The 72089-nt window shown below is 42.4% G+C and overlaps 1 protein-coding gene across 1 annotated transcript; it reads right to left on the bottom strand.

The window, feature by feature from the left end:
• Positions 1-19994: 19994 nt before the first annotated feature.
• On the bottom strand, positions 19995-71667 carry GHRHR (growth hormone releasing hormone receptor). Its single transcript, XM_075922877.1, has 13 exons — positions 68058-71667; positions 53583-53685; positions 52867-52974; positions 42107-42204; positions 36644-36741; positions 35579-35711; positions 34608-34761; positions 33649-33709; positions 31849-31918; positions 30223-30314; positions 29664-29793; positions 26673-26714; positions 19995-21723 (listed from the first exon to the last, which is right to left on the bottom strand). The coding sequence occupies exons 1-13, from the start codon at positions 68112-68114 to the stop codon at positions 21598-21600; spliced, it is 1272 nt and encodes a 423-aa protein (XP_075778992.1). The 5' UTR covers positions 68115-71667; the 3' UTR covers positions 19995-21597.
• Between the last annotated feature and the right edge of the window lie 422 nt (positions 71668-72089).

Raw genomic sequence — 72089 nt, 5'->3', positions numbered from 1 at the left:
TTGCTGCACTTTAAGCCCATTACTCCTTGTCCTGTCCTCAGAAACCAAGAGGAACAAATTTTCTCCTTCCTCCTTGTGACACCCTTTTAGATATTTGAAAACCACTATCATGTCCCCCCTTAATCTTCTTTTATCCAAACTAAACAAGCCCAGTTCATGAAGCCTGGCTTCATAGGTCATATTCTTTAGACCTTTAATCATTCTTGTCGCTCTTCTCTGTACCCTTTCCAATTTCTCCACATCTTTCTTGAAATGTGGCGCCCAGAACTGGACACAGTACTCCAGCTGAGGCCTAACTAGTGCAGAGTAGAGCGGCAGAATGACTTCATGAGTTTTGCTTACAACACACCTGTTGATACAACCTAGAATCATATTTGCTTTTTTTGCAGCAGCATCACACTATTGACTCATATTCAACTTGTGGTCCACTATGACCCCTAGATCCCTTTCCGCCATGCTCCTTCCATCTTGTATGTATGGAACTGATTGTTCCTTCCTAAGTGGAGCACTTTGCATTTCTCTTTCTTAAACTTCATCCTGTATACCTCTGACCATTTCTCTAACTTGCTAAGGTCATTTTGAATTATGTCCCTGTCCTCCAAAGAAGTTGCAACCCCACCCAGTTTGGTATCATCTGCAAACTTAATAAGCGTACTCTCTATCCCAATATCTACATCATTGATGAAGATATTGAACAGTACGGGTCCCAAAACAGACCCTTGAGGAACTCCACTTGTTATCCCTTTCCAGCAGGATTTAGCACCATTAACAACAACTCTCTGACTACGGTTATCCAGCCAATTATGCACCCACCTTATCGTGGCCCTATCTAAGTTATATTTGCCTAGTTTATCAATAAGAATATCATGCGAGACCGTATCAAATGCCTTACTAAAGTCTAGGTATATGACATCCACCGCTTCTCCCTTATCCACAAGGCTCGTTATCCTATCAAAGAAAGCTATCAGATTAGTTTGGCATGACTTGTTCTTCACAAACCCATGCTGGCTATTCCCTATCACTTGATTACCTTCCAAGTGTTTGCATATGATTTCCTTAATTACCGGCTCCATTATCTTCCCTGGGACAGACGTTAAACTGACCGGTCTGTAGTTTCCTGGGTTGTTCTTATTCCCCTTTTTATAGATGGGCACAATATTTGCCCTTTTCCAGTCTTCTGGAATCTCCCCTGTCTTCCATGATTTTTCAAAGATCATAGCTAAAGGCTCAGATACCTCCTCTATCAGCTCCTTGAGTATCCTGGGATACATTTCATCAGGACCTGGTGACTTGCTGACATCTAACTTTCCTAAGTGATTTTTAACTTGTTCTTTGTGTATCCTATCTTCTAAACTTGCCCTCTCTCTGCTTGTATTCACTATGTTTTATGTACTTTTAAATTTCTCTCTTCTCTTCTCTTCTCTTCTCTTCTCTTCTCTTCTCTTCTCTTCTCTTCTCTTCTCTTCTCTTCTCTTCTCTTTGCAATAGAATAAATAAAAATATTTTTACAATCTTAGGCTTTTTCATATGAGATTATAAAATACAATAGCACTCTATTGAACCATGAATTATCAGAGGGCAGATAAAATGTTCTGCTAAATCTAGCCATAATTAAAGAATTTAACTGTGCAGACTGTATTTTTGGATTAACTTTGTCCTCTTCACAAGCAACATTTTCTTTGCTTAAGTTTGCTTCAAAAGGACCTCGCAAAGCTAGCTGACTGGGGAACAAAACAGCATATGAATTTTAGTGCTGATAAATGCAAAGTAATGCATATTGGAAAACCTAATCCCAACTGTATGTGTAGTATGATGGGGAATAAATTAGCTATTAACACTCAAGAAAGAGAGAGCATGGAGTCATCATGGAGAGTTCTCTGAAAACGTTCACTCTGTGTGCAGTGGCAGTCAAAAAATCACACAGAATGTTAGGAATCATTAAGAAAGGGAGAGAAAATTAGACAGAACATATCACTCTATATAAATCCATGGTATGCCTGCATCTTGAATAACCACATGTGGAGGAGGTATGTCATCCCAAAAACAATATTAGGGAATTGGAAAAAGCTCATAAAAGGGCAATGAAATGATTAGGGATATGCAAAGGCTGTCATTTGAAACAAGATTAATAAGATTGGGAATTTTCAGCTTGGAAAAGAGATGACAATGTAGGGGATATGTCAGAGGTCTGGAGTGGAAAAGGTGAATAAAGAAGAGTTATTTTCTCCTTTCTATAACACAAGAATTTGGGGTCCCCACATGAAATACTGTCAAGATGGAGGACTTCTTACTCCTACTCCCATAAACCTCATTGTACAAGAAAAAAGGGTGCATCTACACAGCACCTGAAACTTAAAATAAGAGACACAATTTGCACTACATCATTTGGCACTTTCTACACGGTGCCAAAATTTGAAATACAGCATTATTTCGAGCCATCCCTTACTCTTTGTACAATGAGTTTTACAGGGCATGGCGAAATAGCACATCCACAATATTTTGAAATAGCAGACACATTCAAAAGACGAGGGGTAGCTATTTTGAGATATCTCTGGTATCTCGAAATAACTTTGTTGTGTAGACATACCCAAAGGGAAGTTGGAAGAAGAGTGCTCTATGCTGTGTAGACACTCCTTATTTCAAAATAAGATGTGCAATTGACATAACTCAATTTGCATAGCTTATTTTGAGTTAAGCCTTGCAATGTAGATACATTCTTGCTCTGACCCAATATGGCCCTTCTTACGTTTTAAATTTTATATGAAATCTGTCATAGCAGAAGCTGTTTCTTATTCTCTCTTTTGGTTTTTCTTCTGAGGATGTGAAATGCCGGAAGCCTTCAGGGTTTCACTCTTATCTTCTTCAACAGAGAACAGAATGAAGGATTGCAATACACAGTCATGCCTATGGCTGCCTCAAACCTTCAGAATCAAGTTTTTAAACAAATCAGTTCTTGTAATCTTAAGAGAAAAAATGTTGACAATTAAATGGAATACTTCCAAAAAACACCACTGAAAACTGGTAGAAAGTGACCAGGATTACAAAAGTGTCACATCAAAGCATTTGATAAGGTTTCACATGATCTTATCAATAAACTAGGGAAATACAACCTAGATGGGGTTACTATAAGGTGTGTGCATAACTGGCTGGATTATCGTTCTTAGAGAGTAGTTATTAATGGTTCAGAGTCATGCTGGTAGGGCATAACAAATGGAATTCTGCAGGGGTCAGTTTTGGGACTGGTTCTGTTCAATATCTTCATCAACAATTTAGACATTGGCATAGAGAGCATGCTTATTAAGTTTGCAGATTTTACCAAGCTGGGAGGGGTTGCAACTGCTTTGGAGGATAGAATCATAATTCAAAATGATCTGAACAAACTGGAGAAATGGTCTGACTTAAATAAGATTAAGTTTAAGAAGGGCAAATGCAAAGTATTCCACTTAGGAAGGAACAATCTTTTTCACACATACAGAATGGGAAGTGACTGTCTAGAAAGGGGTACTGAAGAAAAGGATCTAGGAGTTATAGGGGACCATAAGCTAAATATGAGTCAACAGTGTGAGACTGTTACAAAAAAAGCAAATGTGATTCAGGGATGCATTAATAGGAGTGTTGTGAGCAAGACACAAGAAATTATTCTTCTGCTCTACTCTGCACTGATTAGGCCTCAATTGGAGTATTGTGTCTAGTTCTAGGCACCACATTTCATGAAAGATGTGGAGAAATTGGAGAAGGTCCAGAGAAGAGCAACAAAAATGATTAAATGTCTAGAAAAAAAATGAGCTATGAGGGAAGACTGAAGGAAGTGGCCTTGTTTAGTTTGGAAAAGAGAAGACTGAAAGGGGACAAGATAGCAATTTTCAAGTATCTAAAAGGGTATTACAAGGAGGAGGAAGAAAAATTGTTCTCCTTGGCCTCTGAGGATAGGAAATGAAGCAATGGGCTTAAGCTGCAGCAAGGGAGGTTTAGGTTGGATATTAGGAAAAACACCAAAATCCCCTTGTGCATCATGGCCTTATGGTCTGTAAAATGCTGCGGCAGCCTAGGATGCAAAGTGACATCTCAGGAGTTTTCCCCTGGAAACTAACTTGACAGCTCAGGGCCGTCCCTGCCAGTGCGGGTGCCCTATGAAGCCCAACACCGGTATGCCCGGGGGAAGGGGCTGAATCTGTGGGGAAAGGGATGGCCAACTCTCCCAGGTAGGACAGACTGGACGCCGTTTCCTGTAGTGACGTGTGGGCAGGGAGGGAGGTGCGGGCCAGGGGAGCAGAGGTGGTGGCACAGCTGGCCGGAGAGAAGTGGTGCTTTTAAGGGAAAAGTGTCACTTCTCTCTAGCTGCCTGCTGTGCGGCTGCCCCCTATTCAGTCCTCCAGCCCACGAGGGACATTCACACCTGTCTGAAGAGCAGGGGCTGGGCTTTGAGCTGGAGGAGGGGAGTCAGTGGGGCACAGCTGAACCAGCACTGACCCAGTGGGGCAGTTGGGGAATGGGGCGGGGGATAGTCGTAACAGCACTGGGGGCTTGGCCAAACTAGCACTGAGGTGGGTGGAGCAGCTTGGAGATAGGTCAGGGGGTGGCCAGAGGTTGGGGCTGGTGGTGGGTGAACCAGTATAGAGCTAGGGGCAGACGGTCAAGGGATAGGGCAGAAGGCGGCCAGAAGCCAAAGTCACCATGAATCTGCATAAGGCAACATGAAATTTTGGTCAATTTGGTGCCCTAGATTTCAAGGTGCCCTATGCAGCTGTGCATTTTGCCTATCGGTAGGGATGGGCCTGTACCAGCTAATCTGAGAGGTTAAAACTGAAATATCTAGGTAGGACTGTGTAGCCAAGCCAGCTCTGCTGTTGTGAAAAGCAGAATTCATTCTCTGACGCTGCTAATCTGGCACTGTCTGTGAGCACTCCCATTTCCTGATACATTTTTAGACCTAGCCCATTCAGGAAATAATAATGCACTTGGTGGGCAATTAAAAAAAATCAAAACTCCGAACAATAAAAAAAATCACTGTTAAATAGCAGACAGGCACCTGCTGATTCTGTTTGAATTTCCACACAAGTCTGATTCTTTTGATTTGGAGCAGGAAGAATCAGAATGCATGACAGCAGGGGGCTCGTCTGCAGAACCTAGACATCTCAGAAGGCGAAATAATAAATTATACATCTTACCTGTTGAAAACCCTCACACACTGCTCTCAGGTTTCCAGGAGGAGAATGCAAAGTGAGCAGCATGACAGATGAGAAAAGGTTTTCATGGGGGCTGCCTTTTTTTAAAAAAAAAAAATCTCTGAATGTTTCATTGCATTGGGTCTATTGTCCTAACATCATCCACAGGCTGCATGCGTTGGTTTCTTCCCATCACTTGTTCTCTGCGGCCCATTCCCTTTGGCTATTTTTCTTCCCTTTATGTTGATATAGCACAAAGTGACAACCCACAAACCTTTGACTAGCTCCAAGCTCTCCATCACTCAGACAACAAAAACGGAGTGGGAAATTTCACTCTTTCGCTTTACTTCCATCCAGCAAGGTCAAGCAAATATGTCATTTATAAATACAATCAGTGTCAACTTTGCCTCTTAAAGAACACCATTTCCCATCCCAAGGCAAAGATAAGTCCTGTGATTAGAAATGTCAGCCCTATTTAGCAGCACCTGTTTTTCACTTTGTTTTGAAAATGAGACAGAGATAGCATTTTAATGGAACTTTCCAGCAACCCAGCTGGACAAGTCAGGAAAAACAATACACTTTCTCCTAGCTCCACTACAGGTTGAACTTCTCTAGACCCTCAAGACCTGACTGGTGCCGAGCCAGAGAATTTGCCTGGGGTACGGGGGTTCAATATTGTCTAGCAGCATTACCAACACTTCCACTGCTTACTGGGCTCTTAGAAGATCTTTAGGGGGTAAATTAGAGCTAAAAAACAGCACAGAACACTGACAGCCAAGACTGGTGGCTGTAAACAAACAGCCACACCCATGATAAGTGGACATCCAGCTAAACCATGCTGGGCCACGGATGTTGCCAGACCCATGAGTGCCAGATTACAGAGATTCAACCTGTACCTTGAATGCTAATCTTTTCAGTTCCAAATGTTCATGCATTGAAAATGACTGACCCTGTTTCCTTCAAATGTGGCTTGATTAACTGATTAAGATTCGAGATAAGTGATTATGTGCTTTCACTTTCTGGATGGAAAGTGATGAAATAATTCCAGGTTGTGTTACATCAGCCTTGCAAAGCTAGCATGGAGATTTACTGGGCAGGCATAGTGATTTTACATGCACGCTCACAATGAAGAGGATAATTATTTAAAAATGTAACCAAAGGTCGTAGAGTCTAATGAGTATAGCAGTGGGCTGGGAGCTCAGAGAGATGGCTTCCATTCCTGGCTTTGAGACTGATATACTGTGTGACCTTGGAGCAAGTCTCTGCCCTTTCCCACCCTTTGCAGCCACGAGTGGCAGAAGCACCCTAAAAGTGGAGGGGGGCTCTAGGTGCCTGAACCGTGGCCCCGCCCTTGCATCACACGCCCCAGAGTCCCTGCCCTTCCCCCCCCACTTCTCCCCAAGTCCTTGCTCACATACTTCCCCTTCCTCAAAAACCAGTTGCTTTCACTGCCTCTTCCCCTGTGCCCTGGGCGCCTGCATTTTTGTCTCTATTCCCTTCCTCTGTCACCCAGTAAAAAGTAGGAGAGCCATGGCCTCCAGGCTTTAACTGAGGCAGGGTCTCTGTTTTGAGTATAACACTGACAGACACAGGTTGTCTGAGGGTGTAATCAAATCTGAGCCCTCTGGAGCTTAGTGCATGAGCTAAATGCCAATTGGCTCTCAACTGAGGCTCCTTATTCTCTCTGCAGGTGGTCTTAGTACCTCTGGGTGGGCCAATCCACCACAACCCGAAGGTGTGTGGGTTACAGAAGACGGAATTGTTTCTCACCGTATGTTGATATGGGTTTCCACGGGGGCCTCTTGGTACTTAATGCAACGTGAATAACAGTATTTGACTCTTCCTTCAAAAACTGTTCTCTGTGCCTGACACATGGATTTCACAATTTTTTGTATATAAAAGACAGAGAAGACCCACATAGAAAAGATTGTTCTCTGCCAGGACTGTTAATAGATTGGGGAGGGTTCAGAGAAGAGCCACAAGAATAGTTAAAGGATTAAAGAGCCTTTTTCTGTGACTCAATCCAGACAGTTTAACAAATAGGAGCTTAAAGAGTGATGTGATTACAGCCTATAAGTGTTCACATTAGGAACAAACACTTCATAGTCAGCTCTTTGATCTAGCAGAGAAAGATACAACTGGCTGGGATTGAAACGAGGCACATTTAGACTGGAAATAAGGCATTCATTTTTAACAGTGGGGGGAATTAATCCTGGATCATAGTGGTTGCTCCATCACTGGCAATTTATAAATCACTATTGTTCTTCTAAAAGTATGACCCAGAAATTATTATAAGGGCAGATCTCGGGTCTGTGTTATAGAGCTAAGACGATGGTCACAGGGTGGCCGACAGACTTGCCCGGCCCCGTGGCAAGATGGGTCACTAGCTCCATATTCCTGGAAAAGACGGGGCCTCAGGTGGAAGGGGCGGGGCAGAAGGCTAGCCTTTCCCAGCCAGCCCTGCAGCGCCACCTGAAGTGCACTGCTCGGGGCTCCAGTGGTGTTTTAAACAGACAGAGAGAGCTGCCTCTTTTGTCCCTCTCCCCTCCCCCATTGACAGGCCTGATCACAATGATCTCTTTTGGCCTTAGAATCTATGAATCTGTGAAGAAAGAGTATGAACATTAACATTATTTGTCTCATTTTAAAGTAATTTTTTTTAAATAAAAACTGTCTGACCAGCTCCCTTTGCCACAATTCATTGTCTATACCAGTGTCTTGTGCAGTCTAATTGTATGAGCCACTGGCAGTGGGTCTTTTCAGTTTGTTTGCACACAACACAGTGTTGAAGGAAACAATTTTCTTCTATTCTCTCTAATGTGAATGCATCCCCATGCCTTCTCTTCTCTTTGCTGTTCCCTGCTGCTGCTGCTGCTGCTGCTGTTCTCTATCTAAAATGATATAAACAAGTCTGCTTATGGGGATAATTTGCTTTGGAGGATATTTTTAACGGTTATATTTTCTGGAGGTATTTAATGGTAATTACACAGGTAAATATACATGCAGAGTAACAGTTGGCTTGCTGAGGCTACTCAGGTAAGAATAGAACAACACAAGCACTAGGTGATAAATAGTTATAGATACAAGTTTGATACAAGATACAAACATTGATGTTTGTTGTGAAACTTTCTTGAAATAAGGGATAAGGGATCTTTTGGAAAAGGCTTTATTTTACTGTAGTGCAGACATAGTCTGTCTTAGGTAGCAGATTGGTTTGCCTCTCTCTGTTTTAGAGGTAGGTGTGTTAAGATTCAGAATTTTAAGATATAAAACAGTGTTAGCCTGCAATCTTCCAGCAAGCGTGTTTTGTTGCCATTTTCTTTTTAATCAAATTTCTTTGTGGTATAGTGCACACATAAAAGAAAGGAAATGATTCCCGAATGATTTCACAAAATGGAATTGTGTCAAAAAGGTCAGATTTTCAGATCAGGTCTTTCTTTCTTGAAATGACTGGATAGTCTACCCAGGACCTCAGAATGTTTCAAGTCAAAAACTTCATCAAAGTTGATATTTGGTGGAATGTTTTGATTGTAATAAAAAAGCACTTCTCAGTTAAAAAGATATTTTGTCCAAAATGTCTTGGCCAGCTCTTCTGTTAACACAGGGATTCCCAACCTGGGGTATGCGTACCCCCAGGGGGTATGAGAAGCTTGTCAAGGGAGTACGGGTAATATTTGGTAAAAAACTAGATTATCCTAAATGAAATATTCCAAAAGTAGTAGTGTTAGTGAAAAAAGTTGTGGATTCTAGAGTCTAGAATGTATTTCCATTCATATTGAATAGGGGGTACGGAAAGGTTTACTAAAAGCCAAGGAGGCACGGGGACCGAAAAAGGTTGGGAACCCCTGTGTTAACACGTGCCTTTCTTTGTTGTTCTGTGTATTTGGCTTCTGATCATATAAACAAGGGGGATCCACTGGATAGAATGTACTTGGATTTCTAGAAAGCCTTTGACAAGGTCCCTCACTAAAGGCTCCTAAGCAAAGTAAGCTGTTATGGGATAAAAGGGAAGGTCCTCTCATGGACTGGTAACTGGTTAAAAGACATGAAACAAAGGGTAGGAATAAATGGTCAATTTTCTGAATGGGGAGAGGTAACTAGTGCTGTGTCACAGGGAGTTCATACTAGGATCAATCCTATTCAACATATCCATAAATGATCTGGAGAATGGGGATAACAGTGAGGTGGCAAAGTTTGCAGATGATACTAAGCTGCTTAAGATAGCTAAGTCCAAATCAGACTGTGAAGAGTTTCAAAAGGCTCTCAGAAAACTAGGTGACTGGGCAACAAAATGACAGATTAATTTTAATTTTGATAAATGCAAAGTAATGCATATTGGAAAACATAATCCATACTATAGGCATAAAATGATGGGAACTAAATTAGCTGTTACCACCCAAAAGAGGGATCTTGGAGCCATTGCAGATAGTTCTCTGAAAACCTCCACCTAATGAGAAGAAGCAGTCAAAAAAGCAAACAGACTGTTAGGAACTTTTAAAAAGGGGATTGAGAATAAGACAGAGAATATTTTATTGCCTCTATATAAAGCCATGGTATGTCCACATCTTGAATATTGTCACCTCATTTCAAAATAGATATCTTAGCATTGGAAAAAGTTCAGAAAAGGTAAAAAAAAATGATTAGGGGTATGGAATAGCTGCCATATGAGAAGAGATTAATGAAACTGGGGCTTTTCCGCATAGTAAAGAGAAGACTAAGCAGGGATTTGAAAGATCTATACAATCAAGACTGGTGTGGAGAAAGCTGATAAGGAAAAGTGATTGACTTGCTCCCATAACACAAAAAACTAGGAGTCACCAAAATAAATTAATAGCTAGCAGGTTTAAAACTAACAAAAGGAAATACGTCTTCACGTAACACACAGGATATGTCTACACTACAGTCTTATTGTGCAAGAAGCTTTTTGCAAAAATTTCTTGCCCAAGAAAGCGTCCACACTGCAAAAGTGCATGGAAAAAGCAATGTGCTTTTGTGAAAGAGAACATTCAAACTCCATGGATGCTCTCTTGAAAGGAAACTCTGATTGCTACTTACAGAATGGCCACCAGGGAACCTGGGCTTTTCTCGATTGCTTCTTTTTGCATAAAAAAACCCTGTTCCCCATCCACACAAACCTTTTTGCACAAGAGCTCTTGAACAAAAAAGTTATTCCTTGTAGAAAGAAGAATACCTACACTGGGAAAACCCCTCTGTTCTTTTATTTTACTTGCACAGAAACGTGCTTGAGGTATGGATGCTCCGCAAGTTTTTGTGCAAAAGTGGTCGTTTGGGGGCTAAAACTCTGTAGTGTAGACCTAGCCACAGTTATCCTGTGGAACTCCTCACCAGAAGATGTGAAGGCCAGGACTTTAACAGGGTTCAAAAAAGAACTAGATACATTCTTGGAGGATAGATGTGTACTAATGGGAAAAATAGTGGAAACTGAACTGATTATGAATGATCACCTGTGAAGACATGAAACTGAAAAAAATGACTTGGTTGTCTTCTTTTTACCTCATCCATCATATAACTCATCAAATAGTTGGGTTTGTGACATACTTTGTCACAGGACACCAGTGTTCAGGTGGCGTGCAAGTAGAGAACGTAAAGTAGATGCTTCCAACTAATGGTGTCTGAATTCTTTTCAGATGGTTTATAGGTGTAACTCCCAAAAAGAGAGAGAAGGATTTTAAATATGCGCTGTGAATTAATCAAATTAAATTACATTCTCTGCAGTCTCTTTGAGGAAAGAAAATTGCTAGTGTTCCAATCGGCTCTACTTTATTAAAAGCTGCTCTCTCTATTTTTTCCCAAAGCTTTTAAAGCTTAGAGAGCTAAATTAAAATCCAGCCAGCAGTTATATGCTACTTTCCTTTCATTACTGAGATACAGAAAGAGCACTCAGGAAATAGGAACTATTGAAAGTTGAAGGACAAGGAGAGAAACTTAGATGGTGACTCTTGCATCTGGCTACCTAAATACGCAACCACCCTCACCAGAACATGTATTGTGAACATTCTTTTGGCTGCCCAAAATGTATTACAAAATAAAGTGCATGATTAACTTAAACATGTGAGTAGACTATTTCAATTAAACACTTTGTTGGGTTGAGGAAATAAAAGTCTGAGGAAATCATGTAGTGACTGACACCAACCCCTGTCCGTATATCAAACAGTAAGGGGTAATCTACGGGATCTATACCATTACTGTGGGTTACATTCCACTATTGTATGTGTGATGTTCAGCCCCTCACTCAGCCCCGATGCCAGAACCTCCCTCAGCCCCGATGCCAGAACCTCCCTCAGCCCCTCACTCAGCCCTGATGCCAGAACCTCCCTCAGCCCCTCACTCAGCCCCGATGCCAGAACCTCCCTCAGCCCCTCACTCAGCCCCGATGCCAGAACCTCCCTCAGCCCCTCACTCAGCCCTGATGCCAGAACCTCCCTCAGCCCCTCACACAGCCCTGATGCCAGAACCTCCCTCAGCCCCGATGCCGGAACCTCCCTCAGCCCCTCACACAGCCCTGATGCCAGAACCTCCCTCAGCCCCGATGCCGGAACCTCCCTCAGCCCCTCACTCAGCCCCGATGCCAGAACCTCACTCAGCCCCTCACTCAGCCCTGATGCCAGAACCTCCCTCAGCCCCTCACTCAGCCCTGATGCCAGAACCTCCCTCAGCCCCTCACTCAGCCCTGATGCCAGAGCCTCCCTCAGCCCTGATGCCGGAACCTCCCTCAGCCCCTCACTCAGCCCTGCCACCAGCCCCTCCTACTCCCCTTGCTCAGCCCTACTGCCAGCCCCTCCTTCAGTCCCTCACTCGGCCCTGCCATCAGAATCTCTCTCAGCTGCCGGTCCCTCACTCTGCCCTAGTGCAAGCTGCCCGCATCTCACTCAGCCCCACCATTGGCCCCCTCTCCACACCTCTCTGAGCCCTGGAGGCCCAGCCAGCTGCCCGACCCATTCACAGGGTCTCCACTTCTGGGCCCGGCATGTGGGATCCCACCTGCTGGTCCCAGCTCTAGAGGGGTGGCAAGGGGCACAGACAGGGGCAAGAGGGGTGTGTGCAACTCAACACCTCCACTCCAGAAACTGTTCCAGAGCCATTGACTACCGGCAATACAGAAGGCTCTTGCAGTGCAGTAAAGAGGTGCCGTATTCCTTTCCCCAAAGTTGCCTGAGCTGGCCCATAGGCAGGACACAGTGGTGCCCAACGGAAGTAGCAAACATTGGTGTATTGTGAAGCTTTAATTCCACTGAGGAGAGCTCTCGGTGGCATGACAATCACTTCAGAGACTTGAGGGAGGCAGAAAAGGAAACAGATTTGCATCCTAGCGTGGAGGATGGAGAGTGGCTTTCACAGGTGCTGGGATTCCTCTGTATTTTGAAACACGCTAGAAGGCTAGTCAAGCAATTCATCCTTCCAAAGAAACATCTTAATTGTTATGTGTCCAGAGAAACTGTCAAAAACAGGAGCAGGTTGCAGATTGAATACCAGGGAGCTAAGGTCTCCGGCTGCCATCTAGTGGGAGAGGTACTTATCGGTTTTGAAGATTCCCCCCCCCCCATACATAAATAAAGTACAATAATAGTCAACATAATGCATAATGCATTGACAATAGTCAGGGATGATCTGTGCAAAAAGTATATTGGACTTTTATAACATAAGATATAAATATTAAAGACCTAACATAGCAAAACAACAATTAAACTGAGCACAGAACTATTCATTTAAGCACCACCCACCTTGAAAAAAAACAACTACAGTAAAACTCCAAATGTCCGGCATCCAGTGGTCCAGCACTCCCTGAGCGGTGCTGCGGGACCAACCCGGCAGCACCCCAGCTGCTCTGCCCCACCGCTTCCCCAAGTCACCGCTGCCGCTTGCAGCTCCAGCTGGCCTGTCCCCGGCAGCTGCATGGGGCTTCCCCCGTCTCCCTGCAAAATGGCGTAGGGTTTGCCCCATGCTGCACCATTCCCTGCCGCCCCCCCCCCCGGCCCCTGACAGCCCCCTTCCAGAGTACCTCCTGATACTCCGGTATATCCAATAATCTGGCATTCCCTGGGTCCCAAAGGTGCTGGATTATCGGATGTTTACTGTATTTCTCTAGTCATTCTCAGACCCAAAAGGGGGACCTTCCATCTTTAAAAAAAGGGAAGAAGGACGATCCAGGGAACTACAGACCAGTCAGCCTTATCTCAGTCCCCAGAAAAATCATGGAGGGATCCTCAAGGAATCCATTTTGAAGCACTTGGAAGAGGGGAAAGTGATCAGGAATAGTCAACATAGATTCACAAATCTGATCCTGGAACATCCATGATCCTGCCGGACTTGGTTTATAGAGGTGCGATCTATGCCTGTTTCCAGAAAGTACCTGGGCTCTGTGCATAATCACTGTGATGCTGTCATTACTCAATCTCTTTGGCCCATCTACAATTCTCCAACACTAACTACATCCCCCAAATCTACAGAAAAGTAGAGCCGGGAAGATTTTTGTTTGTTTGTTTGCTGATAATTAAAAAAAAAAAGACAGAGTGAAAAATTATTTCTGATCATATTGAAAATATTTTTTTTTAAAAACCCAGTTGGTTAATCACAAAGTAAAAAAATTTTTTTATTGTGAGTCAGTTGAAGCATTTCAGTTCAATAATACTGAAATGTTTCATATGTTTCAACACGTTTATAATGTTTTCTTGGGTTTTAAAAAATAAAACTTTTTAAATAGCAAGTCATTTTGAAATTAAAAAAATCACAAATCACACAAAAAACCCCCACAAATGTTGAAACAAAATGTTGTGATTTTGGTATGTTTTTGTAGGTTTTCCAACTGAAAAAATGGCAAAACTATTAAGAATTAATAAAATATTTGATGTTGCCACATTCACACGCAAAAGGACCCCGTTATAGTATTGAGGAAATTTTTAACGTAGGCATTTTCTTGCTTTGTAATATTGTGTCAAACCCCAGTTGTTTTCCTTTAATGTTGCTTTTTCTCTTTAGAGTTCACTTGTTTTCATTTTCATGCAGGCAAAAGATCGAGTGACCTTCCATTGTCAAAATGGATTGGATTTGTGTTTTCTTTTATTTGTTCTGTCCATTATTATTTTCTGCTCACTGAAGGTTGGTCATTCTCACAGTCAGCACAAAAGCTTACCTGAAAAATGGCCCCAGCCTGTCAAAACAGGAGGCATGTAGTTACATTTTTCTGTTTACATTATAGCAGGCCCTAGGTAGTGAAGTGTCTATTGAGAATAATGTATGTTATAAAAGTTCAGTTAGGAAGAGATGCAGCCAGGAATATAGCTTTGGCTTTCAGTGACTGTGAACTACTTGATTAAAGTTAAGTGAGCACTTGTATATATAATAAATGAGTTGCTAGAACAAACGAGTGATTTTTCCTAAAACACAGTAAACTTGCAGTGGCCATTGAACTATCAGCCTAGCTGCAATGGAAATCAGAAAAAGAACATTCCTTTCTATATAAATCCATACATTTTAAGGACAGAAGGTACTCTTATGTCCAGGTAGCCTCCTATACAAGATAAGCAATAGAACTTCAGCTCAATAAATTGTGGCTGTACAAGAGAAGAGAAGCAAGAGGCATTTACAGCTGAATTTCCAGACATGGCCACTGCTAAAGAGTTCCTTCATTTCAGTGGGTGTTGTGGGTAGTTGTCTCTTCTGAAAATGAGGCCCAAGGGGTATGTCAGATTCAGCCACTAAAACGAGTCAAATTTTGCAGAAACAAAAAACAAAGTACAGCAAGAATTTTCAACAACCAAAACATTCATCATCACATAACTCATATCTCCAGGAGGCTTTGTTTACTGTCTATAGCTGGCACCTGGACCTCCACTGGGCAGATTTGAGCCTGGGACCTCTGAAGCTTAGTTTAGGAGCCTCTATAGCATAAGCTATCAAGCCAGCTGATGCTCAGTCTATGCTATAGGTCTCTTCTGCCTATCTGTCGCTGTCTTTTAGGTGTCTCTGCATGGGACAGCGAACCACAATGTGGGTTACATACTTCCCCAAGGTGAGCAAGGGCATCCTGAGCTTCAGAGACCCCGCTGAGATCCCAGGCACCAGATTTGAACCTGAGACCTTTAGAGGTTCGTATAGGAGCCGCTGCCCTTTGAGCTAAAAGCCAGCTAACTCTCAACCTATACTGTAGTGCTATATCTACACTGGCAGTTTCTTGCGCAAGAACTCTTTTGTGGAAGAGTTCTTGTGCAAAAACTCTTCCACAAAAGAGCGTCTACACTAGCATGTGCTTTTGAGCAAGAGATGTGCTTTTGCGCAAGAGCATCCATGCCAGTGTAGACGCTCTCTTGCGCAAGAAAGCTCTGATGGCTATTTTAACCATAGGGACTTCTTGCGCAAGAAATTTATGTTGCCTGTCTGCACTGGCCTCTTCTGGAAGAGCTCTTGCGCAAGAGGGCTTCTTTCTGAGATGGAGCATCAGAGTTCTCGCGCAAGAAGCCCTGATTTTCTACAGTACAACGTCAGTTTACTTGCAAAAGAATGCATGTCCAGTGTAGACAGGCGGCATGCTTTTGTGCAAGAGCGGCCATTTTCACACAAGAACGTGCCAGGGTAGATCCAGCCTAGAGATCTCTTGTTCTTATCTGTTGCTGTGGTCTAGGTGCAACTGCATGGGACAGTGAACCACTCTAAGGCTACGTCTAAACTGCATCCCGCTTGTGCAATAGCCTATGCAAACAAACCATAGATTAGCATATTGCTATGCTTCATTTGCATAATTCCTTAGGGGTCGTTTTTGCATAAGAGGCTTTTGCACAAAAAGGAGCTGTGGTGATAGGCAGCAATAGGAACCCTAATATAGATAGACTGCGAAATTAATGGAGCTGCCTAAATGAACAAGGAGGCCTCAACGTTTTGAGGTCAGAATGACAGACCAGAGAACAAGGGACAGTACTACCTGGGTATAAAATTTAATGCATAGAAAACAGATTCAACAAGCTATAATAGGACAATTATTCTCAGCTATAAATAGAAAAGGAGTTCTGCAGCTGCACAGCACTCCCAGAACTATTAATTATCTATTGTTATCTATATTGCTATGAACATGAAAGGATTCTATGAAGATAAGAAGATAAAGTCCTTGACTAAAGAGCTTACAGTTTCAGTAGATCTCCCACACCCAATGGGTGCACTGCCACTAAATGTTGCCAGGTCATTGATTCTGTACTGACTGAGGACAGCTCTACACTAAGGAGGATGGTTGACTCAAGATACACAACTCCAGCTATGTTAATTACATAGCTGGACTTGACACAACTTAACTTGAGGTTCCCCACCGTCCCCACAGTAGGAGGCCAATGGGAGCAAACACTTCCATCGGCTTCCCTTACTCCTTGAAGGAGCAGAAGTACTGGCTGCCGTTGTGGGTGCTCTCTGAATTCAATTTAGCAGGTCTTTACTAGACCCACTAAGTCAAACTCTGAAAGATGAATCACGTCAACGTCAATCTTCCCCAGGGTGAAGACATGACCTGAGAGATGTGAATATAACCTACTGTACCACAAGAGTAGCCTTGGTTGTATTTTGGAATTTCTCATTTACAGCAGAAAAAAAGCTTGTGAAATCTGATGGATCACAGCTTCAGTGCTAGGACTGTAAAATATGTCTTTAAAGAGGTTTCCCTTCTCTTCCGCCTCCTCCCCCATTAGAAACACAAATAAGAGTGTAAAAGGCTAGACTCACTGGGCCTGAATTGTCACTGTCATAGGCACAGTCTACTTCCAATTTGAGCCACAAAGACAAAATGGTGGTAGTTAGTATAATTAGCTCAAGGAATTCCAGCTCCTTTCACTTTTCATACACATTTTGACTGAACATTGCATTTGAAAGCCAAGAACCTGACGGAAAATAACTTGGTGTAGTAAGTATGCATATGTAGGAAAACTCTTAATGATAGGCCAACTCAGGGCTATTTGAATTCACTGTAAATTTTACTCCTTTTCCAAAAAATGAAAAATGTAAAACTTGTAAAATGTAAAAATACTTAAAACACAGTAAAATGTAAAAAAAAAAATGTAAAAATTGTTTAATTTCTTATTATAGGTAACACCTGTTAATCAAGATTACACTGGCAAACGTTGGGATATAATCCTAAAATATGTAATTTTGTGTTATCACAGACATTCACATTACAATTATAGCATAATAGATTTGTAGCACAACTCTTTTTGGTAAGCGAGAACAGACTCAGGAAAGGCTCTGCTCTTCTATTGACAAATTATCTCAAAGAGATGGAGAGAATTCACACCATAAAATCCCAAAGAAACCATTCAATAATTGACATTTAAAGGAAACAGCAGCAAGAAAATATCTGCTTCTTTTGAGCAAATTCATTCTCTGTTCTGCCTGCTAACAGTTGTGTGCAGAAATGAGCCTCACAGAGAAATTCTTGAAATGAAAGAAAAAATATCAATTTCATTTGTGGATGTTTTTGTAGCCTGGGTATATTGCTTTTCATTATGTTCTCATGAAATGGCTGGTTTTGTAATTCAATTTTTCACTGTTCCCTGTGGAAATAGAGCAACCTTCTGAATTTCAAACATTTCATTTGAATCTTTTTATCCAAAAAGAAACCCAGCTGGAGTAAAAATGCAAAGTCAGGACCTGCCATGCCAGATCAAGCTGGTGATCAATCCAGTTCAAAACGGTAGCTGCAAAAGTGATTCATATTAGATGCTTCAGAGAAAAGTACAAGAAACTATGCAAACATCAATGAGTCAGGCGGTGACTCTGTGGGTGCGCTGGGGCTGGGGCACCCATGGAGAAAAATTAGCGGGTTTTCATCACACGCCAACAACTAAGTTTCCTCTCTCCTCCAGTCCCTCTTGCCCACAGAGGTGGTCTGGACAGCGGTGCTATTTCACATCTTTTAAACCAGCCCGTTTTTTCAAAATACATTTCAAAATAACAGGCTCACTATTCCTACGTCCCTGTAAACTTCATTCCATGAGGATTAAAGGACATTTTGGAATAGTGGTTTATTTTGAAAAGTGGCACTGTTTAGGCAGCACCAAATTTTGAAATAAGCTGTTTCAAAATACACTTGGAATATGCTACACAAACTGTGTAGCTTAATTTGAGTTACAGATGCAGTGTAGACACAATCTTACAGTCCTGTTGACCAATTCTTCTCCCATCCTCCCAATGCCAGGAAACAGTTGTTTTGCTGCATTCGGGATGCTCCCGGAGGGAGAGAGAAAGTGGGAGTTAGAGGAGAAAGCACCTGTGCAGTGAGTGACAAGAAAAACTGCCCTAAGGGAAAGTTTCTTCCTACGCTCCCATAGAGAGGTTGGCTTATGGTTTCCCATGTTAATTACAAAAAAAAAACAAAAAACAAACAAAAAAAACCCCTGAATTTGGATGTGTATTCTGGTACTGCAGTCATGGGCGACATCCCAAAAACAATACAGTGGAGTGAGAGTGAGGACATTCTAGAACAGTGTTTCTCAACCTTTTTTATAAAGTATCCCTTTAAAAAATATTACAAGTACCCCCAGTACCTATAGTTTTCGGACACACAACATTTGTTTCTACCATTGCAACACATTTGTTTAAACAACTTAATCGTAGCCGGGCAGGCAATGAAATTTTTGGGTGTAAAAAGTACAAAAATAATAAAAAATTCAGTTTTCTGCAAATTTCAGTTGTGTTGACGTACCCTCCAGACTTCTCTTGGGTACCCTTAAGGCTACCTCTACCACTGGTTGAGAAACACTCTTCTAGAAGACAGAAGAGCCTTGCTCAGACCAAAGAACTGGTATGGTGGTGGTAAGGTGAATGATACACCCCATTTCAGAAAACAACGCTTCCTTCGCCACCTGCTTGTTTTAACCTTCATTACACTAATGTTTATTGAGTTGTTTTAGTGCCATCAGACCTTAGTGGCATAATGGTTGAGCCAATGGCCCTTTCTCAATAGACTTCAGTGGCCTTTGACATTACTGGCCTCTGTATTTGGCTCACAGTGCCAGAGGGTATACAGACACAAATAGGCTATGTATTAACATGTTATAAATCTGCCATGTCCTTCTCAGACAGGAGCCAAAAATAATGGACCAGTCGAGACAGAAGGTTCGTGTGAGATAAATATTCTGAAGATTTCCAAGCCAGGATAATAAACCACGTAAAAACGGAGAACAAAAAAAGTCAACGGTTATGTGTCCTAATTACGGAATATCGAATATCACTGGTCATGAAATGGGAATAGGCGAAATAAAAACTCACAACCCCAAACAAAGAATGCTCCAATGAGTAAAAGAAGGATACCTATTTGCCATCAGTCTCATTCTCCCTTTTTTCCTCAATGTGGTGACTCTATGAGCTCCACGGAGATATGTTTCCAATGTGAAGATTTTAAAAACTCAAAGGTCTAAAATGCTCTCTACCCGATCATGTGCAAAACTAACAATCTAATTGAGGCTGGACAATTCCTGGTGTCTGGAGTGAAAACTCAATTAATCGCCTCAGGGGTTTAATCTGACAGTACTTTCGATCTAGTTGACATTGACTACACCATTCAATTCTTATAGGTAGTTATATAAGGGCCTACATGCTGGAAAGCCCTCATTTCACCTTGGGTCACATACATGAATTTGATCAACATGATTTCTAGGTACTGCCCATCAAAGTGCCCCAGGTTCTATGCAGACAAGGGAACGGGTTCCATGTAAGACAGATGACAGTGCACAAATGTATTATATTTTCACAGCTGGGAATTGTGCATCTCCCCCCCCCCCCCCATCTTCATCCTCATTCTTAGTGTAGAAAGCAGGCCTGTGAGTTAGAGGAAGGAGGATGGAGAATGGTGGCAAGGAGGCTAACCCCCATTTCCACATGGGATGTGTGGATAGTCACAAAGCTATATTCTGAAGACACTGGGGGGTGGGGATAAAAGAGCAACTGCCCTAGGGCTGGGTGATTCAAATCACTGGGCCCCACATGGTGCTGAGTGCTCAGGAGGGCACAGCATAGTCTGGGCGGTGCTTAGGCCCTGTCCCTTCTGCCTGAAGCCTCTCCCCTTCCAACTTGCCAAGGGAGCTGGCAAGGCAGTCGGCTCTCCTGTATCTGGCCTTTCTGTGGCTGAGACTGAGCCCCACAATTCCTATGTTCCTGTTATTTCGAGTGCTCAGGGACACTACAAAAGGAATCAAGCCTGTGACCCAGATCCTGAAAGGTATTTAAATCTCCTAACTTCTACTGGCAGCCTAAGTAACTGTGAGGATCTGGCCCACCTCACAGGCAAGATGTTCCTCTCAGCGCAGACATTAGTGCAGGGAAATTGGCAGTCATGCTATTATTTGCAGGTGCTAATCGGTAAGAGCCAACTCTTTACAAAAGAAATGAAAATTTTTGTCAAACATGAATTTGTTTTCCAAACAACTGGCAAAAAAGGATTTTTTTTTACAAAAGCCTGAAAAAGCAAGAAAAAAATGGCAATTGAATATTTCTTTTATTTTTCCTCAAAAAAATTCACAGGGAAAAACAGTAATTTCCTGACCACCTCTAGCCTCTCCTTCTTACTAATTCATTCTCCCTTTGTTTTTCTAGGGCATCAAATCCATTTTTACTTGCTGTTTATTTCTACTTGTCTTTCCTTCTCAAGTTAAAATTTACCAGTAGCCCCACAAGCATATTCTCTTTCTCCAAAGAGCAGCTTTATTGGTTTCCCTTCTTGTTTTAGTTACTTAGCTCAATTTCTTTTTCCCCCCACCCCCATGGGATTTTCTTCCTCCAACAGCTCAGATTCCTACTAGTTAATTCTCAGACATGTCACCTGTAGGCTACCAAGATAGACTCTCTACCTCACTGGTAGTCCAGGGACCATACTTTGTGAAACACCTTTTGCACAATATTGAGAGTCCATTCTACACTTGGGTTTAGCTTCAACTATGAATCTCCATGCTTATGAGGAGACTGATAACATTGTGCTGTAATCTCAAGAAGCATTCTGTTTCTTGCTTGCTAGTCTACTCATTCAGCAGTTTCAGCCCAGTTCCCAAGAGGGTGGTAATGCATTCCAGAACTGGCACTTTTACCGTGTCACTTTCGGATACATGTGGTGACCTTCCAGTTGATGTGCTTTGATGTGTAGTCTATGAAAAAACAGTCCAAAACCTGGGTGAAAGTAGAGGAAGTTGTTGCTATGGTGCTGTTGCTGTGCTGAATACGAAACACATGAAAACGATGAGATGAACAGCCAATCAGTGTTTGATCGAATGCTGTAATGCTTGTTACATTCTATAGAGGTCTGTGGCTGGAATTTCTATGGGACTAGATTAGACTTCTCTAATTCACTCTGGCATTTTAAGTTACAGTCAGATGATTTACATTCAGTTTCCTAAATCACATTCAGGCTCCTACACACCATTGCTGCCAGTCTGGTAGCTCTCCATCCCTAACACACCGAGGTAGTGATTTTCATCCCAGAACTAGATGGCATGGTCCACCTAGTCCTTTTCCTCCACACTGACATAAATCCATAGCTCTTCCCGTGCCATCTTCGGCCAATCTCTGCTTGCACCTGACAAGGAAAGGAAGTTGTTAGTTGTCCGTTGCATTGATTTCATCTCTAGACCAAATGAGCCCAGGGAGAGGGGATTTGGACATGCACATTCATGGTATGGAGCTTGTGTATGCATTATGGGGAATGTTTGTCACGAGAATGAGTCAACATTTTTCAAAAGTGACAATTTTAATGAAATTTCTAAATAAAAAGGAAAAAAAAATCTCAGTGTGATTTTACCAAATATTTTCAACCAACTATAATACTAGAAGGCGTTTGAATGCTGAAATTTCAACATTTTTAATTTAAAAAAGCAGCTGGAGGTTTTTTTTCCAAAAATGTTACCATCTGTTTCTGATTTTCAGGGAAAAAAAAGAGGAATTTTAAAGGAGTTTGTGCATTTTCATAACAGCATTTCTAAAATGTTCAGCATTTTCATAACAGCATTTCTTCTCATAGGCAAATAAAGGATTACTAAAACTTCAGTCTTGCTGTTAGAACTATTAATCCAGACTAGCACAAACAGTAGTTATACAATAAGCAGCAACCTAATTTATAATAATACCTTTTACAGCCTCTTACCTTCTACAACATGCACAGTACCATCTAAGAATCATGCAAAGTTAAAAAAAACTCTCCCCAAGACAGTATGAGTTAGATAAATTAAATATTATTATCCCTGTTACAAAGAGATGAAACCCAGAATCATAACAATATTTACATGCCTTGCTCCCATTGCTTGTAATAGGAGCTAGGACCTCTGAGGATCTGTCCAAAGGCCCCCAACTTGCAACGTGTTTGGTTCTGGGGGAAGCGTCGTAATTCGGGGGCGTTGTAACTTGAACCCTCATTGACGAGAGGAGTAAATGCGGGCCAAGGATGTAAGTTGGAGGTTTTCGGCCCTTCCACACTTACAAAAATGGTTATAAATGTGGGAGGTCAGAACTCGGATGGTCGCAAATCGGGGGCCTCCTGTACTCTAAAATAATAAATCATGATAATGCACATCTACATTGCAGGCTAAAGTCGAGTTAAGCTACGCAACTTCAGCTACGTTAATTGCATAGCTGAAGTCGAAGTAGCTTAACTCTGCATTAGGTGTTGTCTACACAGCAGAAAGTCAAAGGAAGAACACTCTTCCTTCAGCTTTCCTTACTCCTCATGAAATGAGAGTTACAGAAGTCAGAATAAGAAGCTCATTATTTCAAAATAATAGGCTTGCTGTGTAATAAACGTGTAAATAAGCATGCCGTGAAATAAGCTGTAAAATAAGCATGCAGTGAAGACATAGACCTAGATGGACAGAGATGGGATTAACATTCAGGAGTCATGTCTCCTAGTTCCATGCTCAGACCACTAGCCCATATTGCCCCTAATAAATTCATGGCATATCTATTTGACTGTAGTAATTGCTTCTGATTCTGTGCATTATCTGTCATGGTATCTAACCAGTGAACCAATGACACACCTCTTCCATTTAAAATGAACACCTACATCAAGCCTAGTGGCTAATGTCATGTCAGGGGCTCCAAGGCACTACCCACAAATAATAAACTATGAAAATGGACCTCAGAATGTGAGTATCTGCTGCTTTAGTTAAAACACCAATCCTCAAGAGGGGGGCAGAGAACCACACTATAAGGGTGAATTCCATGCAATATGTACAGCTGTGTCTACACTAACCTAGTCTTTAAATGTTCCCATCCTACCTCTAGCACTGGTGGTAGGAACAGAGGAGTGCTAATATAGCCAACCAGTTCCATCATGCCATAAAAATAATGCCTAGCACTGATGTACTGCTTATTATTAATAGATCTCAAAAACTTTATAAAGAATGTCAGTATCCTTAGCTCCATTTTACAGAGAGCAAAACTGAGGCACAGTTAAGTTGTGAGGCGATTTGCCCAATGACACTTGGCAGGCCAACACTCCATTTTCCTAGCCAAGGCACGAGCTATTGGCTCACATTACCTTCCTCACAATGCTGAGAACAGTGCATAATGAAACCATGGTTTAAAATGCCAACAGTTTAAGATGGTTTAACACAAACACTCCCATCACTACTGCTTCTGTGGGAGATCACACAGTGGTAGAAGCCTAGTACTAAAACTCTAGTTTTAACAAGGCACCTGTGAAAACTGATATTATCTGTTATGTATTTACTGACTTGACATTCTTTTTGATTTTTGACTCCTTTGTTGTAACTAGTTGCTTTTACTGCCGTACAGTTTTAATTAGAATATTTTAAAGCTATTCATGAAACAATAGCACATATTGCCCAACATAGTGTTTCCTATGTGCTTCTGATGATCAGGATAGTGATTTAATTAACACAAACTCTTTCTACTAGAGTGTGTCATTTATTAAGCTCTGATCCTGCGATTTTCAAAGCTTGTGCCAGGGGAGAAGGTGCACCTGTCTGTGTGCATGTGTAAATTGCTCTTGCTTGTTCTTTCCTTCTCATCTTTAGTTTCCACAGAGCAGGCACCCTGCCTCATAGGGGCTAAGCAGATTCCATCACAGAAGTGCCCACATTCCAAAAAAGATGTGGCAGTATTGGAAATAATTCTGAAAAGAGCTACAAGAATGAGCTGAGATCTAAAAACATGGCTTAAAGTGAGAGAATTAAGAATCTCAGTCTACTTCATTTATTTGAGATGGTTAAGTAATGGTTTGATCACATCTACATGTACCTACATGGGGAAAGGAAATTTTGCTAGTAGAGTTTAATCTAGCGGGTTAGAGAGGGGGACAAAACAATGAGATGCAATAGCTGGAATCTGAAACTCGACAAATTCAGACTAGAATGAAGGAACATTTTTTTTTAAACAATGAGGATAATTAACTATCAGAACAGCTTACCTAGAGATGTGTTGGACTCTCCATCTCTGAGAGGTATCAAAGCAACTAAGTTTAAACTCTGATGCAAACTTTCCCAGCGTTGTAGGGGATTCAGAGCCAAACTTCTGGACTAGATCCATTACTGCTGTTGGGGCTCCTTGTCAGTCAATCAAGAGCAGATATGGAAGCAGATTTAGCTGGTGCTGCAGCAGGTTCCAGCAGATCTGAGCGACATCATCTGGATGCTATTTGTGGTTTTCACTCAAGGAGTTCTCTACCCTATGCTGATGGGCTGTTTGCTCCAAACCATGCCCATCTACCCATTCACTAACCACCTCTTTACCTTTGCTTCACTCCTCTCTCTCACCATGTTCTCCTCCTTCCTTCCCCCACCCTCCCAGCTATGCCCCCTCTCCTTTCCATAGTTATCTTATCCTCCAAAATTTCCAAGGAATCTTTGGAAAAGAAATTTGGTATTAATGTGTCATTTGTTGACCACTAACTCTGCTGTTTTGGCTATACTCCAGTCTCCTGCCCTGTGTGTGGCGTGTCTACTTCAATGATAAGCTTATTGGAGAGTGACTATCTTTTTGCTCTATATTTATATAGTGCCTAGCACTACTGGGATCTGATCTTAGTTGGTACTGAATTACTATACAGCTAAAAACTAACAGCAGTACTCATTGGTGAGCTGGAAAAATGGATATGATAGAGATCCTGAATGGTGTGGAGACAGTGAATAAGGAAGTGTTATTTACCACATCACACTGCACTGAAATTAATTGGCAGCAGGTTGAACAAACAAAAGGAAGGACTACTTTACCCACTGTCCAGTCAACCTGTGGAACTCATTGCCATGGGATGTTGCAAAGGCCAAAGTGATAGGTGGGTTTGAAAAGGAGTTAGATAAATTCATGGAGGATAGGTTCCTCCATGGCTATTAGCCAAAGTGATCAGGGTGCAAGTTCATGCTCTGAGATTTCCTGCGGCATTCAAGCTCTGAGAGGGAGAGGGGAAAAGGGAGGACAAGGCATGAAACAGCCAATTCATGGAGCTACAGAAGTGCTGGGAGAGAGGGGGAAGAGCAGGGGTGGGGACGTGCTTGGGAAAGGAGGCGGGGAAGAAGCCAAGTAGGGATTTCATATTGTAAAGTAAGTGTGAATATTTATTTTTTATTATTTGAAGTTGATGACCGTTTGGTTAATTTATGAACAATTAAAGCATTTCTGCTTGTTTTTAAATATTCAACATCCCATATATGAATGCATTCAATCTTTTTCTTGGGGTCACAGTTAGTGCACATGACTGATTTCAATCTTGCGGTCCAATGAGACAAAGGAAGGCCATTCATAAGCCTTGGTTATCCATCATTGGTCTGGCATGATCTTCCTTTTGTGAAACAATCTCTAAAGTTGACATTATTTCTAACTTAATAAAAAAATCTGCTGGCTTTTTGGAGCGTGGACTTTCTTTTTATTCTGTGTTTGTAGAGCACCAGTGTATCTGTGTGGTGGTCCACGGTTCAACCTACCCCAGTATAAATAATAAATAATAATAAACAGAGATAGCAGTTTTCAAGTACCTAAAAGGGTGTCACAAGGAGAAGGGAGAAACATTGTTCTCCTTGACCTCTGATGATAGGACAAGAAGCAATGGGCTTAAATTGCAGCAAGGGAGGTTTAGGTTGGACATTTGGAAAAACTTCCTGTCAGGGTGGTTAAACACTGGAATAAATTGCCTAGGGAGGTTGTGGAATCTCCATCACTGGAGAGATTTAAGAGCAGGTTGGACAGACATCTATCAGGGATGATCTAGGTGGGTGTGGTTTTACCGTGAGGGCAGGGGACTGGACTTGATGCCCTCTCAAGGTTCCTTTCAATTCTAGTGTTCTATGATTCTGTGGTAACAACGTCCTATTAAAATTCAGGACAAAATGGCAACAACGTTTCTGCCCACTAGGTGGCTTCATTCTCATGAAGATAATCCAAGGCACTATTCAGCAGCATTAACTCCCATGTCACTAGGCAATGGTGCTGAACTGATAACCTGCCAGTGTGAAATTAGGTATTAACTACATATGGCTTTCATTTCTATCAATAATGAAGAAGGGAATGTAGTTCTCTTACCTCTTGATTAAGGAAACAGTACAAAACGGCTACAATAAATCCCTGAAGAAGCAAAACAGTTAAATGATAACACCATTTTAAAACGCTGTTTCAGCTACATCAGTCTGGGATGACACACATCCATGTTATACATTGGAGTGAGCATAACATATTCTGAGCTGCACCAAGTCAAGTCACACAGTTTGCCAGTTGGATCCTCATCTGTTGTAAAAGTAGTGTCACCCTGTCAAAGTCAGTGAAGCGACTCCAGTTTTCACCAGCTGATAATCTCCTCGACCAGGAGTGAATCTGGCCTTATATCTATAATGTGGTGCTCAAAATCACAGCTGTTTCTATAGCCCAATATGCTGTCTGCCAGAGGCTCAGCAAGTGTATATCAGCAAAGCACCCTGAACACTATTGTAAATCAGCAAAGCACCCTGATATGTTCTGGATCAGGTTGCTTTCCAGTCACTGCTTAGCTTTATTTTCATTGTTTCTCAAAATACCCAATCACAAGCTTTATCTCTATAGCACACTGCCTGGCAGCAATATGAAACACAGTGGGCCTGATCTGGATCTCATATACAGTGGCTTGACACCAAAACTCCAGTGACATCTCTAGACTTATGCCTGGTGTCCAACACCTGAGATCAGAACCAAGCCCTAGAGCGTTTCAGGAAGCATTTTGTGCTAGAGCCTCCATTGGCGCAAATCTGCACAGTACAAACAATGTCAACTGTTCTATGCCTAGTTTACACCAGCTGACGATTTGGCCCTTTTAGCATCTTTTCTTGCATTGCAAGATAATTTAATGATGATGGACAGTCCCCGAGACTGAAATTCAGAGAAGAGACTGAAACCACATAGAGACTTTAGAGAGGAAGAATGGAATTATATGCAGGGGGCGGATGAGAGTGCCGCGGGGCCCAAGGCAGCGCCGCGGGGCCCCGGGCAGAAAAATTTCGTGCCCCCCCCCCTTTGACAGAGCGCATGCGCCGTGGTACTAAGGCGCATGCGCGGGGCCTCGGGAAGCGCGGGCCCGGGGCAGCCGCCCTGCCCGCCCTGCCCTAAATCCGCCGCTGATTATATGGGCTGGCATTTGACAAGGCCACCATTGTGTACTCTATGTATATCTACGTTGCAAAGGTTTTTTTTTTTTTTTTAAACGGCCATTTTTCAAAAAAGCCCTTCACTTATGTCCACACTGCAATCATGTTCTTTCAAAAAAAATCGAAGGAACAGAGGGGTTTTCCCAACATTGGTAAACCCCTTTTTATGAGGAAGAAGCCTTTTTCTGAAAGACGTGTGTGGCCGGAGAAGAGAGAGTTCTTTCAAAAGAAGAGGAAAGAGGAAAAAGTACAGGTGTCCTGGTGGTCACTCTGTCCGTAGTAATCACAGCTTACATGCAAGATAGTCCATTCAGTATGGACGCTATCTTTTGAAAAAGCAGATCGCTTTTTCGACGTGCTTTTGCTGTGTAAATGCTCTTTTTCTGAAGAAGTTTTTTGGAAGATCTCTTCCAGAAAAGCTTCTTCTGAAAGAAGCCTGCAGTCTAGACATAGTGTATGGGTTTACTGCTCATCTGGTGTAAATCAGCACCGCTCATAGGTCTCTGTTGATTTACATGTCTTAGAAGACTGTGGGATCATCATTGACCAGCGGGAAGCAGCATTACAAGTCAAAAGCCAAAGAGGAAGGTGCTCAGTGAGTATAGCTGCTAGACATTGTGGGACAGAGTGTGCAACATATGTCACGGGAAGAGGTAGGACAAAGAGAGGGGCTTTCAATGACCTTTGTGTTGTCCAGACTCTGGACCAAAGCAGGGGATCAAAATAGCCCCTACCATAAACCAGAGCAGCCATGGGGTTGCTCTAACTTATGGCACCTCCCCACTGCCCTGAATGTCCGAGCAGTCAATGCCACTGGGACATTTCCTGTTCTGGGATCTGCTACGGGGGCAGTATAAGGCTGATTCCTGCATTGAAGAATTCTGCCCTGACCTTGTGTGGTTCATCTAAGGACTTACACAGTGCAACAGCAGTCTGTAGGAGATGAGACTGGGGAAACAATTGACTCCTTACTGTTTAGAAATGAAAGATCGATACCCACTGGGTGTATGTCTAAACTGCAGGCTAAAGTCGAGTTAAGATACACAACTTCAGCTATGTTAATTGAGCAGCTGAAGTCGAAGTAGCTTAACTTGGTTTGCGCTGTCTACACAGCATGAAGTCAAAGGAAGAACACTTTTCCTTTGACTTTTCTTACTCCTTAAGGGCTACATCTAGACTGCAAGCCTCTTTCGAAAGTGGCTTTTTCGAAAGATACTTTCGAAAAAGTCTCTTTTGAAAAAGAGCGTCTAGACTGCAAGCAGTACTTTCGAAAAAGCAAGCCGCTTTTTCGAAAGAGAGCACCCAGGCAGTCTGGATGCTCTCTTTCGAAAAAGCCCTGTTTGTAGTCAAGAATGCCTTTTTTCAAAAGAGCACTTTCAAAGAAAGGCGTTCTTCCTCGTGAAATGAGGAGTACCGCCGTCGAAAGAAAAGCCGCATTCTTTCGATTTAATTTCAAAAGAACGTGGCTGTAGTCTAGACGCAGGTGAAGTTTTTTCGAAAAAAGGCTACTTTTTTCGAAAAAACCCTGCAGTCTAGACACAGCCCTTGTGAAATGAGGGTTACAAAAGGCGAAGTAAGAATCCTGTTATTTCGAAATTATTTCTAAATTCTGGACATGCTGTGTTGACGTGTAGTCTGTTATTTTGAAATAACGTGAGTTATTTTGAAATAAGCGTGCAGAGTAGACATAGGCTGGGTGATTTTCTGGAGGCTTTAAATGTGATGATTTGCGTCACCTCACCACAAGCTGGCCATTGCAACAAAGAGTTTGAAGTTCTGTGCAATTCCACAGACTGAGTCTGAATCGCCATCCCACTTGAATGTGCACACCAATGACATCTGTTCGGGCTAGACAAGCTACTGAAGCATGCGCATTGTTACAACATTTCAATAGACTTACCTGGAAAGATCCAATACAGAGCTCTAAATACAGCCGCAGTCCCAGGTTGATGTATTCAGGGAGAAAGTTGAAGACAATATAATGTGTCCCAAATAATGGAATGAGAAGCAGCGTTGATTTTGAAAGCCGTCTACGGCAAGAAATAAGAAGAGGCAAAAAAAAAAGTCTTTCTTCTGAAGTGTGTAGGACAGGTGAACTAGAAATTCTCTAGTAATGAGCAATGAGAAATAGGTTAAAAAAAGGACCTAGCTCTAAATTTTTCAGTCCTATGAGAACAAGGTGGAGAGAAATTTCCAGTGCTTCTGATTGGTGTGGAGGTACCATATAACCAACCTTGCTTGCTATCTTTTGGTAGCCTTACTTCTTTGTAAGAATAAATAAAAGTTCTGTTCAGAGGGACAACAGAGCTGGGGCCAAGCACCCTAAATGCTAATCCTGCTTCTGAAAATGATTCTGTCCTGTGACCTTGGGCATGTCCTTTAATTTCTGACTCAGCTTCTCCATTTGGAAAGTATAACAGACGGAAGCATTGCTCACACTGTGAGTGGCACTGGATTACCTGTACTGACATGAATTATTGAAGTTGATTTGTCTCGGGTCCAGCTTTTTTAGCAAGATTCTGACGATGTTGATAAAAAGGATAAAGTTGACCTGTTTTCATGGTTTTGGGGAAAAAGAAGATTGTGTTACTTTTTACTAACAAACATTCTTGTGAAATTATAGTGACTTAAATAATTACTAGCCATTCCTGCACATACTGTGAAAGCTATACAATAAAACAAACATTATGGTACATAAATAAAAACTTCCTGTCTTAAAAAGACTGCAGCAAAATATCCCTAAGGATATTGCGTATAATTCTGCGCTGTCTTCTTTGGAAGACCATATCTATTAAAAACAACAAGTGATAGCACTTTATAGACTAACAAAACATGTAGATGGTGCATGAGCTTTCATGGTACATGAGCTTTCGTGGTACATGAGCTTTTTGTTATTTTTTTTTCTGTAACAGACTAACTCAGCTATTCCGTGAAGCTCATATCTATTAAGCACCTCTATTTTTTACTCCCTGGAGTAATTGATCATTACTTTATAGTATGCAGCATTCTTAATTTTTCTGGTTTGAGGTAATTATAATTGCTGCACTGAGCTATAGGTGATACCTTTAGAGCTGACCAGTCAAATTTTCTGCCCATGTAATGTCACAGCTCCATTGAAACCAAGATTGCTACATCACTTGCTACTAGCAGTAAATTTGTCCTTGCGTGCCGTGTGTAATGGGCATCCATCAATCCTTCAGGTGATGATGAATGACAGCTTTGGTCTAATGATACCCATGTCTCCCCATACATTGTGATTTCATTTCATTTCATTCACTTATGATGCGTTAATTAGATGGCTGCATGAAAAACATGTCCTTGCTTGCTTGCATGCCATTCACACCTAGCCAGCCAAACATAGTGAGGCAAAAACAGTGGAGCCATGGGACATTTGAAATCTGACTCACAGCAGAATAAAGCTGATAACGGTCTGGAGTTTTTCAGATATTGCCTTCATACTGCTGTATCCTGCACATAAGCCCCCTTCAACAATCCTTATTATTTATGCACAGCCTGTGCTGCCATCCAATTAAGTAACCCATTTGCAGCAATTTTAATGCTAGCCTAGTGCACCGCACCCATACAATTTTCTGTTATGTATTTCCTTAGGATTAACAACTGGTTGGAAGAAATTGAGCATCCCCGCCCATTAACCACAGCCAGTTATGAATCCCCAGTACATGTGTAACTCCAGGGCCATAACTCCTATTATTAGCTCAAACTGGAAACACAATGCAGTAAGATCTGCCTGGAATTCTCCTTCAGTGCTTTGCTAAATCTGGGGTCTTCACTCACACCCTGGATTTTCAAAGCGTTTCAAAGAGCTTTAGCCACCCAATAACTCCCATTAACGTCAGTGGGAATGTCAAGTCTTTGAAATTTTAGGGAGAAGTGTTTGTTCTGAGATACAGCAGGATTCACCTTTAGCCCAATGGGATGATCCCTTGAGTGGATCAATGCTTGAGTTTCTGCTCCCACTTGGAAGTAGTAGTGCAGGTAAAAGTATTCAAGCTTCAGGCCCTTTTCCACCCTCATAATGGGTTTCTTTTCGATTCACATTTCCAAGATTAGAACATCACACCTACCCCAACAGAAATGATAATAGGTCCTTTGATTAGCCACCAGTAAGGGGAGCCCTGGTTAATATCCCAGCATCTGGAAAAGTAGCAGGTAAATGAACATAGTCACTGGAATACTTGCACGGAAAAAGAAGACATTAGGGTCAATGGAATTATGAAGAGGCTGACTACAGCCTCCTTTTTAAGATGGAATGGGGCTACATTCCATCTGACAACCCAGCTTTGTAGCTACATGCCATCTTAACTTCCACTGACCCTTAACATACTGAGAAAGGGTCCCGGTACTTTGATAGCCAGAAAACTATTGCTCCATGAACAAAAATATGACTGACATTTGGTTATAAGGGCTGATGCTGAGAGCCAAATAAAAAACAACACGGTTATTTGAAGATTTCTTTTTGACCCTTGAGACATTGTCGCCATGCAAGTACTAGCTCTAATGTCTATATATGAGAAATTTTGTCTGTCTATCTGTCTGTCTGTGAGGGTACGTCTAAACTACACCACTCTGACGGCAGAGGGATGTAAATGAGATGTATCGAAAGTGCAAATAAAGCCGGGATTTAAATATCCCGCACTTCATTTGCATAATGGTGGCTGCCGCTTTTTTAATTCAAAACGGGGCTTTTTGGAAAAAAAAAACCCAGCAGTTTAGATGGGGCATTTTTGACAGAAATGCCCCATTTAGAAAGATCTTGTACTCCTCATTTTTCAGAAAAAAAAGTGGTGGACACAATTATGCAAATGAAGCACGGGATATTTAAATTCCGGCTTCATTTGCACTTTCGGTATATCTAATTTACATCCCTCTGCCAACAGAGGGGGGTAGTGTAGACACACCCTGAGTGAGTGAGTGAGGGGGTGGGGTTTAAGGCAGGGAGGCCACTCACCAGTGGCAGGCAAGATAGGTGGATCTTCATCCCCAGCTGGTCACTCCATTGGTGGTGTGACTGCTCCCAATGGTGACCCTGTGGGACAGTTCTCCCCTGTGCTCACTTACTCCAGTGGTGGCTGTGAGGATCGTGTCCCTCCTCTCTCTTCTCCTTCTCTTTCCATAGTATGGAAAACAATCAAATTCTAGGCACATCCCATTTTACTGGTACAGCCAAATCCTGTCCTTGCTTTAAGTTAGGATAAGAGGAAGCTGCATACCAAATTTGGTGGTGCTAAGTCTTACCATTTAGGAGTTCTTGAACAAATGGACTCACGGAGAGACACACAGACAGATGCACAAATCTCTTTTATATATATCTATGTATAATCTAATTGAAACCCCTTGATTTCCCTGAAGTGTAACATCTCAGGTTTTGACTATAAACTTTGCTATAGTAAAGGTCATGACTCCACTCCCATATTTTCAGTCACTTCTTTAAATAGTTTTCCTTTAGCCTTAATCTTTTCATAGTCTCCATGCAAAAGGTGAGTTTGTTTTGGACAGTTTGAAATATATCCCTTAATCCTTTTACCAGACTTGAAAAAAAAAATCAAGTAAAATGTTGAATTCTACTGACCTCAACTGCAAAACTACCAGGGACATCAGTGATACCCAAACACATTTTCATTTTAAACATTTTTTGAGCTCACCATTAATTAAAAAAAAAAAACCACTGGACGGTTAAGGGGCTGATCCACTACTGCCATGTGTTTGTGAAACCATTCACACTTGTGCAAAATGTGTGTAAAGATGTAAGACACTGTCTTCAATAGATTATCACCCCAGCACAGTGAAATTACAGTACTGGGACTAATCATAACATTCAAAATGCAACACAACAGTATGGAATCTAGTAGGAAACTCCTACTTACGCAGTGTCTTCGAAATATAGCTTTGTGAATATCCACACCACAGTAAAAAATGTTGGGAAACCTGTAGGAACAATCAAACACACGCTGTTTTTTTTCTGATTTCATTAACGATCCAAATTCAATTCCATCCTATCTACAACAATCCAAGCATGATAGTATGGGACTCAGTTACTGACCATAGAAAATACCCATGGCAGTGACCATTATGTCTAACAGGAATTGCATTTTCCCCTACGAGGAAAGTAGCTTAAGTCATTAGCCATGAAGTAGCTTAAGTCATTAGCCAGTTAATGTTTGTGCAGTGTTCTAGAGATGCAAAGGGATGTATAAGTGAATATGAAAATAATACAGTAACTCCAGGATGGACCTGACCTTGTAATTTCCTACTCCTGTAAGAAATCCTCAATCCTGTGAACAGCTGTCAGAGCTAACATCCCTAAAATCACAGTGAAAGTTTAAGTGAGGAACTCTTATTTTGGCCTGGGGAGTAGCATTTGTCTATTTCAATATTCCTTGTCAGCATTTCAACACACTAGTCAATACATTCTCATAGTGCTCCTGGAAGATCATACTGATGGGCATGGCATAGATTAGCTAGAGATAAATCCTAATTTCACTGATGGAGATATCAAGGCACGCAGATTAGTGGGGTTTACTCAAGGCCACACAGGTAGCTACTGGCAAGGCCAGGATTAAATACCAGAAGTTCTTGGCTTCCAGTGTGGCACCCAGACCAATAGATGGTGCGTCCACAGTGTCCTCAAAAAATCTCAATCCCAGTTTTGCAAATTCTCGGGGTTTTAGGTTTTTGCAAACCTGAAGCACTTTGAGGTTCATCCTTTTGGTCATATATGGGCATTTACTTTGCAGTCGGGATGTTTCCATGGACTCCAGTGGGTGAGATCAAGCCTTTTAATGAGAACATGATCATTGCTAGTCCCACCTCAGACCTCACTTACCCCATCCAAAGAGAACAAGCCACCAAAAATACCGTCTTCCATGAGGAAAGGATGATAACAGCAGACAGTTCAGATAAAGAGCCTCTACCAGCAGCCACATGAAATTAGTCATCATAAAATAGTGACAGAAAACCACCGATATCTTGCATTCAGTCTAAGGAGCAGGGAAGGCAAAATTTCATTATTGGACATTATGTTGTGACAGACCCAGACGAGGTGACTACTGCAGTCTGGTGGAAGGTAGATATTTTGGTGTCTGGGTGAGCAGTTTTGTCTTCCCTGTGTAACAAGGGCAGGGGCTACTGCAGCACAATCAGGAAGAGCCTGGGGGCAATTAAAGCTTGCCAGAAGCAGCAGGCTAATCAAAACACCTGCAGCCCATTGAGGACCTGCTGAGGCTAGCTTCCAAGCCTTCATTCAAGGAGAGCCAGGAGGCCAAGGACTGGAAGTGAAGAAGTGCCGGGGAAGAGCAGAAGGACGTGATCAGGAGAAAGGTGCTGGGAGGAGTTGGTTGGGGAAGTAGATTGGGGAAAGTTGCAGCTCTGGTGGTGGAGGACTTACTACCTGCTGCTGCTGCCATTATGGACCCTGGGCTGGAATCCAGAGCAGAACGCAGGCCCGGGCTCCTCCATCCCTCCCTGTCCCACTACAGAGGCTGCCCCTGAAGGGGGAGTTTGGAGCTATCGGGGGTTCACCCCAAACATGTTTGACTGACCTATGATGAGGATGGCTCAGTAGGCCATGATCCTTGCCTCTAATAAAGGATCAGAGGTTATGTGGAGGGCCACAGCGAGCTTCTGAGGCAAGCACTGTCCACCTAGAAGCGCAGGACCCCTGAGGCAAGGCCGGAGCTCTGCCATAACAAACATGGGAACCACATACAAACCCAAACAGTGGCAAGAGATGAAACAATACGTTAAGGATACCCAAAGACACCAAACAGTATCTCGATCTCCTTTCCACATGCTCACCGTAGAGAAGCTGCAATGGTCAATGTCATCCTCCAGAAACAGGACCGCGTCCTTAATGAAAATGGCGACCGCTTTCAGGATGAAGGTGAGAAAGAGCTGGATGTGGATGTAATTTCTGGGGCAGCGGAGTCTCCTGGAGGCAGGCCGACCAAAGGGAAGGGTAAGAGATGGGTAACTCACCTGTGGCCTAATTCTGCTCGCATTGTACTCAATGGCTGCATGGGCACTGAATTTGGAAAAAAATCACCTTCACTGATGTAACACTGGCTGCTCCCAAGAAATGGAGAGTGGAGCAGCGAGGCCTGTGAGTGTCTAGAGAGCTTTCTTAGCAAATCAGGCAGTGATTCTACAGGTTGCAGCTCTGTAAACTGGGACTCTCTGGTCTGGCAACATCTGTGGTCCAGCAGCACCATGAATGTTCCAGGATCAGAGAGACTTGGTGTGCTGTGGAGGATGGAGGGGGCAGGGGGCTGGAGTCCTGGCATCATTTGGAAGGGGGGGATGGGAACCCAGCGTGATTCAGGGATGGTGGGAGCCTGGTGTGTGTCTCAGCTGGGCTGCCCAGAGGGGCCAGGAGCTGGCACACAGCTCAGCTGAGGGTGGGGGAGCCGAGAAGCCCAGCACATGGCCCACCTGGGCTGTGTGGTGGGATGGGAAGCCCAGTGTACATGACCCAGCTAGGTTACTGGGGGAATCAGGAAGCCGAATGGTGCAGTAGGGCAGAAGGTGAGGCCTGCAGCAGGGGGAGGCAGAAATGACCTCCCCTGGTCTGGAAAAATCCCTCATCCAGGTTCAGTCAGGTCCCAAGGGTGCTGGACCAGGCAGGTCCAACCTGTATTTTGAGGCTGATCTTCAGAAGTGTTCTACAGCTGCAGCTCACCATTTTCAGCGGGACTTGGACTTCAGCAGGACATGGGGCAAACTGTGTTGTCAAACAACAGATATTTCTGCCCGGCATCAATCTGCAAATCGCTGTGCCCACAGCGTCCAGCACACTGCATTAACCTAATGTCAGTCTATTCTTTTCTTTTTTTCCGGGCCCAGTGCAAATGTTCATAAACTTACCTGAATGCAATAAGTACCGTCACAGCAAGGGTGAGGGAGGAGATGGAGATGCTGTACCCCACCGTGTAGATGATCTTTACAGTAGAGAAATAGGATTGCTATAAGAAGAGAAGGAACATGTCACATCAGATTTAATGAAAAGAAAAGTAAAAGAAGCTGCACAGCATCTGGTGGTTTGGGTTTGCTGAGCATAAAAATCTCTTCCTTGGCTTCAGCTCACACTCCTGACTTCCCCTGTTTTGAGGGTTCATGTGTGCTCTCAAAGCACAACTCAGCTGGAATCATTTGTGTTTCACCAGATTTCATATCCAAACCATGAAGCTCTATGTATTCTTCATGGTTGTGCTGGAAAACCATCAGCAGGCCTAGGAATGCTTGAAATTGGGTCCAAATTCACAAAAAAAAGTGCTCAAAATGTTGTAAGTCTTTCCATGACACTGCACTGTCTTTCAAGCTTATACTCTCTGAACCCATGCAGGTATGTCCCAGTTTGGGTTTCTTGTCAAAATTTGACTCTCTTTTGGAATAGATTGTTCAACCACAATTGGTCTATATTCATCCTTCCTGTAAATCCTTCATCCTCACTCATTTACTAAACCTCAATATTCTCACTATGATAAAAAGTTCAGGTAAGTATGGCAGAATTTCAAGATAGAAGGTCAAGGAAGATGGGTAACAAGCAGGGAAGGATGAATCTCATGATTTGCAAGGTTTGGTGATTCTCTCAAACTGTATTATGAGGCATCAGGGGGTAGCCGAGTTAGTCTGTACGGAAAAAAACAACAATTGGTCTGGTAGCACTTTATAGACTAACAAAACATGTAGATGGTATCATGAGCTTTCGTGGGCACAGCCCACTTCTTCAGATGACCGGATTTTGAGTTTAGGATCTCTCTCCCACCCGCCCCCTCATGCCCCTTCTCTCCTATTTATTTTGGGTCTGCACATCCTAAACTCAAAACTCCGGTCATCTGAAGAAGTGGGTTGTGCCCACGAAAGCTCATGATACCATCTACATGTGTTGTTAGTCTATAAAGTGCTACCAGACCAATCGTTGTATTACAAGGGGTTTTCAAATGGCAGTTATCTGAGTTCACAAAGCTTTGTGGGCTTCAGTTTAAACCCACTCTTGTTTTGCGAGAACAATTGTAGAGAATCCCTGGGTGAAATCCAGACCCCACTGAAGTAACTGGAAAAAGTCCAGTTGACCTCAAGAGAACTGGATTTAACATCATGCCATCTTAGTTGCTGGCAGACTAATGCCTTGTATTAGAGCTAGAGGTAACTCCTCAATAACTGGACTAATAGCTGTTGTGTGCATGCACAATGTATCATTTTGTCCTATGACTGGGGGGCTTGCAATGGCCAACTTCACCTCGACTGATCCTTTAGAATATGTATTAACTACATATGCTAAACCATCTGTCCCAATTGGTATTTAGCTGAGACACTGTGTACTTTCCTCACACCTGAAGCAGAACTTTGTATAGCTCAAAAGCTTGTCTCTCTCACCAACAGAAGTTAGTTCAATAAAAGATATTGGACCACCTTGTCTCTCTAATCTCCTCGGACTGACACAACTATAACAACTCTACAAAAATCAATTTTTTATTATTCTCTCTCACACACTTTAATTCTTTTCCAGCCTTGCTCTAGCTGTATTTCACTGTTTGCTCTTTTTCTTATTTCCACTCTGTCTACTAGATATTTTCTCCCTCTATCCCCAACATCAACTTTTATGATTCTCAAAAAGAACCTAAAATCCAGCTTTTTCCAGACATAAGTTTTTGAATAGGCAGGAAACTGGACAAACTCACTTGATCCTTCCCTAGAGAAAGCATCAAATAAAATGAGATATGGACCCAAGATGCAGAATTTGGATCTGGAATTGGATCCGAATCCAAACTGTCAGTAAGTTTGGAGGTATCTGTCTCATCAGTCCCAATTTGTTTCTGTTGTATAGTCATTGGTCACCCTGGGCAGCCTTTGGAGGAGCACAGCTCCCCATGTGGGGGAAGAAAGCCAGTTAAAATCTCATGTTCTGATTCCAGCCCATCTCTCAATAACATTTAAGCAATAATAATAGTTTGATATTCAAAATTGTTGTACAGCCCCAAAGCAAGAGGGAGCAGAGGATCCTTTGCCCATAATAGGGTTCATACTGTATCTATCACCTAGGGTACGTCTGGACTACAAGCTCTTTTCGAAAGAAGCTTTTTCGAAAGAGATTTTTCAAAAAAGTTTCTGTCGAAAGAGACTGTCCAGATTACAAAAGCGGATCAAAAAAGCAATCCGCTTTTTCAAAAGAGAGTGTCCAGATTGCTAGGATGCTCTCTCACAAAAAGGGCACCTAGAACCACTTCTGGCAGGTTGTTTTTTTCCAAAAAAACTGCCTCCCCCACATTCAAATATGCCTTTTTTCGAAAGACCTCTTTCGAAATAGGCGTTCTTCCTCGTAAAAAGAGGTTTACCAATTTGGAAAGAAGTGCCACGTTCTTTCGATTTACTTTCAAAGGAACATAACTGTACTCTGGACGCAGGTGAAGTTTCTTCGAAAAAAGGGCACTTTTTTTTGAAAAAACTCTGTAGTCTAGACATTCTAGGGGGGAGGGATAGCTCAGTGGTTTGAGCATTGGCCTGCTAAACCCAGGGTTGTGAGTTCAGTCTTTGAGGGGGCCAGTTAGGGATCTGGGGCAAATCTATCAAGGATGGTACTTGGTCCTGCTGTGAGGGCAGGAGACTTGACTCAATGATCTTTCAAGGTCCCTTCCACTTCTATGACACAGGTATATCTCCATATATATATATCTATAGTGGTGAAATACTAGATTCCAATTAACTAGTTAACAAAAATCGTGGGAGCAGTTTGTGGTGCATTTGTCTAATTAAAACACAAACATAAGACCCTCAGCAGCAAATTGTCAGGTGAGTCAATGAGGGCCCATCTCCTAAGTAAGAGTGTCAAAGCTGATTTAGGGTCATCACTCCTTGCAAATCAGATAGGAAGGAAAAGCACATAAATCAAGAATCCAATTCTTAAATGGGTGAACAAGCTGGCCAAAGAATCAACCTAGATGAAAGAACAGGGCAACTGCCAAAGGAAACCGAAGTCTCATGGTGTGTGTGTGTGTGGAGGGGGTGCACTAGACATTGAAGGACTAAATAAAAAGAAAGGAAAAGAACATTTCAAGAGGTGCATTTCAGCATTTACAGATCAACCAGCTGGAAAGCAAGTTCCAAGTTAAACAACATGCTAACAAACAAAGAAATAATGTGACGATGACAACAAAAATCCATCCAGCCCATACAGAAGGAATTATTGACTAAGCTCTCTCTCTCTCTGACAGGTGAAATTAATGCCAAGTAAAACAGCATCTTGTTTTCATTCACTCCACTAGCACCATCTGCTGGCACAAACAGAAAGGTCTGATTCCCTGCTGTTTTCTACCACTTTACCCTAGTGGAGAGACTTCTGATTGACTTCAGTGGAGTTAACCCAGATTTACATCTGAGTAAGTGACAGGACAATCAGTCATAAAGCTAAGTTGGCATATTGGTTTCATACCACTACAATTATAACAGGTAGGATTCTGATTTGTTATTGATATTGAGATAACAGTACAACCCTATCCTTTGTGTATTCTTAGGAGTGTGTCTAAACTACACCCCTCTGCCGACAGAGGGATGTAAATTAGGCACATCACTATTGCAAATGGAGAGGGGATTTAAATATCCCGCACTTCATTTGAATAGAAATGGCTGCTGCTTTTTGCCGATGCGGCACTTTGCCGGTAAAAAACAGCAGTCTAGACGGAGATCAGTCGACAAGGAAAGCCTTTCCCGACCAATTCTGTAAACCTCGTTGCACGAGGCATAAGAGATCGGCGGAAAAGGCTTTCCTTGTCAACCGATCCTCGTCTAGACTGCCACTTTTTGCCAGCAAAGTGCCACGGCGGCCATTTCTATTCAAATGAAGCATGGGATATTTAAATCCCCGCTTCATTTGCAAAAGCGAAGTGCCTAATGTACATCCCTCTGTCAGCAGAGGGATGTAGCTTAAACACACCCTAGCAGTGCTTTACCAATATGGGAATACTGGCATATTGTAACAGCAAAACACTCCGGGTATGTCTACATTGCATTCCTCCTTCGAGAGAGGAATGCAAATTCAGACAAACAAAATTGCAAATGAAGCACGGATTTGAATTTCCTGTGCTTCATTTGCATAATGGCGGCTGCCTGCTTTTCCGAAATAGTGTATTTCAAGAAAAAAATGGAGTTATTTCGGAAAGAAACCCCTCCTTCAAAATAACCCTCACTCTGTTTTTTTTCTCGAAATAGGCTATTTCAGAAAAGCAGCCAGCCACCATTATGCAAATGAAGCATGGGAAATTCAAATCCGTGCTTCATTTGCAATTTCGTTTGTCTGCATTTGCATTCCTTTCTCGAAGGAGGAATGCAATGTAGACATACCCTCCTAGTGTGGATGCAGCTTATACCAGCAACAGTATGGTTTGAGCTGATATTGAAACATCACCTCCCGTGAAAGACTAGTCAGAGTACAGCTTTGCTGGTGTGACTATCTGCATTTGGGAGTTCTACCAGATATGGCTTAGATTGTATGCAACGATGCTGTTCTTAAGGTGCCATATACCAGTATAGCTTATTCCCTTTCCTGTACATAAATAGCGATGCCAGTGGAAACACAAGGTATAGTCAAAGTGGGAAACCTTTTCTGAGCAGACAAGATGAAAGGGACAATGGCTTTGGGAATCAAATTGAAAACATGGGCTAAATACTTATCTAACCTACACAGGTGTAAATCCAGACTGACTGCTGAAGTCAATAGATTTGTACGTGTGTAAGAGAGACCAGAATCTAGTCCTGGCATTTTTCTCTGCCCAGATTTCCTCTTGCTTTGTTATGGCTGCTTATTATTTTCTTTAAATGACTTGTTTTCTTTAAACAAGGTGAGGAGCAGGAATCCAGCATCTTCTAGTGATTAAATTATCATTTGTCTGCAATGTTGATGAAAAGAGGATATGTTTGCCTTATCACTGCAGCAAGTGCTATCAACATCTCAGACTGATCACTGAGTACAACTGAAGTATTAATCCCAGGTTTTGCAAACATTTTGGACCAGATCTGTAGCTGGTGTGTGTCCATGCCATTCAGGAGAGCTACAAGAATTTGCAACACCTGAAGATTTGGTCTTATATTATTCTGACACAGCTTTTTACGTGTAGTAGGTGCCTATATCACTGCTCTCTTAACCTGTATTAAAATGTCACCAATATTTTCTCAAAGAGAGTGGACAGAGTAAAAATACAATGGCATTTTATACTTTGTGAGAATGTTGTTGCTTCAACGTAGTTTCCCCTCCACCCCATGAACCTCTGAAACAGAAAGGCATCTGACTAACATCATCCCATTTCTAAATGGTATTTGTTCAAATAGACTTACTTCCTCAATGGGAATCTCATCATTTATTGGACAGGCAATGTGGTAGGATGGAAATGGGTCAGTCCAGCCTTTCACTGTGCAGTTTCTTCTTACCAGGCCTGCAAGAAATGTTTGTTTATTGCTAATCTAAGGCAGACTGTAAACACACCAGGGCAGGAATTGTCCTGTTGCTATGTGTTGATAGAGCACCTCCCACAAAGGGATCTTGATGTCTCACTAGTCCTCCTAGGCACTATAGCAATGCAGGTAAATAATACTATTAATGCATTAGGTCCAGGGCAAAACAGAAAGGAGCAGTAGTTTGCTAATAAGGAGGTGAATGTAATGGGCAGAAGAAACAATCCCCATTAACCAGTCAGGAAGGATTTGCATTCTTGTAACAGAAGACAAACATGGCAGCAGTTCTAGGAAGAACAGTTTGTAAGGTTTTTCTGGGATGCTGAACCTTCTTCATCCTAAATGTGGCTACGTCTAGACTACAGGCTTTTGTCAACAGAGGCTTTGGCGACAGATACTGTTGCCAAAGCCTCTGTCGACAAAGAGTGTCTAGACTACAGCCACTTCTGTCGACAAAGCAAGCCGCTTTTTCAACAGAGAGTCTAGACACTTTCTTTTGAAAAAGCCCAGTGTGGATGCAATAGCACCTTTTGTTGACAGAACTCTATTAACAAAAGGCGTTATTCCTCATAGAATGAAGTTTACCACGTCGACAAAACTGCCACGTTCTGTCGACTTACTGTCGACAGAACTCGGCGGTAGTGTAGACGCAGGTATAGTTTTGTCAACAAAAGTCAACTTTTATGAGAAAACCCTGTGGTCTAGACACACTCTGCCTGACCACATTGACCAGAAAGAGACCCAGATGTTTTTATCACTTTAACCAGCTCCAGCCGAATCCCAAACGCCACCTGGGAGGTGAGACTTTGTCTTTTTCGTCCCTTCCCCCTCCCTCTTGTATGTTCCTTCTTCCTCATCTCTCTTATCCCTCTCCATTTCTCTTCTATCTACTAAGAGTCTGGCTTAGCCAGCTAAGTCAACAGAGTCTCTTTGCAACACTACTGCAAGTCTCTGACCAGAAAGAGGTAAGGAAAAACCATGCACTAACCAGCCCCGTGCTGGTACAAGATGCTGGTACATGGAGTGGCTGATCAGACCATGTGCTCTGCCTGTGTTTCTCCACCCATGGGGTTGTAAGTGACAGTCAACATCAGAGAGAAAAGCTGCATTTTCTGTCGTTGCAGTTCTTTCCTCTTGTGTACCTTTGTCTTGTGTTTGTCTTCTAGGAAATGGGATCAAAATTTAATGACAGCTTCAGCCTATCTCAGTGAAAGGTGGCCCATACTTGTTAATAGCGGAGGGGCAGACAGAACAGCGGCTTCAGCAGATGTTACTAAGCATGCTCAGTCCCTGGGAGCATGCTCAGTAGAAGCCAAGCTGCAACTCATGGCCCTCATGTACACCTTGCCTCTGATCTCAATTAATTTTTCCTGCTCATTTCTCAAAATGACCCATCTTTACCATCTTTAATGCCATCTAAAAGACTGTCAGACAAAGGCTTTTTCCTTCTAAAACCTCTTTCCAACTAAAGGGAAAGAGAACAAAGGATAGTGTTAAAATGAAAATAATTATTCAATATTTTATATTTCAAATAGGGCAGTCAAGTGATCAAAAAAATAGAATAATAGAATCCTAGGGCTAAAGAGACCTCAGGAGGTCATCGAGTCCAGCCCCCTGCCCAAGACAGGACCAACCCCAACTAAATCATCCCAGCCAGAGCTTTGTCAAGCCAAGACTTAAAAACCTCTAGAGATGGAGATTCCACCACCTCCCTAGGGAACCCATCCCAGTGCTTCACCACCCTCCTAGTGAAATAGTTTTTCCTAATATCCAACCTAGACCTCCCACACTGTAACTTGAGACCATTGTTCTTGTTCTGCCATCCGGCACTACTGAGAACAGCCTCTCGCCTTCCTCTCTGGAACTTCCCTTCAGCTTTTAACATTATCGTTAAACAATAATAGCTTTTTGTCTTTGAACGTTGTTTCTGTGGTGAACAATAAGAAGTCCTGTGGCACCGTATAGACTAACAGATACATGCATCTGACAAAGTGAGTCTTTGCCCATGAAAGCTTATGCTCCAATAAATCCGTTAGTCTATAATGTGCCACAGGACTTCTCTTTGTTTATGCAGATTAAGACTACCCCTCTGATCTGTGGTGAATTTACTCATGCAGTTCAGAATCCTTCCAAAACCACTCAGAGCTATGTCAGGTGACATCGGCTCTGGGTGGCACTGAAGGTGACTGGAAGGTCCTTTTGAGATGACTGTCAACTCCTGAGTCAATTTTAAATCCATGAATATTCCATGAATATATTATTTCATTCTCCGGGTAGGCTTTTGTCATCAAAAGTGAAAGATCCCAGAAATGATGGTTCCTGATTGTCTAGAATATAAGCCAACTCTTTGACTGTTTTGGTGTGTCCAGCAGCTGCCCAAAGTCTATATTTCATGCCTTGATTGCACTGTGCATCGCTGGCTACGTGCATGGGGGTTGCGTCTAGACTGGCAAGATTTTGCGCAAAAGCATCTGTGCCACCCTAGATGCTCTTTTGCTCAAATAGTTTTAACAGAAAAACTTTTCCATTAAAAGTATTTGCGCAAAATCATGCCAGTCTAGACGCAGCCATAATGTACTGGGACAGGACCTTTTTCACATCTTGGGCATGTAGGCTGGAATTTGTCCCCTTTACCATGGGAATTCTCTCTCCTTGATTTGGGGGTTTATTATAAAGGCTTTTAATACTCAACTGTCTGAGTAGGATTTCTAATGTAGTGTCAGGTGTTTCATGTTCATCAGAAAAGCCTATACTTCTCTTTTAACATTTTATTTATTGTGAAACACCTTTGTAAATGATGGGAATTTTATACTTTTATACTTTGGAATTGAAAACTTTGTCGTTTACAAATGATAAAGATGAGAATTATATTTACATTTTTTGTTTGGGGATATTTTTCCATGCAGGGCAATTCAATGAGGCAAAACTTTCCCAAACCTAAGGTATAACAAACAGCCTGAGTCTTGGTTGCAGAATGATTGTTACTTACTTATGGAAATGAAATAACTTAACCACTTCCAGTTTTGGCTTCTCTGGGGTTAATGTATAGATTCAATGTAACAACTTGCTTACCTTATTTTAAGAGGCTGGAATAACAATTGCTTTAAAATGCTTTATTTCAAATTTCAGATTATTTAATTTCAGTTCTATGATTAAAACATTCTTGTGCTGATGATGTTGCAAAAGTTGATTATCTTATTAAAAACAAGGAGAGGTCATCAAAGAATGTTTGTTCACATAAGAGTGAGAGAGGATAAAGTCTCTATTTCTCTCTGTCACACAGTTACAAAGCTATAGATTTTCTTTTTAAATGTTTTCTTTACATTAAAACTCCTCTATAAGTGATGAGGCTATTTAAACTAACCACAAATATCTTCACACTTTACAAATGATAGTCCATTAAAAGTGGTGTTAACAGGATTTATATTAAGAGGTGTTGTGTTAATTAAATGAAATCAGGTAACATAACTGTGTCACTGTCCAACATTAAACAGAGTTAAACAAAGTTTGTGCTTTGTTGCACAGAAGCCTAAGTCTACCTTGTATCATAGCAAACACACTGTTTGAACCTTTACCGTTTTCATTAAAGATACAAAAAAGGAAGGAAACAGGTAAAGGATTTGATATTCGTGCTGTTGATTAATCACACTTAGTTCACGTGATTAACTCAAAAATTAATTGTGATTAAACAAATTAATCATGATTAACTGGACTATTAAACAATAGAATATCAATTGAAAGGTATTAAATATTTTGGATGTTTCTCTACATTTTAAAATATAGGGATTTTTATTATAACGCAGAATACAAAGTATACAGTGCTCACTTCATACTATTATTTTCATTACAAATATTTGTACTGTAAAAATGGTATGCAAAAGAGGTAATATTTTTCAATTCATCTCCTGCAAGTATTGTAGTGCGATCTCTTTATCATAAAAGTGTAATGGAGAGTACGTCTACACTGCATGCCTATTTCGGAATACCGAAGATATCCCAAATTATCTACCCCATGACTGCACAACCCACTCATTATTTTTAAATATTTTTCGAAATAACGGGTGCGCTATTTCGCCATCCCAGTAAACCTTGTTGCATGAGGGATAAGGGATGACTTGAAATAGCACGTTATTTCAAAATGTGGTGCTGTGTAGATGCACCAAACTTCAAACTAATCTATTTTGAAATAGATTTGAGATAAGATACACAATTTGCATAGCACAAATTGCGTATCTTATTTTGAGTTTAGGGGTGTGGTGTAGATGCACCCTTACAAGTGTAGATTGGTTATATGACTGCAGTCAAAAACAAAACATAAATTATTGACGTCTACAAGCCCACTTACTTACATTAGGAGAATTAAAAAAATATGTATTTCGTTTTTAAGAACAATTAAATAATTATTTATTTTGTTTTTTACAGTGTAAATATTTATAACAATAAAAAACTGTACACTTTGCATTAATGGAAATCAACATGAATATGTAGAAAACATCCAAACTATTTAAATAAATACTATTAGATCATTGTTACAAATATCTGTATGTGATCAAAAGGCGACAGAACAACAGCCTTCTTAGCTGCTGCATGCTCGCCAGGATGGGCCCGGTGAGAAAGGTAAAAGAGCTTGTTGGAATATTTGTTGCAACTAGAAGTTAAAAAGGAGATCCTGTGCAAATAAGCTTGAGAGACAATGATGAACTATACAGTATCCATATTCCTGACAAGAATTTTAGCCTATTGTTTCATAAAAAGTAAACTGAGAGAATGGAATGAATTGGCATAATCAAGAAAATCTCTGAGCCAGCAGCATCCCAGTGTTGCCAGCTATAAAGAAAAATGGGAAAATACAAATCTATGTGAGTCTTAAGGGATTTAATGAAGCATTTGTGAGCGAAAATGATATCCTTCCAACACTGGAGGGCTTTCTCCCCATAGTGAAAAGATATACAATATTATCCAAGATGGACACCTCCACTGGATTCCGCCAAATTCCTTTGTCCAAATAAAGTGCTAAGTAAGTGTCATTTATTACACCCTTTCAGAAATTTTTCTAAGAAAGTTCACCTTTCGGGAGCACCTGTGAACCTGAAATGTCATAAAGAAAGACAGCCAAACTGTAAATGAACACAAATAGAACTACAGTTTTCACAGACAATATTCTGGTCAATGGATCTTTGATGGAAGAACACTACAAAACCCTCAACAAACCAAGCACCGCTATTGATGGAAACAAATGGCTAGCCAGAATACCAAGTCGTTGTGTGCTTGGGTCATATAATTAGAAAAACAGCATGCTTCAGAGAAGTGTAACAGGCTGATAATACTGAATTTCACAGACAGCATGACAGCGTAAATATTGTAAACCTTAGGAATGGAGAATTAAAAGAGGGGATTATAATGGAATGTTAACTGTATTTTACTGCTCAGCCAAAATGTGATTTGTCCTTTTCATATGTGTTCATTTTTTTTAATTGTATCCTTTGGTATATATGGTTGTGACTATTTTCTTCCACTATTTGATCTGAGGAAGTGGGTCTGGCCCATGAAAGCTCATCATCTAATAAACCATCTTGTTAGTCTTTAAAGTGCTACATTGTCCTGCATTTTGCTTCAGCTACCCTAGACTAACACGGCTACATTTCTATCACTATTCCACTATGTGGCACTGTGTGTAAAATATCTTATTTGAGCTAAACTTAAGCAGGGCTAGCAGGGCATTAAAGAATCTTATGCTGAACACAGCTGGTGCTACAGCCAGAAGTACATGGCAGTCTGATTTGAAAGATTTGCCCACATGAACTGCCTAGCATACAAAAATGCAGCCAAACAAAAACTTCAATTTACAAAAATGGGATCTCTTAGTAGGCTTTTATTCCAGTGTAGAATAAAAATAGATAAATAAAAGACAAAAGCTATACCTTAGTGACTATACAAAGGACAGAGATAAAAGCTGCAGCCTATGATGCTGTTATCTGAAGAAACAATTCCCCACCCCAAACTCCATCCTCCTCCTTTTCTGATAATTTTTTATCTGAAACTGCTAAGTTCTCCATATGCTTCTGCTAAACATCCAAATGAAGCTTTAAAAATAAACTATTAGAAACTTCTATAACTCCCCCCACCTTTTCCTGAGATCTACTCTTTAAATAATACTCTCCTCCCATTCAACTATGCTTTTAATTTCTTCTCTAGTCCCTTTACATTAGGGCTACGTCTAGACTGGCATGATTTTCCACAAATGCTTTTGACGGAAAAGCTTTTCCATTAAAAGCATTTGTGGAAAAGAGCATCTAGATTGGCATGGACGCTTTTCCGCAAAAGCACCAATCTAGACACGGTTTGGCGCAAGAAAGCCCCAATCACCATTTTCGCGATCTGGGCTTTTTTGCGCAAAACAATACCACGTTGTCTACACTGGCCCTCTTGCGCAAAAGCATTTGCGCAAGAGGTCTTTTGCCCGAATGGGAGAAGCACAGCATTTCCGCAAGAACACTGACAATCTTACATGAGATCGTCAGTGTTCTTGCAGAAATTCAAGCGGCCAGTGTAGACAGCTGGCAAGTTTTTCCGCAAGAGCAGCTGCTTTTGCGGAAAATCTTGCCAGTCTAGACGCAGCCTAGGGTTTTATCATAAGAACATAAGAACATAAGAATGGCCGTACTGGGTCAGACCAAAGGTCCATCTAGACCAGTAGCCTGTCTGCCAAAAGTGGCCAGTGCCAGGTGTCCCGGAGGGGGTGGACCGAAGACAATGATCAAGCGATTTGTCTCATGCCATCCGTCTCCAGCCGCTGACAAACAGAGGCCAGGGACACCATTCCTACCTCCTGGCTAATTGCATTTTTATGGCCCTAACCTCCATGAATTCATCTAGCTTCTCTTTAAACTCTGTTATAGTTCTAGCCTTCACAGCCTCCTCCAGCAATGCCTCTTTTCAGCACTTTCTCAGATTGTTGATCTGTCGTGTATTATTCCATGCTGTAAAGTATCAAGGACTGAAACCTATGTTAAAAAAAAGTAAAATGTAAAGTGTTAACTAAGAATAAAAAAAAATAGGGACCCATCAATGTTAAGATAAATAAACCCTCCAAATTTAATTGTTGCTTTGCAGGTGCTGTTACAAAATAGCTCCATCTATTTTGCAATTCTGACTTAGTTACGATTTCTGGCAGCCTATGAAAAGGGGATTCCAAAAATTGGCACAATGATGGGAGAAATAATGGTAAAGCACATGCTTGCTCATGGCAAAGCATGACAATGAACAGAGGGGCAAAAACATCGTTTTACTAAAATAATATTTCAGTCATATTTCAGTGCTCCCCTAAAAGGCAGGTCCACTCTGTTGTCCCCAGACCCTGTCTCTCATGTTAAACTTTGTTAAAGCTTTATTCAATGTGATTAAAAGCAGCATGCTCAGCTGAGGCATATGGCTGTTTTAGATAAAAAAAAATTTCAGGAAGAAAGGAGGAGAAGGGGTGGGGTGTGGCTATATCTTCAGATAAGAATGTCAGAGGCTACAGCACCTCTGTCTTCTGTGCAATTATAAAGTTATGGCTTTTGTTTTTAAAAAATATATTTTTTCACAGTACATTGGATTAAAAAACTTTCTTCACAATTCAGAAGTGCAGAGCCTCTTAAAGAAGCCAATGCCTTCTCTTTTTAAACTGTTTTTAGAGAGGCTTTTGTTGGGTTGGGAGTTGTAATATGCTAGGTGATCCCTCTGGACAATGTTTTCTAAAGAAGCTATCATTGTTTAAAAGTCGGGCTAGTGTATTTTTAACGTTATCCTATGATTTGTATTTTCACTGAACCTCTTCCTCTGGCTTAGACAATAGCAAAATGTATGTGAGTGGTGGGAGGAGGGCAAGAGCCCTACTCAGTGTGGATTTGTATACAAGATTTTATCCTGGATCCGTCTCATAAAGCTTTCAGCTGAAACTTCTTAAAGACCAGTCATGCCAAAGGAACCAGCTGCTAATATCCAAGAAAATTTTAACACAAAGGAGAGAATGGGCACAAGGGATGGAAAAGCGGGACTAAATATAGTTACCAACATTAATTATGTGGGGCCATGTCAGTGTGATGATAAATCAAATGGGGGGAAAAATAAATTGTTTTGCAGGTGGTGTTAGAACAGATTGCTACAAAAGTGACAAGATTGATGCATTTTGATTATACCACAGGGCTCTTTCATCAGTACAGCAAAAATGTTTGTTTGTTTGTTTGTACTTGTTGTTTTGCATCAATAAATATGCACAGGATAGTCATTGACTTTCCCCCCATCGTTCTTGTAGGTTTCATGGTGTCACAGCTTTTCTGTTAGGGTCCAGAGTGTGACTTCAGGCACTAGCAAATGAGTAACTAGCAACTGCTTTTGAGGTAATTCTATAAAACAGAGGCAGGACAGATAAAGGGTTTGGTTGTATTAGTGCTTTTCGACTCAATCAGAAATGACCACTCTTGGAATTATGTCCCAGTATGAATATTCCTTATTCTGAGGCCTTTGTGTTATTCATTTGCTCTTTCTGACGCTCTACTTACAATCTCCTCCCCACCACACAGATACCCCTGAACCCTTTTGCAACTACTCCCTCCTTCATGTTAGCATCTTTTGGAATATGTCTACACTGTGGGGTTTTCCAGGATACCTGTGGTATTCCGGAAAATCTCCGCCACATCCAGGGAATGCGTTTGCTCTTCCGCTTTTTTTCATGGAAGAGCAGACATGCTCTTTTGCAGAACCCTGTATACCTCGTTCTACAAGGAATAACAGCTCCTCCGAAAGAAAAAGCCTCTTCTGGAAAAGCAATCGGAAAAAGCTATAGTATAGATATAGCCTTGGATGTTAGTACAGGCACTCCCTGAGTTACAAACATCCAATTTAGGAACATCTGCACATGCAAACGAAAGCTCACCTGCAGCCTCAGGGAAGCAGGCAAGAGGTACAGGTGGTGGTGAGCAGCGCAAGTGCTGGTCGGAGGACTCCAGAGGAGCAGAGGATGGTCACGCAGCCAGTGGCTGGAAAGAAGCAGCGTTTTAAACTGGAAACTGCTGCTTTTCTCCAGCCACCAGCAATATGGTCAGCCCTTGTTCCTCCAGAGTCCTCCAGACTGCGCTTGCACCGCTCGCCAGCTCCTGGTGTGTGGGGGCCAGGTACATCCTGCGGTATGGCCAGGAGAGGGGGCTGACCTCCAAATCTTCCTCTAATTAAACCTGCCTTTCCTAAAGCACCAGCATTCAAGGGTTAGGGTTAGGGTTAAAATAGTTTCTACTCTTTTTCATTGCAAATATACAGTATTTCTGCTCCATTGTTAATTAAATAGGCTTTTATGGGCTAGCCTGGGAACCTAACTACCATTTAGAACATTGTTTCTATGGGAAAATGCATTCTGAGTTCCAAACTACCAACTTACAAACGAACCTTTGGAACACGACCTGTTCGTAAGTTGGGGACTTCCTGTAGCTGGTTTCTCTGGCGTGACGGGCTTCTCCTGCCAGTTGTCGAGGGGCGGTTAGCACAAAGTTTTATGAGATGGATCGAGGATAAAGCAAAGAATCCCAGAGCAGGAAATGAAACTGCAGATGAAAGGGATTGGCCTTATCCCTTGTATATAACTAACGTATCAGGCATTGCCAGCAAGGCAAGAGGTTGAGCTGTGCAGATTACCTTTTTCTTTTGGAAAATGCCAAGTCTAGATCCTTCCTGGAAGAGCAATTCCCCCTCCTCTCCCACATATTTGTTTATAGTGAGTTAGTGGGCCAAATTCACCTCTGGAGCGAGTGCCTTTGACTTCCACTAGCTTATTGTGTCTGGTTTTGTCAGTGTTGTGTTTGACCCAGGGCATAGGTCATTTTAATAGGCTTCTCATCTGGACCTTAAACCTAAGGAACAACCACATCACTCATTCCTCATCCTTTCATCTCCTCCGACACTATAGCGCAGCTTGAAGCTCTTCCCATCCTGTTCCTGCCTCAGACAGCACTGCGGATGAACTGAACAGTAGTGCTTATCCAATGGGATGAGTCCCAACCCTTTTAAAGCCAGGGGGGATCTGTCTGCAGGTTGAACCTCTCTAGTCCAGAACTCTCTGATCTGGAAACATCCATGGTCCGGAGTGATTTTCGTTAGCCAGATGTTCACTTTTCATGGGTGTGGCCAAGTTTCCCACAGTCCCATAAGGTTTGTTTACAGCCACCAATCCTGGCTCTCAGTGTTCTGTGCTATTCTTTGGCTCCAATTTACCCCTAAATGTCCTCGAGCAGCCCAGGAAGCAGTGGAAGTGTTGGTCATGAGGCTAGACAATACTGACCTCCCATGGTCGAGAAAATTCTCTGGTTTGGAACCGGTCAGGTCCTGAGGGTGCCGGACTAGAGAGGTTCAACTTGGACTGACTTCTGGGCTCTTCAGTGCAGGCCTGATGTCAGTACTGCAGAAACCAGCTCTGTCATGGAAACGGTGCAAGGCCTTCCACATGCCGCAGAGCACCCTCAGCGCCTCTTGAAATCAACGGAATGGCATTCGGCTGAGCCCAGCGTGGTCCACACGCTTGTCGACCGCGTCCTCAGTCCCTCGCTTTCATAAGCACAAGGGGCAAAGGGCATAGTCAAAACAGATAAAGTAGCTCCACGAGGGTCCCTCACCTGGCTCCTTGAGGAAGTGGATGAGGACCTTCGGGCAGGGCAATATAAGAGTCTCACCAACCTCTGCATCCGGCCAGCACACTAACCTGTCCCATGTTTGCCGGCAGCCTGCCAGGGAAGGAAAAACATGTTTTAAAGCACGTTTATATCTGCACATGGAGAGGCTAATTTTAGACGGGCTGCGACATGTGAGAGTGCGTCGGACCGGGTGGGGGAGGGAAGCACGAAGAACGTTTCTGCAACCAGCTCGCATTATGGTATCTGTCCAACTTGCTGGTCTCATTCATTTATTTCTTTTTTCCCACTGGCCTCTTGCAAGCAGCACAGAAAGAGTAGGCTTTGGGGAGAGACCAGGATAAGGAGAGGGAGGCATCGCAGTGCACTCGGATGGAGAAATGATTCCACGCCGATGAGGCGGCGTGGCAAAGGGCACAGCATCAGGAGCGAGAGAAGGAAATGAAGGGTGGCGGAATGTGATCAAACAGCTGAACAGTGAGGCGAGGCCTGGGAAAAGGCAGGTGGGATGTCAAGCGAAAGACAAAAATCACTTGAGCTTAAGCCACAAGCCAATGGGAAGCCACAGGAAAGAAGCCAAAGGTCTGAATACAGGTCTAGAACTGAGCGGGGAGGATTCAATTGTTTCTCCGAACTGGTTTTTGCAACCCTGATCATTCCCTGTGTGACTCGCCGCCCCCTGGAGCTGCCGCCAACCGTACCTGCAGTTTCATTTCCACGCTCTTCCACTTCCCGCAGACATTCGGTCTCATCTTTCTTCAGCTCAGCTACAAAATCACATTCTGGATGGGTTTGCCCAACCACCTACAACGAGACACGTCCCATGAGAGTGCTTAGCCCTGACTTGGGGCTTAGGAATAAAAATGTCAATGAGTTTGCCCCATGGACAGCACCATTCTGCTATTTAGCTCCAGCTCGATAGGGCCAGCTCTTCAGCTGGTGTAAATGAGCAGACTTCTCTTGAAGCCAGTGTCACTATTGCTGATTTATACCAAGGACCAAAGGCTCAGCTGGTATAGCCCCATGAACTTCATAGCTGACATTCTGTCCCCAGCTAAACATTGACTTGGAAGGCTGTTCATTGCTGAAGCATCAGCCATAAGTTTTGCCCTCTGCGAGATTGGTGTCTAAGGGTACGTCTAGACTACAGGCTTTTGTCGACAGAGGCTTTGTCGACAGATACTGTCGACAAAGCACCTGTCGACAAAGAGCGTCTAGACTACAGCCAGTTCTGTCGACAAAGCAAGCTGCTTTGTCAACATGAGAGTGTAGATGCAAAAGATAGTGTAGATGCAATAAATGCCTTCCGTTGACAGAACTCTGTTGACAAAAGGCATTATTCCTCATAGAATGAGATTTACCGCCGTCAACAAAACTGTCGAGTTCTGTCGACATTATGTTGACAGAACTCAGTGGTAGTGTAGACGCAGGTATAGTTTTGTTGACAAAAGTCCACTTTTGTCGACAAAATCCTTTAGTCTACACACACCCTAACAAGCATCTCCGGAAACTGACTTCTAAGGGAATGGCTCTGTTGTCGTCTCATGCCCTTTGCCTTTCTCCCACACAAATGATGTTATGGGCAGGACATAATCCTCCGTGCTTGGAGGCTCTCACAACCACATCTTCCGATGGACAAGTCCTATCCTTCACTCCTGGTGTGCTGTGGTATAGCGGGAGAGATGTGCATAGAGGATTTTAACCAAAGATCTCTCTTCCCCATGCTACAGCAAAGCCGGATTCCAACCCAGACCTTCAAAGAGTCAAGTAGGGCAAGAGTGCCAAGGCCACAAATAGGCATAATCTACTGGATTTTCCATGGCACCCAACCAGGTGGCAAGTACATTGTGCCAGTGAGACTATTTGACAATTTCATGTCTTTATTTTTGGTGGGAGAGAAAAATGCCAATTTGTCAAAACCAAAACTTTTGGTAGGAAAGGGTCAGTTTCAACTGTGTTTGACCAGGCGAGGTTTATGGTGTCCTGGATAGAATTTGTAGTCACAGGGAGCCCTGCTGGAGAGTACTCATTAGCCTGATGGCTATGCCACTGACCTTGGATATGGATGACACAGATTGAAGTCCAAATAAAATAGAGCAGGGACTTGAAGCTACTTCTTATATCCCTGGCAAGTGTCCTAACTACTGGGCTATTGGAACTATTCTCCCTCTCTGTTTTTTCTCCCTCTCTGTTTTTTCTCCCAAAATATGTCAAAAGATCTCAGTTTTATCCCACTGCAAAAGGAAAACTATTTTGAAGTCTCCGTTTCTTTCACAGGAAGGGGAAACCATTTCCCACCCAGCTCTACTGTGTGCTGCAAGCGCTCCTGCCCCTGAAGGGGACAATGTCATATACCTTGATCTCCTGGCACCATTTTTCTCTGCATCATCCAGAATTCTCATATATCAACATATGGCCCTCTGTGTTCCACCCAGCCTCCACCCATGCTTTTTAGTCAGAGCAGAACTGTTACCTATCCATGCATTCTTTAAAAAAAAACAAAAACCAATCAAAAGAAGATGAAATCTACTAACTGAACAGGTGGCTGACTAAATTCGACTCAGCTCATATTCACTCTGGAAGGATAAATATTCAGCAAGTTTGGGAAATAAATCTCTTGCTTTCAGGTCATTCAGAGGACAGAATGTAACGGTCCTAATACGCCAATGTTCTCCATTCATATTTACATGCTTGTACCAAGCTGATACACTGACCTTTTGAACTGATTGCTTATTAGCTTACCATCTGAGGCTCAGTTCCTGCTCCTAATGAAGACACTGAATGTTTTGCCATTGCATTAGGTCCCATGAGTAAAGGGAAAGAAAGAGATTAGTTAGATCCAGGATTCCATGCCAGGGAATTCCATACACAGCCAGGGGTGTTTTGATTTCAGGACTTGAAAATGGACTGGTGACATTGGGCTGTGTGTGACTCTATAAATCCAGAGGAGATATTCTGACACTGTTTTCTGTGCCCCCTACCTTTAAATGCAGTCTTCCTTTTTGTCTGTTAGGGTATGTCTAGACTGCATCCCTTTGTCAGCAGAAGGATGCAGGTTAGGCAGGTCAACATTGCAAATGAGGCAGGGATTTAAATATCCCGTACCTAATTTGCATAAAAATGGCTGCTGCGTTTTGCCAACTCAGCAGTTTGTTGGCAAAAAGCAGCAGTCTATAGGGGGATCCATTGAGAAAGAAAGCCTTTTTCAACAGATCCCTTATGCCTCCTTGCAAGGAGGTTTACAGGATCTGTCAAAAAAAGCTTTCTTTCTCGACAGATCCCCCTCTAGACTGTCACTTTTTGTAGACAAAGTGCTGAGTCGGCAAAACACGGTGGCCATTTTTATGCAAATTAGGCATGGGATATTTAAATCCCTGCCTCATTTGCAATGTCGACCTGCCTAACCTGCATCCTTCTGTGGACAGAGGGATGAAGCCTAGACATACCCTTAGAGAGCAGTCCATGAAGTCAATCTGAGGTGTCTATGAAAGTGACAGTTCAATACTGCACACAGTCCCTTTGTAATTTTTTATGTGGGCTTACATTTGCCCTTCCTTTGTAGTGTTTCTTAATCAGAAATGGAAGTCATTTCTACTGAAAGGCCATGGCTTGGTCCTGCTGTATGGAAACCGCAGCAGAAAATAGGCAAGTTAACTACACTGCACGGCTATTTCGGGATACGTCTACACAAGCCATTTTGAAATGACAGGTGCGCTATTTCAGCATTCCGGTAACCATTATACCACAAGGGTTAAGGGATGTCTTGAAATAGCACGTTCATTCAAAATTTGGCACTGCGTAGATGCACCTGTTTCCAAAATAAGGGTATGTTGACACTACAGCACTAATTCAAACTAACTTAATTCGAACTAAGCTAATTCGAACTAGTGCGTTTTGCTAATTTGAACTAGCATGTCCACATTGAGTGGACCCTGAACCGAAGTTAAGGCTGGCCAGAACCAGTGCCGGCAGGGCATCAGGTTAGGATTTAGAGTGAGGAGCTGCTGCCTCAGACTAGCCGAGGGCTGTGCTTAAAGGAACCCGACCCCCACCCCAGACAGACAGTTCTCAGGGTTGCCCGCTTGCTTGTCTACCTCGAGGAGAGACAGCAAAGCAGTCCTGTCTTGAAGTGCCCTTAGTGCCCTCATTCGGCATATCACAGCACTCAGCCATCAGCCTGGCTGCACTTGCCACAGGCTGCCATCCGAAGGGGTCAATCGGGGGGCTGTCAGGATCCAGGAGGCCCTGCAGGAGAGCTTCCACCCCAAGGAGCCCGCAGAGCCACCCCAGGGCTCGTGCCCCATTCCTCCCTCACCTCCTTCCACTTACCCTTCCCTACCCCCCCTTCCTGATGTAAAAAATAAAGGACACGTGTGTTCAAAAATAGAAACTCTCTTTATTGAACAAAACTGGGGGGAGGGATTAATCTCTGGGGAGACTGGGGAAAGGAGGTGGGAGAGGAGAAGAGAGAAGGTGGGAGAGGGGAGGGTGTCACGTTGCTGAATTGGAGGGAAGCAGCCAGATCACTGCTGCACCCCTAGGTGGGGGTGTTGGCCCCAGAAATTGGTATGGGGGGAGCCATGTGGGGTATTGAATGGGAGATTATTGTTTGTTAATCTTATATACGCTATTTATGTGAGTGTATAGTGTCTATGTGTGTGTGTAGGAATCTGTAATCTGTGTGGAAGCTGAATATTTCTGTGAATGTGGTTAAGCATGGCTATGGACAGGCTGAGTAGCAAAGCCCTGTGGAACAATGACTCTCAATAGGCTATGGACACACCCAAAGAATGGGATTTGTCACCTGAGGGCAGCCAGCAGGAAATATAGAGATTGGCCTCTGACCAGGTGACTTGCTGCAGACTAGAAGAGAGGCCAGGAAGGAGTATAAAGAGGCCATGTGGTCGATGCCATTTTGTTCTCAGCTCAGCACTTCATCCCAGAGGCAGCACTGCAGGGACTGAAGAGCCCGGAAGACCTGTGAACCCATCCTGATCGTAGGATGTGCAATAAGAACTTTTAAACCAGCAGCTGCAACATCTCTGCTAGAGCCTGCATCGAGAACTGGGAGATACGGTGCATGTAACGTACTGTACTTTAATAACCTTCCTCTCAGGCTTTTCTTTCTTGTAATAATAAACCTTTAGATATAGATTCTAAAGGATTGGCCCAGCGTGATTTGTGGGTAAGGTCCAGAGGGTAAATTGACCAGGGATCTGTGGCTGGTTTCTTGGAACCGGACAGAACTTGTTCGGGGTAGGTGGGATTGGGTGCTAGGACCCCCCACCTGTGTATAGGCCCGGGGCCATCTGGGGCACGGATATTGCTGGGGTGTCGGAGGGGTTTTGCTCGGGAGGCTTCAGGCAGGCAGCTGAAGCGCTCTGTGGGACTGGTTTGTGGCCTGTGTGGAGAGGTCGCCAGTCAGGGGGACTGTAAAGAGCCCCGGATTTGAGCAATTCGCCCTGAGCGGACGCCCTAAGCTGTGCCCAGACACGGTCCGGTCCGTCACAGTATCCTGCCGACTACGCCACTGTGACGGACCGGACCGTGTCTGGGCACAGCTTAGGGCGTCCGCTCAGGGCGAATTGCTCAAATCCGGGGCTCTTTACAGTCCCCCTGACTGGCGACCTCTCCACACAGGCCACAAACCAGTCCCACAGAGCGCTTCAGCTGCCTGCCTGAAGCCTCCCGAGCAAAACCCCTCCGACGCCCCAGCAATATCCGTGCCCCAGATGGCCCCGGGCCTATACACAGGTGGGGGGTCCTAGCACCCAATCCCACCTACCCCGAACAAGTTCTGTCCGGTTCCAAGAAACCAGCCACAGATCCCTGGTCAATTTACCCTCTGGACCTTACCCACAAATCACGCTGGGCCAATCCTTTAGAATCTATATCTAAAGGTTTATTATTACAAGAAAGAAAAGCCTGAGAGGAAGGTTATTAAAGTACAGTACGTTACATGCACCGTATCTCCCAGTTCTCGATGCAGGCTCTAGCAGAGATGTTGCAGCTGCTGGTTTAAAAGTTCTTATTGCACATCCTACGATCAGGATGGGTTCACAGGTCTTCCGGGCTCTTCAGTCCCTGCAGTGCTGCCTCTGGGATGAAGTGCTGAGCTGAGAACAAAATGGCATCGACCACATGGCCTCTTTATACTCCTTCCTGGCCTCTCTTCTAGTCTGCAGCAAGTCACCTGGTCAGAGGCCAATCTCTATATTTCCTGCTGGCTGCCCTCAGGTGACAAATCCCATTCTTTGGGTGTGTCCATAGCCTATTGAGAGTCATTGTTCCACAGGGCTTTGCTACTCAGCCTGTCCATAGCCATGCTTAACCACATTCACAGAAATATTCAGCTTCCACACAGATTACAGATTCCTACACACACACATAGACATTATACACTCACATAAATAGCGTATATAAGATTAACAAACAATAATCTCCCATTCAATACCCCACATGGCTCCCCCCATACCAATTTCTGGGGCCAACACCCCCACCTAGGGGTGCAGCAGCGATCTGGCTGCTTCCCTCCAATTCAGCAACGTGACAGAGGGGGAAACCTGAGAGGAGGGAGCTGGAAGGGGTAAACCAGGGGAAGAAGGAGGAGGGGAAGTATAAAACTATGGTACGCCATATCTTCAGTACTGTGTACAGATGTGGTCTCCTCATCTCAAAAAAGATGTTTTGGCCTTGGAAAGGGTTCAGAAGAGGGCAACTAAAATGATCAGGGGTTTGGAACAGTTCTCATATGAAGAGAGGCGAAAGAGACTGGGACTTTTCAGCTTAGAAAAGAGGAGACTGAGGGGGGATATGATAGAGGTCTATAAAAGCATGAGTGGGGTGGAAAGGGTGCATACAGAAAAGTTCTTCATTAGTTCCCATAATAGAAGGACTAGAGGACACCAAAGGAAAGGAATGGGTAGCAGGCTTCAGACTAATAACAGAAAGTTCTTCTTCACAAAGCAAAGAGTCAACCTGTGGAACTCCTTGCTGCAGGAGGCTGTGAAGGCTAGAACTAGAACAGAGTTTAAAGAGAAGAGAGATCAATTCATGGAGGTTGGGTCCATGGAGTGGTATTAGCCAGGAGGTAGGAATGGTGTCCCTGGCCTCTGTTTGTGGAAGGCTGGAGATGGATGGCATGAGACAAATGGCTTGGTCATTGTCTTTGGTCCATCCCCTCCGGGGTAGCTGGTGTTGATCGCTGTCGGCAGACAGGCTACTTGGCTAGATGGACCTTTGGTCTGACCCAGTATGGCCGTTCTTATGTTCTTATGTTCTAAGCTCAGGGCTCAGGGTTGGGGGTCTCACTGGACCACCCTGATTTTCATGCAAACCTGCTCTTGGGTTCACATGTGGCCTTTGGTGGCCAGGCTGGCAGCTATCCTGCCTTAGACGGTCACTTTCCTGTGCCTATTGTGGAGGTCGTGGACATTGGAGGCCTCCCTGCAAACCTGGATGAGGTCCACGATCTCCGCACTAGACCAGCTGGGTGCCCACCTCTTGCAGCCCCAGGCAGGCTCCTGGGATCCTCCAGCCTGGTCCCGGGAAGAGGCGGAGGGCTGGGTGGCAGCGGGTGGCTGGCTCATGCTGTGCCAGGTGCAGGGTCTGCTGGCTGGGTGCTGGCAGGCTTGCACCTGGCACAAGCACCATAGCCAGCCCATGCCCCTTCAAGGGCTCCGGGGCCGGGAGGGGGGCAGAAGAGTTTCCCTGGTTTGGCCCAGAGTGGCCACCAGGGCAAGCTGGGACGAGCTAGCCTCCCACTAGTTCAAATTAAGTGGCTACACAGCCCTTAATTCGAACTACTTAATTCGAACTAGGCGTTAGTCCTCATAGAATGAGGTTTACCTAGTTCGAATTAAGCGCTCCGCTAGTTCGAATTAAGTTCGAACTAGCGGTTTGTATGTGTAGCGCCTATGAAAGTTAGTTCGAACTAACGTCTGTTAGTTCGAACTAACTTTGTAGTGTAGACATACCCTATGAAAGTTAATTTGAACTAACGACTGCTAGTTCAAATTAACTTTGTAGTGAAGACATACCCTAAGCGATTTTGAAATAGATTTGAAATAAGATACACCAAATCTTATTTCGAGTTTAGACGCACCCTCAGAGAATGGACATTTTATAGGTTCAGTGAACTCTGTCTAAAAATAACTCAGCAGGGTGTAAATGTATCCATTTGCACGGTCAAAAGAACTTCTGCATGTGAAAACAACATTGGAGTCCACTAAACTATTCCAGGTGAGGACAAAACAATGTTTGACTTTGTCACAGCCTCAGGAAAACACATTTTTAGGGCTTTTTGCTTGTTTAGTCTCCAAAGTTGGAAGAACTTTTACCACATGCCCCTTGGTTAACGTGTAAGTTTAATTTACGGCAGGCCATTTAAAAGTTCTGGTTTCTCCTTGAAAGAGGTCACAAGCATTTGCAACTTCCTCTAATTATAATAAGCGCTGTAGGTTCTCAGCCATGGTATTTTTTATAATGGATAGAAAACTCAGAGAAAATTTCAAACCTGTGTTCAAGTATATGTCTATGTATCTATCGGCTATCTATCTAAAAGTCCTCGATGGCAGAATAGGCAGAGGATAGCAAGGATAATCTTACAATGGCTGTGAAGGCAGATGAAGGATGGAGTGGACAGGAGATTCCCAATCATTGTAGATTCCATGCCATTGGACCCGGACCTTCTATCCATCAAGGATTGTGTGGAGGCTGCAGTGCAACTGTTCTGCCTCTTCATCACCATGACTCTCCATCTCATTGCTGGCAAGCTTCCAGATGGTGTGAAGATTGTCTACAGAACGAATGCAATGCTTTTAAGTCTCAGGAGACTGAAGGCCAAAATCAAGTCCTCCACAACTTTGATCACGGAGCTCCAGTACGCAGTACGCTGCTCTTTCCCTCGTGGCTCTTCAGACCATCTTAAGCTCCTTCGCTGAAGCATACGAGAATCTTGGCCTCACACTGAACATCAAAAAGACCAAGGTGCTCCATCAACCCTCACCGACGAGACAATCTCATGTGCCCTCTATTAAAATCAACAGAGAACTGCAGGAAAATGTGGAGCATTTCCCATACCTTGGGAGTCATCTCTCCACCAAAGTTGACATTGATGTGGAAATCCAGCATCTCCTGAGCTGCGCAAGCTCTGCTTTTGCCCACCTGAGATGAAGGGTCTTTAAGAACTGGGACATCAGTGCCAAGACAAAGCTCCTTGTGTACCGTGCAGTGGTTGTTCCAACACTGTTGTATGCATGTGAAACGTGGACAGCATATAAGCGTCACCTGAAGGCACTTGAACAATACACTTATTCCCAGTGTACCTAGTATAAGTGCAAAAACTCTGCCGTGTAGATGTAGCCCTACTGGGTGTGGTTCACTGTTCCATGTGATGACAGTTAGACCACTTGCAGATAGATGAATGAGTTTTTGTTTTACAGCTGGCTTTTAGCTCAAAGTTCTAGAGACTCATGCACAAAGCTCCAGAGGTCCCATGTTCAGTTCCACCTGTTGGTGTCATAAGTGGGGGCTCATCTGGGATTTCAACTGGGTTTCTAAAGCTCAGGATGCATTTCCTCATCTCAGGGAAGTGTGTACCTCACACATCTACCCAATATGGTTCACTGTAGTGGCATTTAGACCACTTACAGAGAGAGAATGGGTGTGCTCTATAATCTGAGAGCCACCTGGCATTTAACTCACGCTGTAGTGGCTCATGCACTAAGCTCCACAGCTCCCCAGGTTGGTTCTGTCTGTTGGTGTTACACTAACACAAGCTGAAGTCAGGTAATGGAAGGGGATGAATATCCTGCTTTCTGCCAAGGCAGTGTATAGTTGGAGTAACAGGTGAGATGTGATACCAAATTGGCACAGGACTGGGAAATAGAGCCATACTTGTAACCACCTCTTGCTACTACAATGCTCTAATCAAAATCGACAGTTGGAACACTCATAAACTATGGGAGCATGAACTATGGGACCCCAATTTGAACTTTAAGTCTTGGGCCCATCTCTAGCAATGATCCCTTATCTACTTTCCTTCCCATTTTCTGCTCCTGCGGTCTGATCCATCAGTGATTGACCAGGTGACACAGAACAAGCAGACCTACTAAACTCTGTGGAGTTACACATGGGGTAAGATGGACTGCATGACTTAAGGGTATGTGTACACTTGCACCCTCGTTCGAGAGAGGGATGCAAATGCAGCTGAGCAAAACTGCAAATGAAGTGCGAATTTGAATTTCCTGTGCTTCATTTGCATATTTGCATTATGGCGCTATTTCAAAAAAAGAAATGCTGCCTAGATGCGGTTATTTTGAAAGAAAACCCTTCTTCCGAAATAGCCGGTAAACCTCATTGTACGAGGAATACAGGTTATTTCAGAAGAAGGGTTTTCTTTCGAAATAACCGCATCTAGACAGCATTTATTTTTTCGAAATACTGCTATAATATACTCCTATAATATAATAGTGCTATATAACGCAAATATGCAAATGAAGTGTGGGAAATTCAAATCCGTGCTCCATTTACAAATTTCACTCAGCTGCATTTGCATCCCTCTCTCGAAAGAGGGTGCAAGTGTAGACATATCCTTAAGAAAGTCAGGATCAGAAGCTTAGCAGATAACCATTTCATTACCTGTTTCAAGAAGGGGAGGGCACTTGACACCTTACAGCAGGCTCTGAGCCACTCATGGGGTCAAACACACAGTCCTTTCCCTCACAGCTGCATTAGCCCAGTATATATAAGATGAGCTAAGAAGGTGGAGGAGAAAATATTTCACTCCCAGAATTCTCCTTCATGCTGTGTCACTTCACACATTATGGCTTGCAGACAGTCTGTGCCCACTCAGAGCTAGAAATCTTGAAGTTGCCCTAGCTGCTCAAGTTTTAGAGTTGGGTCAGAAAAGATGGCCTCCAAACCAGGTGTGATTATAGTCTCCTGGCCTAATATTTTTAAAGTGAATTGGTGATTCTGGGGACTGTATTTATGTGGGCTAAATCTGAGCTGTTATAAAGGACCTGTTTTTCAGAAACCACAACATAGCTGTCAGGTGGAAAATGACACCTTAAAGTATTTCAAATTGGCTATCCAAAATCACTTGGTACTTATGTAAATTGTGGCCAAGCATATTCAAATGGTTATAAAATATATGTACATGATGCCTTCACTGAGATATCAAATACAGCAGAGGCCATTGGTCAATCACTGACAAAGAAACAGGTTGGAATACACAGAGAGTAAAAATATCCTGGAAATGCCAGATCAGTACCAAGTTAAAAAGAAAAAGAATTCTTTCTCCTGGGGTACATCTACACAGCAGCATTATTTCGGAATAATGAGGGGAACATCTACACAGCTAGCCCGTTATTTCAAAATAATTTCAGAATAATGGGCAGTTTATTTCAGTGTTTGTAAACTTTATTCCACGAGGAATAACATCTCTTCTGAGATAGCTATTTTGGCATAGCAGTAGTGTGGACACTCCACTGCTACTATTTCTAAATAGCTCCTCCCCCAGGCCATTCAAAGTAATTACCTCCCAGTGCTTCCTGGGGCTCTAATTTGAGGTAGCACATCCACATTAGGGGAGCCAGCCGCAGACTAATTGACAGGCTTCCCTGTAGTGTAGATGTGCTATTTTGAAATAAGCTATTTCAGAGTATTTCTTCTGGAATAGCTTATTCTGAAATAATCGTGCAGTGTAGACATAGCCCTGGTCACAAATGAATGTCGATTTAACCAGAACCTGTCCCAGACTCAGGATGCGTCCATCTACACAGCACCCTAAACTCGAAATAAGATACGCAATTTGCGCTATGCAAATTGCATATCTTATTTTGATTCTATTTTGAAATAACTTATTTTGAAATTTGGCGTGTCGAGACAGTGCCAAATTTCTAAATAAAGCACTATTTTGAGATACTCGTTAATCCTCATGGAACAAGGGTTACAGGGATGCCGTAATAGCATGCCAATTATTTTGAAAAATATTTCAAAATAACGGGCAAGACACCCATTAAGATGTGGGGTTAAGACGTGGGGTAGCTATTTTGAGATACTTCCATTATCCCAACATAGCCACACAATGTAGATGTACCCTGAGTCTTCTCTCCCATGTTGGAAAGGAGAAGTTTACTGTTCGTACAATAGTAAGACTTCAGCTCATTCAGCTTCTGAGCAGCAAAACTCATGACCCTGGTTTATACCAGTGCTTGATTTCAAAATAACTCCCTTTGATTGAATTTATACATGAAGTGTCCACATTGCAAAGCCCGCTATTTTGAAAAAGGGGCCACTTATTTCAAAATCTGTACTCCTGCTTTTCTCGGGGAATAACACTAATTTCAAAATAGTTATAGTGAAAAAGCGGTAGTGGGAACACTCCTGTTCCGCTATTTCAGAATAACTACTCCCCAGAGTAATTTGAACTAATTATTCCACAGTGATTTCTGGGGCTCTAAGTCAAGGTAGCACAGCCACATTAACGGAGCCTGCCTCAGACTTATTTTGAGGCTCTCCCATAGTGGGGACATGCTATTTCGATTTTGTAAAATCGGGAGTCATTAAGTCGAATTTAGTTATTTTGAAATAGTTTCCTAGTGTAGAAATGGCCATGATGTTTCTGAAGAGCTGATTTGGGATGCTAGAGGATGAAAACCAATGTTGCTGGTACATTTGAGGTATCCATGCAGGAGCAGAGAGCTTTCAGAATTAAAGGACCAAATTCCAATTCCCTTTGCCCACACTGGACAGAACATTACTCCATATGGTGTCACTGAAATTAATGGGTCTTCTCATGAGGAATAGTTCTACTGAACCTGAAGAAGGGTATCAGAATTGCTCCCAGAGGAAAAAGGAGAATTTTTTTATTTGTCAGAAAGAGCCAGGGTGAGGATAATAAATAAACACAGCAGTGTCAGGTAAATAGTTATCAGGGCTAAGATTGCTTCTCTTTTCCTATTGGTAGATGTAAGCAAGCTATAAGCCCCACTTACAATGGAAAGGAGAAAAAAGTTTCTAATATTCTGTTCTATAAGATCAATGACATTTTTTCCTCAGGGCACAATACAATGTGAATGAAACAAACCAATCTGACCTAAAAAATAGTTGTATAAAGATCATGATGAATATTTCTGATTAGTTTCCTGCAAGAAGTAAATAAACTATTCATCTTGTTGGCGATGTAAAATTAAACTGCCTGAGTTAAAAAAAAGTAAATTGAGATGTATTCCAAACATCAAGCCTGTTTCCTGAGCTGTTGAGTAATCATAAGTCAAATGGAATTGTGCGCTCCCATCCCCTCTGAAAATCAGGCTGCGATTGTCACCTCTACTCAGGTGAAATAAATGCTCAGGTGAGAAACGAATGCAGGATCTGGCTTGGGAGAGCAACTAAACATGCTACTCACTGGGAATAGAATGTGTCTCATTGTCATTATTTCATATGTTTTTATTGGATCTTGTCCTCCCTTTATTTGAATTTTTGTTTTTCTTGTGATCTATCATTGTTTTCTCTCATGAATTTCATCATTGCTCAATCTCTGGGCTCTTTTTTACACTGTACCATAATACATTACATAGAAGCAACAAATACAAGCCACAAAAACATCTTACATTCACAAACTTTAGAGGTGTTTTGATTATTTTCTTTCAAACCACTCTGGAAAGTTATTCCTAATCATCCAGGTATACTGATGGCTGAGATGGGACGATTAATTTCCAGCTAAGTTAAACTTTTTCATAATTAATCTCAGTTATAATAAAGCAATATTAATGGTCTGTAACAGCCTAATTGTGTCACCTTTACAGAGTCTTGAGTAACATCTTATTTTATGAGTTGGCCCTTGGAAATCGATGTGAAGCACATTGCTACTCTACTTGAGCATTGGTGGCAGACTCCAGCTCAGTAGAACGTACTGTAACACCCAGATCTTTGTGATGCTCTTCAACAATGCTGATTATGACTAATCACTAAGGTCTAAGTTCAGATATATCCTGTCCATGCAGAATAATTACACATCGAGTGCCACTGCAGCACAGAGTTTTGATTACATGGTGCAAGCAGAAACATCTATAAGTGCATACACAGATCAAGTATATGCTCCCAAATCATTCCCCATCGCTGTGTTGGTTCTCTTTCCACACACCAAAAGAAAATACCATGCTGCCCACACAAAAACAACACCGCTGTTTCTCAAAGCCCAGTTTGAAACCTTCACCTCCCCACCCCAGGCTTACGAAAGGCACTGAAATTGTTATTACACTATAAAGTGAAGAAAACCTCATTCAAGGTCTATCTGCCAATCTCCCACACCTCACAGAGGTTCATTGTTATAATTGATACAATTTTTACTCTGACTTGTATTGGAAATGTGAAGAAGGCGCAGTTTTTTAAACGTGAAAATAAGGGGTTGCCACCCTTAAAAGGATGAGAAACTCGGCTCAAAGGAAATTAAATGATACCACCGCAAAACGCAATAAACCACAATATATTTTAATTAAACAATCATACAAAGCACTATTCTTCTCATGTACAGTCATGCAACCTGGCTCACAAGCAATTGGCTGAAGCAAAACATCAGCATGATAGGTCGTATTTTTACATGCATGAAATTATGAAGCCAAATCAAGCCCTGGCAATTACAGATGCAACTACAGTTGATTCAATGAATTTGTTCTTGGCTCCGTTATTATCTACACAGTTCACATTCTAAATTATCTTAAATGTTACCAAGAAAGCAGATGAAATGTCATCTTCTATTAATGCTGTATCTTCCAAAGGCTAAGCAAACATTATGTAAATTCACAGCCTCTACAACATCAACTCTTCTCTCTTCTCTTCCCCATTGCATTTCTCATACTCTCTTTTACTGCTTACATATAAAGTAACGTGTGCTGATAACTGTCCTGTGTCCCTTTCATAGCAATAATGAAAGTGCAGTACTAAAGCAGTGAAATGCACAGGCATACAGTACTTACAGCTTCATGTGCCTTCCTTCTGCTGTAGTCTGCACCTTTAAGAGCATCTTCTACGTGTTAATATGATCAAAGCGAAATAAAGAAAAAGATGTGCATGCAATGAACCGAACCACACTGGACCAGCTGTCCCTGTGCTAACCTGGCTTCTTAGGGAAAACAATGAGGGAAAACCCGCTCAATGCAGTTACTTACAAAAGCTGCAAGACTCAGTGAGTAAAAGGCACAATGGTACAACGAACGGGGGTTCATGTTCCAAAGAAAGCGGTGTCATCCTCCACTTCCTCAGCCTCCGGGAGCCCTTTTCCCTTCCTTTCCTCTTCCCCCTCTCCTATCAGCTGCTGATCTGAAGCATTTATCCTTTTGCCCAGGAGTGACGTAAGACTCAAATGACGAGGAAACTAAATATTAACAACTCTCGAGGCTGTGGTTGATGAGGCTGGGAATGACATGTGTTCCACCTTTTGGACCCTGCAGCATGTACTGAGATGGGAAAGGATGGATCGTGTGACAGTCCCTGAGATTATGGTAGCTTGCAGTCCCACCTGGGATGAGACTCCTCTTTCTGCCTCTTTAATACAGAATGAATGTAGTAGGCATGAATACGTCTATTCCTGTTGAGCATGGTGCATTTAAAGACACAAAATATGTCTGAGACAAACCCTCTAGACACGGTGATTGTTAATGTTCATTCAGGGAAGCCAACAGCTTCTGCAGACACCTGGGTGAGGTGTGTGTTGGGGACAGCTCCGTGCCCTGGAAGAGGCAGGACTTCAGGTAATCCGCCCTGAATACAGGCTAATGCACCATGGCACTGCACCCAGAACAGTTTAGGAAGCTGACTCTGATTTGCTGAGTCACAGTCTGTCTGTTGGTTCTTCTGCTTTTCCAGAGAAGGGAGGAAACAGCACTGGGCCTGTCGCTGGTGCAGCATTCACTCCTCAACATACCAGGTGTACACAGAGGTCTTCCATGGAGGGGGGTACCTCAGCCCATTTATCTATTCGCCTGGTTTTACAGTGGGCTACATAAAGAGCACCTGTGAAGCCAGTACAAACTAAAATTTCATACAGACAGTGAGTTGTTTATACAGCTCTATATACAATACACAGAAACCAAGTACAGTATTTATATTCCAATTGATTTATTTTATAATTACATGGCAAAAAGTAGACAGTAAGCAATACACTGTGCTGTGACACTCTGGGAAGGAAGGGGTTATGTCTGATTTGTAAACAAGTAGCTTTTAAGTAAGGGAAGACTGAGTGTGTAAAACAAATCAGATGCCTGCAAGGGATACCGTTGTCTGCAAAGGTTGGAGCACCACTGACTTAAAACATACACAAATCCTATTTGAACTTGAAATGCAGGTCTGGGGAGGAAGTTTGAGGGTTGTGACCATTGACATGGGCTACGAGAGTGAGTCAAACGTCCAGTTTATAAGAAAAAGGGGAAGGTTTCAAATGCAAATTTACATCAGTACAAATAAGTTATACATTGTGATATTTGGAGAGTTATCCTAATAAAATGGCAATTATGGAATTGTATGGATATTTAGGCCATTTTGGCCAGCAGCTGCAGACTCAAAAGCACAGAGCACAGACCAATTGTATTCTGCTAGCTTTTTTTTTTTTTTTTTTTTGCTAAACAGAGACAGTATAATTGTTTGAAATTATTTTAATTCGATTGTATATGGAATGAGTAGATGGATTTTAATGAGCAGTCACTAGAGTTGCTTCAGGAAACACCAAGTGAAAGGCATTAAATCGTGTTTAAACCTATTAAGCTAAATCCGTTTAAGAGTGTTTACATTGGGGGCTTGTACCAATCCCCTACCAACAATTCTGTTTGGGGCAGGTTTTCTAACGTAGACAAGGTCCAATGCTGCAAAGGCTGATGGAACCTCCAGTCAAAGTCTGCAGAAAGCACATTGGTTTCTGAGTACGGTCCTTAAAAGAAATACTAATGGAAATATGTGAATGCAGAAACAGGACTGCACAAACAGGTGTATGGTCTACATAAGAATAACTCAAGAAGTGGGCTATGCCCACGAAAGCTCATGATACCAACTACATGTTTTGTTAGTCTATAAAGTGCTACCAGACCATTTGCTGTTTTTTTCAAGTTGCTTAGTTAGCTTTCTCGATGGTAGCTTGTTTACTGGTAGTATATACATTTAATTGGGTTTATCGTATGGATTTATTTCATTTATGTTTCACATGGCCAAAGACTAAATCAACAACATTTGACTTGATTTGCTTATATATATATATGTAAAAATGTTCCTCTTCTGTCCCTATTAAAAATAGCTCAGGTTGGAATTTAATGACAAGGTTGTTAATTTTCATATTAATGAGGTAATGAGAAGCTTTTCCTACTAAAGAGTATCTTAAAGAGTCCCTCATCAGCATATCAAAAAAGGCACACTCCCTACGCTAAGTACAACATCACACATTTACATAGGTCAAAAAATTTCCATGAAACATGTTTTTTTAATAGAAAATGGCTTTCTAATCTAACTGGCAATAGCAGAACTTTCTCATGAACTCAAGGTAGACTTATTTTTAATTCACTCAGTTTAGGGGGTGGGTCCAACATTAGTACCAAAGCACTGGAGTCAAGATTGTAACTATGGGTCTATCAGATGCTTAATTGTAGTATTCAACTCAGTACAGAAAATTGGTCAGTGGCATTTGGCTGAAGCTGAATAACAAATAGCCCAATAAATAATCCAGTTACATATAATATGTATAATCACTTATTGCATCAGGATGTTCCTAATTAAAAACAGCTGTTCATCATCTTCATATCCTTACCCACTTAAGCCATTAGTTAGATATTATTTTCCTTACTATAGTTTAATAAATTGCTACTGTCTTCATCACACAGTATGTGGAATGCACTAGAGAAAGAACATTTGCTTTTAATTAACCAAGAGGATAAGAATTTCATTACTAACCCCCCAATAGCCACTAAAAGTTGTTATTTCTATTTTCTAGGAAGACATTTTAACAACTGAACCTAGTCTGAAGAGAATGACTTGCTCTTTTACAAAATGTTATTTCTTTCTAAATGCTAAGCAGCCTGTTTTTCCCCTGGAAAGATCATAGACCTCCCTCAGGATTAGAACGAGACATAGTTTTTCAGATGAAGAGCTTATTTGATGGGAAAAATGCCATTTTCAATCTGACTAAAAGCGTTAATTAATTCAGGATGAATTTGGCAAATAGCTTTTTGGACAGGGAGTCTAAGTGCACATCTACACAGCAGGGCAAAAGTTGAATTCAGATACTCAATGTCAGATATGTCAATTGTGTAGCTAAAGTCGAAATAGCTTAATTCAGCTTTTGGCACTGTCTATGTAGCAGGAAGTTGAAGGCAGAACGCTCTTCCTTTGACTTATAGAATCAAAGAATCATAGAACCATAGAGCTGGAAAAGACCTCAGAAGGTCATCAAGTCCAGCCCCCTGCTCTAGGCAGGATCAATCCCAACTAAGGACTTCCCTTACTCCTTGTGAAATGAGGGTTACAGGAGTCAGAGTAAGACGTCCTTCAGCACGAAATTATTTCAAAATAATGGCTTGCTGTATAGACACACTCTTTGTTACTTCGAAACAATATCAGTTATTCCAAACCAATGCTGCTATGTAAACGTACCCTGAATGCTTTAATATTTTCTATATGAAACACATTAACCTTTCATTTTAAAATGACTTTTCATCTAAAAATGTAGCTAGATTTAAATAAACAAACGTGTACAAGCAAAATCCGAAACCAAAATAGAACTAAAAAAAATTTACATTTGAACAAAATATTTTTTAAAACCCAGAACTCTGGTTTTCTTTGAAATTTTTCATTTTAATGAGAAGTACAAAAAAATCCATTCTGGGTCAACTCAACACTAACTGTTTTCAATTTTATTTTTCAATTTGGTCACTGACTCAGTTATCCACTCAATTCTCCTCAGCATGCTCATTTGCTCCTATCATTGCCTTGGGGTCATGGTAATATGTCAGGCCCAGACTCACAAAGACATCTAGGCTATGTCTACACTCGCGGTTTCTTGTGCAAGAACATCTTGTGCAAGGGTTCTTGTGCAAGAAATCTTGCACAAGAAAATGTCCACACTGCCATGTGCATGCTGTGCTTTTGCGCAAGAGCTCCCATGGCAGTGTGGACGCTCTCTTGTGCAAGAAAGCTCCGATGGCCATTTTAGCCATAGGGCT

The sequence above is a fragment of the Pelodiscus sinensis genome, chromosome 2 (assembly GCF_049634645.1).
Source record: "Pelodiscus sinensis isolate JC-2024 chromosome 2, ASM4963464v1, whole genome shotgun sequence".
Lineage (NCBI taxonomy): Eukaryota > Metazoa > Chordata > Testudines > Trionychidae > Pelodiscus > Pelodiscus sinensis.
The sequence above is the reverse complement of the archived record's forward strand: the minus strand, read 5'-3'. Positions and strand labels throughout refer to the sequence as shown.

What these genes read in the sequence shown, in the direction of transcription:
- GHRHR (XM_075922877.1), bottom strand. Translation starts at nt 68,114, where the DNA reads ATGAACCCCCGTTCGTTGTACCATTGTGCCTTTTACTCACTGAGTCTT. An exon ending in GCGTGGAAATGAAACTGCAG is followed by an intron (nt 52,975 to 53,582) that starts GTACGGTTGGCG and finishes CTTCCCTGGCAG; the next exon opens with GCTGCCGGCAAACATGGGAC. An exon ending in CTATTATCATTTCTGTTGGG is followed by an intron (nt 30,315 to 31,848) that starts GTAGGTGTGATG and finishes CCATGAAAACAG; the next exon opens with GTCAACTTTATCCTTTTTAT.